This window comes from Panthera tigris, chromosome E2, assembly GCF_018350195.1.
Source record: "Panthera tigris isolate Pti1 chromosome E2, P.tigris_Pti1_mat1.1, whole genome shotgun sequence".
NCBI lineage: Eukaryota > Metazoa > Chordata > Mammalia > Carnivora > Felidae > Panthera > Panthera tigris.
The window spans coordinates 7,313,199-7,365,233 of NC_056674.1; the positions used below are offsets into that span (position 1 = coordinate 7,313,199).

The following is a 52,035-nucleotide window of genomic DNA, read 5'->3' on the forward strand; positions in this document are numbered from 1 at the left end:
TTACTGACTTTTGGAAGATCCCTATATATTCTTTTTATACTGTGGATGGATCCTTCGTTAGATACATGTATTGGGAAATATCTTCTCCTGTTAGTTACATGCAGAAAGAGATTTACAAGGCGCCTGGGTGGCTCTATCAGTTAAAATCTAACTTCAGCTCAGATCATGATCTCACCGTTTGTGGGTTCAAGCCCCATGTCGGGCTCTGTGCTGACAGCTCAGAACCTGGACCCTGCTTTGGATTCTGTGTCTCCCTCTCTCTCTGCCCCTCCGCTGCTCACGCTCTGTCTCTCTCTCTCCTTCAAAATTATTAAACATTAAAAAAATTTAGGGGCACCTGGGTGGCTCAATTGGTTGAGCATCTGACTTTGGCTCTGGTCATGATCTTGTGGTTCATGGGTTCGAGCCCCGCGTCGGGCTCTGTGCTGACAGCTCAGACCCTGGAACCTGATTCAGATTCTGTGTCTCCCTCTCTCTATTCCCTTCCCCCGCTCATCTGTGCTCTCTCTCTCTCTCTCTCTCTCTCTCTCTGTCTCTCAATAAATAAATAAACATTAAAAAAATTTTAAAATAAAAATAAAAAACATCAATGCCTGACACGCATTTCCTCAGAGATGCCCTGTCTGGGCTCCTGAGGGGGGCCGTGGGTGGGGTCATCATTTCTGGGTCTTGATCTCTGCATACTCGGTGGTCTCCCGGTCCTGAAAGTTGTGTGGCCTCAGCCCGTGGAATGTGAGGGAAGCGTAGTGGAGCTTCCCCTCTTTCTCTGAGGGGAAGGCAACTGCGGCTGGGGAAAGGGGGTCTGACCGGCTGTCTGACTGGCTGTGATCCTGAGTGGGAGGAAAGAAAGGCATTTGAGCTGGCCTTTGGGTCTGGAGAAGGGAAGTAGGGGCTTGGGGAACACTTAACCATTTATCCACTTCATGCCCATTTCCTGAGCATTCATTCACTCACTCACTCACTCACTCATTCATTTGTAGCTTTAACAAATTTTCATCATAATGGCATTGATTCCTTGCAAATCCCCCCACCACTCCCCTATGGATGATATAACTGTTGTCATTCCATTTTATAGACAGAGTGTGCAAGGTCAAGAAACTCTTTAGGACACACCATCTCTGACCTCAGATAGCCTATCTGACCTCAGACAGACAATCCCAAGAGAGGACTTTGCCTATGAGGGCAAGGAGACAGTATCACATTGTCTCTCTCACACACACACACGCAAATTATCTAATTGCACATTGTGATTTGGTGGGCAGAAGAAGGGTGCTAAGGGTGTGGGTGAGAATCACTGAGGCGTGTAGGAGCTCTGCCTCACCTCCCGCCCCCACCCAGAGGCTCACAGGGTGCTGGGGACAGGCCTGCGGTTATTACAGGGAGGCATGATGAGTTTCCCTGCATAAGGCAGGGGAATATTGAGACTGGAGTGTGAAAGGCGATTAGGGGTCTGGCTGGTACAAATGGGGAGGGACACAGGAAATCATGCATGCAAACACACAAAGTCACAGAGAATGAGTCCTGCCTGGGGATAGAGAGCTCCTTTTGAGGGCATGGGACAGATCACAGAACACCAGCCCAAGGAAATTGTGTAAAATACGTGTAAAATACTGTCACTCCTAGCCACATGTGGCTACTGAGTACGTGAATCATGGCGGTTCCTCATGGAGGTGTGCCATGAGTGTGAAATAAACCTTGGATTTCAAAGACTTGGTACCAAAGGAAGGAGAAGAAGAATTGAAGAAGAAGAAGAAGAAGAAGAAGAAGAAGAAGAAGAAGAAGAAAGAAGAGTGCAAACTATCTCATTAATAACCTATACATTGATTATTGATGATGTGATGGTGAAGTAATATTTTGAATATACTGGGTTAAATAAACATATTAAAATAGATCTCATGCTCCTCTCTATTTAAAATTTTTTAGTGTTTGTTTATTTTTGAGAGAGAGAGAGAGAGAGAGAAAGAGAGAGAGAGAAACAGAGCACGAGGAGGGAGGGTCAGAGGGAGAGGGAGACACAATCTGAACAGGATCCAGGCTCTGAGCTGTCAGCACAGAGCCCGACATGGGACTCAAATGCAGGAACTGTGAGATCGTGGCCTGAGCCAAAGTCAGATGCTTGAACGACTGAGCCATCCAGGTGCCCCTCTCTACCTTTTAAATGTGGCCATTAGTAACTTTTAAGCTACACACATGGTTCACATTATATTTTTGTTGGACTGTGCTGATCTAGACAATGGGGGGGGGCGCAGGTACAGGGGTGACAGCTGTTTGGGAATTTCTTGCCTAAAGCTTGGGAGGAGAGGTGGAGTTGTGGAGAGTGAGGCCAGTGCCCCAAGAGGGAGACAGTGGGGGCTCGGCAGGGAAGGGTCTAAATGGAGGAGAGGGGAGAGGAAAAGGTGTCTCTCCAGTCTTTGAGATGAGAGCAGCCAGAAATCCCAAGAGAGGGCCAAATTTGGTGGGGGGAGGGGTGGTCAGGGAGGGACTCATCTTTTGGCATGCTGAGTGAGCCACCTCATGCCCCAGCCCAGGACACCGGATAGAAAGATGCCCACGCCACTCACCTGGGAGACTGTATTCAATGTGGGATGGACGTCATTCCTGTGCACTGCTTTCCTGGTTGATTTCTGCCTGTAGGTCTTCACTCTGAGGAGAGAGATCAGGGCCTTTCAGCCTGGCTGGCTCACTGCTGGGACCCCGGAACTGTCTGGCTGCAGGGACCACAATGAGAACACATCTTCCCTCCTTGCAGACGGCAACCACCCACCCCATATGGGGAACAGACTACTGGCCCAGGGGTCAGGAGGCTGAATTCCTGATGTAGCTTCAACCCACTGCGCTCCTCCAGCTCTGGGCTTTGAGTCTGGGAGGTTTTTCTGAGTCCCCTCCCTGACCCAAACTCATGAGGCCCTCGCCCAAACCGGGGTCACCACTCACGCAAAGAAGATGATGAGGCAGAGACACAGAGCAAGCAGGGCCGTGACACCAGCTCCCCCGATCGCCCCCTGAAGCACACCTGTCCTGGGCCCTGGTCTCCCTGCAGGTAAGAGGCACCCGGGGTGAACTCCAGCACCATGAAGTAGAAGTAGGCACCTAAGCCTCCAGCCTTCTGGAATCCATGACCCCGGGTTGTGCCCACTTCTATCCAGGACTGGCTCCTCTGTCCCCCTGTCCCTCTACGGGATCCCAGCCACCTATTCCCCCAGCCCCTCCCCCACCAACCTTCCGGTGACTTGGACCTCTGGCACCCCTTGGCCCAGAGTCAGAAGCACTTCTCTGCTTGATCCTGCCTCGTGCACCTCCTTCCTCCAGGCATCACCCTCCCCTCACCCCGACACAGCCCCCTGACCTGGCAACAGCAGGATGGTGGCGCTCTGTTCCCCATGCACATTCCTGGCCTCGCAGCTGAGTCTGAGGCTGGAGCCCAGCGGCTCCATGAAGCTCAGGTTGCTGTTTGCCCAGGGCCCCTCGGAGCTGGAGGTGACCGTCAAGGAGGCATTGCTGTGGTTCCCTTCCAGCAGCCCCTCCCCCAGCCGCCAGTGCAGAGAGGGGGGCAGCTGGGATTGAGCAGAGCAGGTGCAGTGCAACCCCTCACCCTCCCAGGAGCAGGAGGGACCAAACAGCTTCGGGGGTTCTGCAGGACGACAAGAGAGGGATCAGAGGAGCCCCACCTCCCAGGACCCAGGCATCCTTCCCAGGTGTGCTGCAACTCACTCTTCACAAGGAGGCTCAGGGATGCTTCCAAGGAGCCCAGCAGGTGCTGAGCTCGGCAGACGTATATCCCATGGTCCCCCAGTTCCACCCGGGGCAGTTGCAGGACCCCGGGATTTGAGGGTTGTGAGGGCTTCAGGGTCAGGCTGCCCCGGGTCCAGCTCAAGTTGGCAGGAGGGTTACTGTTGTGGTCACAGACCAGGTGTAGGGACTGGCCCTCCTGGACTGGGAGAGATGAACCGTTGCCCAGAGCCTCAGGTGCTGACAAGACAGAGAACAAGTTAAGCCCCGGCCCTCACCAGGGGTATTCTGTCTCCGTCTCTGTATGTGTCTCTCTCTGTCTCTTTCTTTTCCTCACATCATTTAAGTCTGTTTCTTCTCTTCCACAGCATGATGGGCTCTTACGTTTGGGGTCAGCCCAAGGGGACAGAGCTGGGAGTGGGCACTACAGCCTTTCTAAGAATCCCTCTTGTATTCATCTGAATTGCCTTGTTTCTCACCCACCTACCTCAGCCATCTGTGCCAACACAGATCCCAGATTTGCCTCTAAGAACCTGGCCGTTCTGTCTTTCACTAAGTTCACAAAGACCTGTCTCATTTAGCCGGGTCTGAGGGTTCACAGTCTTGTGAGCGAGATTCCCCCAAATCACTGTGATGTGTTTTGTGACAGGGGTCCGTTGTGCGGAGGGAGCCCTGAGGATGGGAGTTCAGTGACACTGTCAGGGAAGGGAGGGCTTCCTTGAGGAGGAGAGCCTACAGCAGAGCAGGAGAGGGGCTGGGAGCTGGCTGGAGGATGATGCTGGTAAGGAAGAGCAATTGAGGGAGGCAGACACAGAAAATGCAGCTACGGCTGGGGCGTGAGAAGGCCCTGCACGTCAGGGAAAATCAAATAGTCCTGTAAGGCTTGAGTGAATGTGTATGCTTGGGAGTGTTTACATACGAGGCTTCTGGAGGTTAAAAAAGTAATATTAGATGACAGAAAGACAGAGGTTTGAAAGGAAATATTGGTACACACAACATTACTGGTAAATGGTTAACAACCAGCTCATTGGGGAGGGAGGAGGGGAGGGGAAAAAAAAAAAAAACCAACCCTGACTTGTGACATTTGCCAATTTCCTTAGTAATTTCCATTTGCCAATTTCCTTAAATACATCCCTCCCGGCCAATTTCTAGCACCCAACTAGATGTCACTGAACCCAGAGTTGAGGAAGCATGGACACAATTAGCTCCCGCCTACCAGTGAAAGCCAACTCCAGGAAACCAATGAATGCAACACTTCCCCTCAAAAGAAAAAAAAAACACATGTTTTTGCCTAACAAAGTCACCACATGCTAAGTCAAAGAGGCCATTATTAGGCTGCAAATAAATCCTTTCAACTAACATACAACTGATTTCCTTCATATAAAAAGAGCTTCTTCAAATCACTAAGAAAAAGTCCACAAAGAAATACAAATGATTCTTAAACGTAACGAAACATACACAACGTTGTTTACAAAATGATCATTCAAGTTAAAATGGCAGTGAGTTCACCTAAGATATCAGCAAGGATGAAATGACAATGTTCAGCAGTTTGGGATTATAAACAGAACAACTTCCATACCACATGATTTGGCAGTCTCTGTAGAAATTACAAACACACCCTTTGATCTGGGACTTTTCTTCTTGAGACAATTATCTTATAGACACATGTACACATATGGGGAATGTTTGTACGAGTTATTTGTTGCAGTATTATGTGTCTTATCAAAAGTCTGGAAACACCGTGGCTTTCCACCAATGGGGACTAATGAAGTACTTTACATTGTAATATACTTCGAATTAGAAGACCATGGAGTCGTCAGTAAGCATGAAGAAGGTTTCCTATTACTCACAGACAGTCATGGACTAACGTCACTTGGGACAAATGCATCATGGCGATGTAAGACTTTTAACAACAAGCAAAGCTAGGTGAGGGCTTTATGGAAACTCTGTGTACTATATAAACCTAAAATTATGCCATGGTGAAAAGTCTATAAAAAATAATAGCCAAGTGAAATAAGTCAGTTTGAGAAAGACAAATACCATGTGATTTCACTCATATGTGGAATTTCAGAAGCAAAACAAACGAGCTAAGGGGAAAAAAAGAGAGAGAAAGACAAACCAAGAAACAGATTCTTAACTATAGAGAACAAACTGATGGTTAGTGGAGGGGAGGAGGTGGGCAATGGGGAAATAGGTGATGGGGATTAAGGAGGGCACTTGTGAGCACCAGGCGATGTATGCAAGTGTTGAATCACTATTTCATACACTTGAAACTAATATTACGCTATACGTTAACTAACTGGAATTTGAATAAAAACCTTAAAAAAATAATAAAGATGTAGAGCAGCGTATACAATATGATGTGTATGTATGTGTGTGCTTTTAAATGGAGATGCGTAGATTACATTTAGAAAGATAACCAAGAGGGGAGATACACAGGTGCTGAACAGTATTTTATTCTTATTCAGTTTTGCTAGGGACTGGAATGGGTTCCCTTCAAGCTCAATGTCCAAGCCCTAACCCCCAATACAGTGGTATTTGGAGCCCTTTGGATGGGCTTTTGGGAGGTGATAGGGTTAGATGAGGTCATGAGAGTAGGGCACTCCGGATGGGGTTAGTGCTCTTATAAGAAGAGACACCAGACAGCTTTCTTTCTTGCTTTTTTTTTTTTTTATAATTTTTTAATGTTTATTTATTTCTGAGAGAGAAAGGGAGAGAGAGAGAGAATGAGCAGGGAAAGGGCAGAGAGAGAGAGAGAGAGAGAGAGAGAGAGAGAGGAAGACATAGAATCTGAAGCAGGCTCCGGGCTCTGAGCTGTCAGCACAGATCCTGATGCAGGACTTGAACCCACGACTGCAAGATCATGACCTGAGCCGAAGTCGGACACCCAACCGACTGAACCACCCGGGTGCCCCAGAAAGCAGTCTTTCTCTCAGGTGCGCTAGAGAAAATACGGCCGAAAAGCAACCCCTCTCACCCGGAGTGAGCTCTCCCCTGGAACCATATTGGCTGGAACCTTGGAAGCTTGACCTTATATTTGCCAGTCTCCAGAAATGTGAGGAATAAATGTCTGATGCTGAAGTCCCTCAGTCTGTGGTATTTTGTTCTGGCTGCCTGAGCAGACCAACACACTTTATGCTTACTATTTTAAAGAATATCATGTGAATGTTGAAGGAAACTGCAGGAATAGGCAGGGTCCAGATCCTAAGGGAACAGGGCGAGATTTGGGAGGAGGACACAGCCCTCGCACCAGGGAGCGGCACACCCATCAGGCATGGAGGTTGTGCAAAACCCCTTGGGAACAGGGTCAGGAGTGGGAGGAAGCCAGTTTGTAAGCTGAGGATCCAGTGGGGGGGCTGTCCCACCTCCGCTACCCCACACCTGGCCTGAGCCTTTCTCCCACCTGGGTTCTAAAACCCCAGCTCTGCTCTGAGGGGTGGAGACAGATGCCCCTTCCGCCAAAGCCTGAGAGAAGAGGTTGCGTCCTACCTGTGCCTTCTCTTGGGAAAACACTGATGGTCAGGTTCTGGGGCGCATCTGGACAGATAGACATAATTGTTTTCAGAGACAGGAAGATGAGGGTTGGCCCTATTCTCCCAGAAACTACAGAAATAGGAAAAGGGTGGAGTTGCGAGTTTCCTTTCCTTCCTCCCCAGAATTCTAGACCCTGCCTCCCCCACCCCCAGCACCCACTGTCCTCAGGGACCCTGGTGTCCTGGCCGGCACTCACAGGACACGTTGAGCTGGATGGTCCTCTCTGTGCTAACGTTAGCTCCAGGGAAGGTCACTTGGCAGGTGAGGTTGGTGCCATGGTCCTGGGGCCCCGGGGTGAGGGTGAGCACCGAGGAGAAGTGTGCCCCATGGCCCAGGGAGGTGAGGGCATCCCCGATCCAAGAGAAGATCGGGGGTGTCCCCCTCTTACAGGCCCAGGGCACACTACAGGTAATGTTCATGGGCTGGCCAGATTCTAGGGGCCCCTGGATGTGGATGTCAGGTGTCCGTGTGAGAGCTGAGGGAGAAAGAGAGACAGAGACCCAGGCCCTGAGTGAACCCCCAGAAGCAGCCTCTATATTAGGCCAGCCGTTTCCTCCCAGCCAGGATGGAAATCAGGGGATCCCCTCCCGGACCTGCCCTGGGGCCCTCAGGACCCATGCATGTCCTCTCTTTGACCCCACTCCTTACTTGTCACATGCAGGAAGAGCCGGTAGTTCTTGAAATGATATCTCTTCCCTATGTAATTGTATTTCACATAAGACCCTCTCTCCACCCTAAAGAAGTATGTCCCCGAGTCCCTTCTCCGTGCGTCTCTGATGTCCAGGGAGCAGTTGTAGTCCCTGAGGTCTTCAGGGAGGTGGAAACGGCCTTGGGTCTCCTGCTGCACTTCACGATTGGGGTTGTTTGTGGCCACTGGAGCACCCTGTACTGTATTGGTCCCTTCCCGGAACCAGTAGCCGTGAGTTGGGTCCTCCTCAGTGTATTGGACTGGGGGGTAAGAGAAACTGCAGGGCACGAATGCACATAGACCCTCCTGCACCATTATGGGTGTCTGCACTTGCAGGTGAAATCTGGGATCCTGAGACTGGGACCCTGTGGGGAATCAAGGGTCAGTGTCAGCCCCTGCCCGCCCGGTCCTCTCGCCTCCGGCCCCGTCCTCTCGCCTTGGCCCACTCACCTGCACACAGCAGCAGCAGCAGCAGCAATGGTGGCATCTGTGGGGTAAGAGTTGTGGTGCCTTGGTGTTACAGGATGGGGAGGAAGCCCCGATAGGAAGCCCAGGGCTGATGTCTGAAAAGTGACTGCCCATAGAAGAGGAACTTGTCTCCAGCATGCTCTCGGAGGTGGCGTGACCCTTAAAGATTAACCACTCCTACTTTCCAGATGGGGTTCCAGCAATCCACTGCCCCCCACCCCGGTCCCTGTCCGTGGCCTGTCCCTCCTGCCCCTCTGTCCCCACCAGGAGGGCAGGCACTACCCGGACAATGACACTTCTAGAAGCCCAGAGGGTCAGTCCTGCCAGTTGTGGGGCTCAGGAAGGGGTTTAACCACTCTGCACAGGGGAAGCTTGAGGCAAGAAAGACGGGGACAGGTCCCCCCCACACACACACACCCCAGGTGAGGGAGAAGATGATTAATGAATGAATGAACATGACAACTGCATCATCACCATCTCCTTTCAGGGGAGTGGGGTCAAAGGGGAGAGTGTCAGACTTTGTGTCTGGTCTTGAAAACTTCCCTAACACCCAAAAAGACAGAGACACTCCAGGCCACGCGAGCTCCTGTTGGTAGAGCGTGAGCTGGTAAGAACACAGGCAGGGGTTTGTAGGAAACCCCATTGCTCTGTGTAGCTAGGAGGTGAGTTCCCAGGTCTGAATGGCCAGAGTGGATGGGACCAGGACTCCGAGGGGGATCTTGAGTTTCTTAATCAGCTCATAGCTGCCTGCCCCAGGCTTTCCTGGGGTTGCATGCACCAGGCCATGCCTGGGAATTGGGCATTTGCTGCAAGATGATAGCACAGCATGATGGTGAGGGAGAATGCCCAGGTGTGCCTGGCCCTCCTAGCCTCCAAGCCTCAGTTTCCTCAGGAGTCCCATGGAAGGATCACAGTCAATACTTTGGGGGAGAATCCCACAGGAGGACAGAGGTGGGCATTTTCGGCAGATGCGGGTGTGGCCATCTTGCATGTCAAATGCCTGGTCCTGTCCATTCCTCAGTGGTCATTCTGAGTCCTGCCTTTAGTAAGAAGCCCCTGGTGGTCAACCCTTCCCTAAAGCTTCTTGGTGGTACTGTGCTGTGATAACCCTAGCAAACCAGTACATGGGGTTTTTGAGAAGACAGATGTGTTCATACAAGAAAAGTGCTCCCAGCAGGCTGGTCTGGCCCACGCTGGGCAAAGTCCGCACAGTGGCCAGTGGCGGGCCTGTAGGAGAGGGCTGATCTGAAGACGGAGGAAAAGGGAAGGGACAGATTTGGTAACGGTCTCTTCTGTGCTCGGATCTCTGCCTCACTCTTACTTAACCCCAGCCACACTTCCCCTTCTCTCCCCAGGACAGGACAGGCTCTGTGGGCCTCTGTTCCAGCTGGTCCCTCTGCTGGCTGAGCTGCTCCCGTCTTCTGAGCAGGGAGTCCTGGAGGCTGGGCTGAGTTAAGGCTGACCTTGGGGGAGCAACAGCCAGGGCCAGGACGGGGGAATCAGAGACAGAGTCACAGCCTGGGGTGGACAGGGCTGACCCAGGAGGGAGGATGGGGCTGTCGGAGCCTGGAGGAGGGGGTGAGGATGTGCCTGGACGATGGGACAGCTGAGCCAGAGCTGGAGGGTGAGAAGGGTTTTCTGGGAGGCAGGCTTGTCTTATTCCAGAGAGCAGGTGGTCTCTGCAGCAGGGGTCTGCCTGCAGCTCTGGCTATGTTCTGGTCAGCCCCTGTGCATGTCAGTCATCAGGTCTCTGCTCCAGGGGCCAAAGAAATCCAGTCTGATCTCCTGAATCACCACGTTCCCCCACCCCCTCCTCCGCCTCCCATCTTCCTCCCTCTCCTCCCCCTCCTCGGCTCCTCCCCCTCCTCTCCTCCTCCTCCTCCCCTCACCCCCTCCTTCTCTCCCCCCTCCCATCCTTCCCTATCTTCCTCCTTCTCCTCCTCCCATCTTCTTCCCCCTCCTCCCCTTCTCTCCATATTCCTTCCCCCCTCCTCCCCATCTTACTCCTCCTCCCTAACTTCCTTCCCCTTCCTCTTCCCATCTTCCCCCTCCTCCCCCTCCTCCTAACTTCCTTCCCTCCTCCCCTTCTCCTCCCCATTCTTCCTCCTCCTCCTCCTCCTCCTTCTGTTTTGGGAAAGAGAACGGTAACTGAACCACCCGATGAGCTCTGCAGCCAATGAAGCTCATAGGTGTCCCAAGCAGGGGACCCTGGTTCCTCTGACCAGGTCTCTTCATCAACACCCAAGTTATCAGGAAGACACCCCAAGGGCTTCCTCAGGGAGCCTAGAGTCCAGGTAGAAGGTGCTGGAGTATCCAAAAAGATGTTCTATTGGGTTGGGATGGGCCCAGGACCATGGGAAGATCTTTCCAAGCACACTTGGGGGGCTCCTAGTATGTCCCATGAACTCCTCTCACACCCCCATGGGGCCCTCAGAGAAGGATTGAGAGCAGAGACACTTTGTAGTGCACCTGGGCCTCCCACATTGGCCCATGACCCCAGAGCCCAGCCATTTTTGCCCCCTGCTCTTTCACTCCCCGCTCCCTTTAGGTGACTTCACTTTGCTTCTCACTGGTCCTGGCTTCGTGTCCATCTTCCAAAGACCAAGAGATGTTTCCATCTTCCCTGTCCATTCCCTGGTGATTGGCCTCAGTTCTTCCAGACACAGGCCAGCAGCTGGGCTGGTGAGGTCTCTGGATCTGCTGATTCAAGGACAGCAGGGACAGGTGGATGGTGATGTTGGTGGGCAGGGGAGGTGTGTACGAGAACAAAAAGGTGGCCCACATGGCAGAAAGTGGCACAGAGTCACAGGGCACCTCGACCTTTCTCTTCTTTTGGGACATTGGATCTGTCTGGTCTGAGAACTAGGACCCCAGCCTTCCCAGAGCAAAGCTCCCTGGGTGAGAAGTCAGTGGCTAATGCCTCATCTTGTGTGGTTGTGGTGTTTGTGTATTTGTAGTGTATGTGTCTGTGTATATGCATGTGTACTTGTGTCTGTAGTCTCTGTGTGTGCCTCTGTTGTGTGTGTGTTTCTTTGGTTTGTGTATATATATGTGTGTGTCTGTGTTTGCTGTCTGTGTGTGCATGTCTGAGGTATGTGTGTCTGTGTATATTTGAAGTGTGTATGTGTCTGTGTATCTATGTGTGTCTGTGGTTTTTGTGTGTATTTCTGTATTGTGTCTGTATATATGTGTGTGTGATTTCTGTGTATTTTGAGCTGTGTCTGTGATCTCTATATATGTATCTTTGAAGTACATGCGTGTCTGTATTTGTGTGTATGTGTGTCTGTGTCCTCTGTGTGTGCATAGTTGTGTGTATGTGTCTATATAAAGGCTTGTGGTGCGTGTGTGTATATGTGTGTGCACTCAAACGTCAGTTTCTCAATGATAACATCCACGGACAACATATTGAAGAGTATAATCCATTTCATATCCCCTATATATCTTTCTCTTTGGTTTTTCTTCAAACTCCTTATCATGGATCAATATAACACATAGTCTGCTTAATTATTGTCTGTCTCTCTTGTCATTAAAATGTAAGCTTCACAAAGGAACTTGTATCTCCCATCTACTGCTGAATCCACTGACTATAAAGATGGCTGGCGTAACATTAGGGGATCAATGAATACTTGCTTTGAGAATTGTAAGGATGCTGGGGTGCCTGGCTGGCTCGGTTGGTGGACCGCGTGAATTTTCATCTTGGGGTTGTGGGTTCGAGCTCCATGTTGAGTGTAGAGATTACTTAAAAAAATAAAATCTTTAAAAAAAAGAATTGGGGCACCTCGGTGGCTTGGTTGGTCGAGCGTCTGACTTTGGCTCAGGTCATGATCTTGCAGTTCGTGGGTTCCAGCCCAGCGTCGTGCTCTGTGCTGACAGCTCCAGAGCCTGGTTCCGATTCTGTCTCCCTCTCTCTGCCCCTCCCCTGCTTCCTCTCTGTCTCTTTCTCTCAAAAATAAATAAACATTAAAAAAAAGAATTGTAAGAACATTTAGAATAAGTGAAATAAGATTGCTGGCTGTCTCCAATGAAAAAGTATGTATTCTTTTTTTTAAATTTTTTAATGTTTATTTTTGGGAGAGAGAGAGAGACACAGTGCAAGTTGGGGGGGGGGGCAGAAAGAGAGGGAGACACAGAATCTGAAGCAGGCTCCAGGCTCCAAGCCATCAACACAGATTCCAATGTGGGGCTCAAACTCTCAAACCGGGAGATCATGACCTGAGCCAAAGTCAACACTTAACCGTCTGAGCCACCCCGGTGCCCCAAAAAGTATGTATTCTTTAGAGCATACCCTTTTGGGGTTACCTGATTCTAGCATTTTATTGCCTTTGAACTATTTTAATTTAATTTAATTTAATTTAATTTAATTTTAATTAAAAATTTTTTTTAACATTTATTCGTTTTTGAGAGGGATAGAGAGAGCATGAGAGAGAGAGAGAGTGAGAGCATGAGCAGGGGAGGGGCAGAGAGAGAGAGGGAGACACAGAATCCGAAGCAGGCTCCAGGCTCATGACCCATCAGCACAGATCGCGTCGTGGGGCTCGAACTCAAAAACCGTGAGATCATGACCTGAGCCGAAGTCCAACACTTAACCGACTGAGCCACCCAGACGCCCCAAAAAGTATGTATTCTTTAAAGCATACCCTTTCGGGGTTATCTGATTCTAGCATTTTATTGCCTTTGAACTATTTTATTTTAATTTAATTTAATCTTAATTTTAATTAAAATTTTTTTTAACATTTATTGATTTTTGAGAGAGAGAGAGCATGAGAAAGAGAGAGACAGCATGAGCAGAGGGAGAGGCAGAAAGAGAGAGGGAGACACAGAATCCGAAGCAGGCTCCAGGCTCATGACCCGTCAGCACAGAGCCCGACATGGTGCTCGAACTCAAAAACCGTGGGATCGTGACCTGAGCTGAAGTCAGACACTTAACCGACTGAGCCACTCAGGTGCCCCAAATTTTATTTTATTTTTAATGTTTGTTTATTTTTGAGAGAGAGAGGCAGACAGCAAGCAGGGGAGGGGCAGACAGAGAGGGAGACACAGAATCCAAAGTAAGCTCCAGGCTCAGCTGTCAGGACAGAGCCCGACACTGGGCTCCAACTCACGGGAGCCGTAAGTTGGATGCTTAACCAACTGAGCCACCAAGGCACCCCTCTCTGAACTATTTTAAATGCTATGATTTATAGATAACTAATAACAATGCAAACAGTTCTTGTCCACAGACATGCATATACATTCTGCCTGGCTGGGGTGGGGGTGGGGGACCTGAATCTTCCTACCAAGCAAATTATACATGCTTCACAAATTCATTTCAATATTCCTTTACCCCATATAAATTTGTGCATCTTTAATTTCTGCCTGGTCCCCTCGTTCATAATGAATTAAATAAAATGCTGTTCAGTGGGTATAAAGTTTCAATCATGCAAGGTGAAAAAGTTCTACAACATAGTGACTACAATTAACACTAATGTACACTTAAAATTTTGTTAAGAGGTTAGATCTGATAGTGTGTGTGGGGTTTTTTTTTGCCAAAATAAAAAAAATCTCTTTTTTTAAATTTAAATTTTAGTTAGTTAACACACAGTGCAATATGGGTTTCAGGCGTAGAATTTAGTGATTCATCACTTACATACAACACCTAGTGCTAAAAAAATCTTTAACACATGTTTATTTTATATCTATGTGAGGGTCATGATGTTGCCTTTAAAAATGTTATTCTCTGGGGTGCCTGGGTGGCTCAGTCGTTTGAGTGTCCAACTTCAGCTCAGGGCATGATCTCACAGTTCATGGGTTCAAGCCCCACATCAGGCTGCCTGCTGTCAGCCTGTCAGTGTGGGGCCCACTTCAGATCCTCTGTTCCCTTCTCTTCACCCCTCCCCCAGCTTGCACTTTCCCCAAAATAAATAAATATTTTTAAAAAATTTTTATTCTTTGATAGAATAAATAAATTAGTCTGTGCTTCTGTGCATGTGTTGGCTGTTGGCTTATGGTGTGCTGTAGGCATTAGAAACTGGTCTCTGCCCGCCCTGAGCCAAGTAAGGTGGCCCATGTAACAGCTTGAGCTCATCTTAAAGGATTTTGCTATTTCCACTTGGGCAACTGGGAGCCAATGGAGGGTTAGAAGCTGGAAATGACACTTGGGCTTTTAGAATTCTCTCCGGCTTCTCTGTGCAGAACAGATTGGAGGTGGGCAGGAAGCAGGTGAGAAGATGAATTTCCTTGACTGTGTATTTCTGTTCCCAAGATAGAAAGTGAGTCCTTGGGAGCAAGAATGTGCATTTCTCACAAGCAGTTGTAGACTTGGTTTGCACCCAGTAATGACAAATTCTATAGGAGGTGATAAATATGTGTCAAGTGGCAATATTTATATAAAGGTAAACACACAAGTGGTAGAATCTTGCATAAAGTATAGCTTCAATTTTGGTGAAGAAGATGACGTATAAAATGACTTTCCTCTCCTTGCATCTACTCACTCACAACCATAGGGAATAGTTTGGGAGACCAGAAGTGACAGGTGAACAAAAGTTTATTCATTTGTGTGTGTTCAGGGGCAGAGAGAAATCAGCAAAGTGCCTCCTTATTGTGCAGAGGTGGGTGAGGGGTGGAGAGAAAGGTTGGGGAGACAATGATTACAGTGTCCCCATGTCTGGCCCCTCCTTTGGACTCCCATGTCCAGGACTTTACCTTATCCTAAGAGGCAAATAATCTCCAGTTCTTCTCATCTTTTATTTTCTAGAAGTTTCCAACTCTGCCTGTGAAAACCTGAGTGTCCTGTAGAATGCTGGCTGTGTGGGTGAATAGTGGTGAACCCTGCTCTGGTGTTTGGGGGACTCAGATAAGGGGTTGCCTGGGTAGGAGCCTGATTGCCTGGTATAGTAGACCCTGGAGGGGCCACAGGGGAGGAAGCCAGCTCCCATGTGGGCACTCCTGAGCAGGGTGAGGACCAGAAAGAGGAACATATGAGGGGATTTGGGCAGGCATTAAGTTCCTGTTTCCAACCCTATCAACACCAGGCTGAGGACCCAGGCTTCCTGCTACTTCCCAGCTCTGGGGCTCAAGACATCCTGGGCTAGTAACTGTAAGAGTTGTCGGGGCAGTAGTTGAGGTGCGAGCCTTGGAGTGGTTGAGACCATGTAAGAGGGACAAGGAGGCTCCCAGACAGAAATGTGAGGAAACATGGAAAAAGGAAAAACCCACCCCAGACTGAAAGAGTGAAAACAATTTAAATGGAGAAAGAAAAAAAAAAAAAAAGCATCTCTGAAGTTATTCAGGCTTGGTAGGAAGACAGCTACAAAATTAAACAGAAACTTTATTTCTCCCAAGGTCTTACAACAGGTCTAAATACCATAAGAACCTCCTCTTTGAGTGATTAATACTTTCTTGCCAGAAATTCCCAAGACTGGCTTTATTATTCCATCTAATTACTGGAGACACCCATGCCTAAACCTCACCTCAGGACAGCACCTAATCCCCGGTTAACACCTTTTTGGGACAAAGCGCCCGAGTCTGATGAGGGAAGCACACACTACGAGGTCCCAGACATACCTGACCAACATCATTGACCTAGGATGTCACCAGACCCTTCCCTGGGCTCCTCCCACTCTGCACTGGGGGCTGAAAAATGGGTCTCCGGGAGGGCGCTCTCCGTCCACCAGGAGACGCTGACGCCTGGAGAGCCCTAGGCAGGGGAGCTGGTGCTGTCCGTGGTGCTGAAACAGGGTCGCACTTTGAGCTCCGGTACCTCCCAGCTCAGCAGAAGGGCTTGACCCAGATGCTTATGTTCCACTTTAAGGCCAGGAGGTCAAGTGGGTGGAGTTGGATGGAGCCAGAGGAGCAGACAGTCAAGAGTGAGTGGTGCTGGCCTCTCTCTCCTTCATCTGCGACCTCTCCTGTTCACTCTCAGGCATTGTTGCTCCTGTGGATGACGTCTGTCTGCCCCATTTGGTTGAGCCTTCTTGCTAAGGCCCTCTGCTTACTGGCCTCTGTACTGCTCCTTTAATATAGCTTACTTCATCACACACACACACACACACACACACACACACCTTCTGAAAGTGAGGAGGCTAGTCTTCACATTTGACAAAGGAGAACTTAGCGTCAGGGTCAGAAGTATTAGACAGCGTGCTTGGATCTCTTTGTCCCTTTCTGTCCATCTGCCTCAGCGTTTCTAAGCAGGAGATATCTCAAGTCTGATGAGGAAGGTAAGCACTTTCTGGACACTTTTTTCCAGCTCTAACTGATTCCCCTTGTGGTGGTGGTCCTGCCTGATTGTCAGAAGAGCTCCCCTTCCACCCAGGAGAGAAATGAGCCTACCTGGCTGCCTCCTGTTTCTCAGTCAGGACTTGGGAAACAATGGGTCTGAGTGTCTTTCCTCTGATAGGTGGGGGTGGGTGGCTGGGGACTGAGATGTTCTGCCTCTGTGTTGTTCCCCTAGTCCTGGGGTCCCAAGCCAATTCACCTTGTACTCACAATGTTTCAGAATCCTCTTTTGGTTCTTGCACAACTTACAGGAATTTTAGTTGTGAGTGGAGGGAGGAATGATGGGTTGATGATAACTTGTCTGGGTTGGAAATCTAACCATTAACTTTTAATGTTTTCAACAGATGGTTGGCTCATGTCACCCAGCTTGACATTAACATAAACAGAAGTCTGACTCAGCTGTCCCTCCTGGATGTAAGGCAGAGAGAGTTAGGCCACAGACATTTTTTTTCACACCACACCAAAATCTTCCATTTGTTTTTAGGTGTTACTTTATGATTTTATGGCATTATGCTTTATCTTTGACATGGTTTCGGTGCTACTGGGGGGTTTGGGACTGTTTTATTCAAGATGATTTTTATTTTAAGTAAAATATTTATTTTTTTTAGGAGGAAGATTAAAACTTATTTTAGGAGGAAGATTAAAACCATCTCAACCCTGACATCTATTTTTTTAAAGTTTATTTTGAGGATAAGAAGGTGCCAAATAGATGATGACCTAGTGATGGGTCTTCCTGGAGGAGAAATGTGGATGCAAGAAGATGGTGAGGAATGCGCAAGCAAGGGAACACTTAGAGAATGATATGAAGGATCGCTGAGCTAGGATATGGAGATGCACAAATAGACTGGGAAAGATTAAAAACAACCTGGAATTGGGGCACCTGGGTGGCTCAGTCGGTTAAACGTCCGACTTCGGCTCAGGTCATGATCTCATGGTTTGTGAGTTCAAGCCCCGCATTGGGCTCTCTGCTGACAGCTCAGAGCCTGGAGCCTGCTTCGGATTCTGTGTCTCCTTCTCTCTCTGCCTCTCCCCTGCTCAGGCTCTGTCTCTGTATAGGACTCTGTCAAAAATAAATAAAAGTTAAAAAAAACCAACCTGTAATAGAGGTCAAAAAACTATAGCTAGTGGGCTGCCTACTTTTGTACATAAAATTTTGTTGGAACACATCCACTTTAATTCATTTCTAGCATGTCTATGGCTGCATTTGCACTATAAACACAGAGTTGGATAGTTGCTATAGAGACCATACAGCTTGCAAAGCCGAAAATATATGCTCTCTGCCCCTCTGAAAAAAAAAAATCCTGCCCCCTGATCTGGAAAGTCAAATTAGAGGCTTGTAAATTAGTCTTTGGGGCTGAGGAGATGGAGAGGTATTTTGACTGTGGTCAGCCCTGATTTTTAGGAGGTTCTGTAAATGTTAATATGTGATTTTGCCTCTACCAGGACTAGTAGGAAGCAGGCAGGGTGGAAAGGGAGGACTCAGAAGGGGAGAGGGATGATGCTGGAGGCCAAGTCAGGGAAGAGATCCATGGGGAGGGTTTTCTTCGTCTGATAAATATTCAGTAATATTTACCATTAAGTACTATGTATGCATATAGAGTTTATTTTTTCCAGCTTTATTAAGATATAATTGACACACAACATTGTGTAATTTTATTTATTTATTTTTTTAATGTTTACTTATTTTTGAGAGAGACAGTGCAAGCCATGGAGGGGCAGACACACACACACACACACACACACACACACACACACACAATCCGAAACAGTCCCGATCCGAAACAGGCTCCAGGCTCTGAGCTGTCAGCACAGAGCCCGATGTGGGGCTCAAACTCATGATCTGTGAGATCATGACCTGAGCCGAAGTCAGACGCTTAACCGACTGAGCCACCCAGGTGCCCCTACATTGTGTAAATTTAAAGTGTACAATGTAATGATTTGATATATGTGTACATTGCAAAATGATTGCCACATGGGAGGGTTTCGAGTACAGAGTGAGGCTGACTCATTGCTGATGTGGTGTCCGGGACAGAACATATCCAGCCTCTAAGTGAAATGTCACTGACACCTTTCTGTCCAAGGGGGAAAGAACCAATGTGCACCAAAGTCTCACAACGCAGCAGGATTTGTGCTGTGTGTTTTCCATATGCACTTTAATCCTCGTGGAAGCCCTTACATCCATTTTGTAAAGCAGAAAACCGAGACATGGAGGAGTAAGGTGGCTTGCCTGACATCATAGTGCTAATAAATGAAAGAGCCTTGAATCCATGCCAGGCCTCTCTGATTGCAAAGCCTTAGTTCCAATACAGCAAGAAACTCACATATAGTAGTTTATAAGTCCATTGCCTATGGGGATGTTAAGTCTCCAAGAACCAGCCTTTGGCTCCCCCTTCCTAGAGGATATGGACGCTCCCTCTGAGGCTGTTTGCTCCAGGTGGTTCGTCACTTTGTATTGACCTCTGAATATTCTGTGCAGGTGTTCCCCTTCATCTTGTGAAAGCTGATGGAGGCGTAATGCAGTTCCTCCTCCATTTCCAAGGTGGGGGGCACCCCTGCAGAGCTTGTGGGCTCAGCAGGGAGTTCTGGCTCAGACTCCTGCTGGTAACCCTGTGTGGAGAGCAAAGAAGGGCTCAGAGCAGGGCTCTTGGGGTGGGGTGGGGGGGTAAGGTGAGAAGGCAGAGGGTCCATGAAGTGAATTTGATTCGATAGGACATTGCTCTTTCTTCCAGTCTTTTATCAAACATTTCTTATTTAGCAAATATAACACTATTGATTGCTTTCAAATTTTACTGAGCACTCACTCAGACCTATGCGGAAAATAGTTTACATAGAGAGAAACTAATTCTCAGAGAGGTTAGGTGCTACCCAAGGCCACACATCTGTTGATCATGAACTCAACCCTGGTCACTCTGGCACGGGACACGCAGGAGGGTGTTTATGAAAAGTTGACTTTTCTTCTGGGCATGTCTCCTTTGTTCTCACACTGTTACCTACATCCACAACACTTCTGACACCAGATTTGTGGGGTTTTCCCCACAGCAAGCAATTCTCCAACACCAGCTGAGTGGCCTGCAGTTCACTTCAATTCTGACACTCCCTACCCAGAGATAATGCCGGATCTCACACATTAAGGGCTCAGTCTTACAAGGCTAACCTCACCCCCAATTCACCTGCCAATAGGAAGCCGAGGTTGTAACCCGTGCTTCTGACCAACTGGCTATAAATTCGTGGTTGCCATAACACCTATCTCAGGTTTCATTAATTTGCTAGAGTGGCTCATAGAACTCAGGAAAGCAGTTTGATGTTTACCAGCTTATTATAAAAGGATGTGATAAAAGACACAGGTGAACATCCAAATGGAAGAGGTGCCTAGGGTGAGGTTGGGGGGGGGTGGGGAGTGGCAGGAGCTTCCACACCCTCTCCAGATGTACTCCTAGCATCTCCGTGTTGGAAGATTCCAACTTGGAAGTTCCTTGAACTCCATACTTTTGGGATGTTAATGGAGACTTCATCATATACACATGATGGATCACTAATTTCATTTCTAGCATCTCGCCCCTCTCTGGATAATGGGGAGTGGGGATGAAAATACTGAGCTTCTAAGCATGCCTTGGTCTTTCTTGTGATCTGCTCATCCAGAAGCCCACCCAGAGTCACCTTGTTAGAACAAAAGATGCTCCTATCACCCAGAAGGTTCCAAGGGATGTAGAAGTATGACCATTTTCTGTTGCAGATTAATTTCTCAAGATGTATGGCAACATTTCTCAAGAGCATTTGCACTTCCTCTCCTCCCATTTTCTCTTGAACTCATTCCAATCAAGAAAACTTCCTCCACTGGGCAACCATATCTGCTTTTCTCAAGATTAACTGTGACACCATGTGCTAAATTTAAATGGTCATTTCTCAGAACTGATCTTACTGGGATTACTACCATTTGAAACAAATAAGCGTTCTCTTCTCCTTGAAACTTCATCTCCCTTTGGCTACCAGGACCCAAATCTACACTCTTTTTGTCATTTCTTTTTTTTTCTCAGTGGTCTTCTTGTTGTTTTCACCTTGTATCCCTGTCTCTCCCGGGGCTCTGTCTGTGGACCTCTTCTCTTCCTTGTGGCTTCATCCCCTATCAGACCTTGGTGTGTATGCTCCCCAAATCTCTGTGCCTCCTACCTGGACCCCTCTCCTGAGCTCCAGACCCTTGCCATCTAACTTGTCTTCTTCATTTGGACATCTCAGAGGCACCTGAAGCTTATAGTAACCAAAATAAAGTTTGAACCTCCCTGAGAAATATACTCCCGCAGAGATGGCAATTTCAGGAATTGGTAGTTCAATTATTTATGTTGCTCAAGGCAACCACATCGGAGTCATCTTTGGTATCTATGGACATGTATGGGCATCTATGGGTATTTATGACATCTATTCACATGTCTGGACATGCATGGACACCTGTGGATATTTACGGCATCTGTGGAGTCATTTTTGGCATTTATCACATCCATGTGGTGGAGGCAGTGAACTATCTCCGCTCACATCACACACATACTCTACCATTCCATTAGCAAATCCTGATTCATCATTGTTACCCATCGGACTATGTCTTATGGACTGAATTGTATCTCCTTGGATTTATATGTTGAAGCTCTAACACCCAGTGCGCTATATTTGGGGATGGGGCTTTAAAAAAAGTAATTAGGTTTAAGTGAGGTCATTAAGATAGGGCCCAAAATGACTTACGTCCTCATAAGAAGAAGAGACCCTGGAAACGTGTGTGCATAGAGAAAAGGCCACGTGAGGACATAGAGAGAAGGTAGTAATCTGCAAGCCAAGGGGAGAGTTTTCAGGAGAAACTAACCCTGCTATCACCTTGATCTGGGACTTCCAGCATAACAAAATATATGTTTCTGTAGTTTAAGACACTCAGTCTACAGTATCTTGTTATGGGAGCCTACATTATCTCTTGCCTGGATTACTTGAGTTTCTTCCTTATTTGGTGTCCTCTTTTCCTAGCCTGATATAGGTATTCTCAGCACAGCAGACAGAGTGATCCCATTAAAATGAGCATCAGTTCAAAAAAATAAAATAAAATAAAATAAAATGAGCATCAGTTCATGTCTGTGAAATAATAAAAGATAAATATATATCAGAAGACAGAGAGAGAGAGAGAGAGAAAGAGATCTACCCTTGGTTCCTGCACAGATTTCCTAAGACCCTTTTAAATTTCCTAAGTGATAATTGTGTTAGGAGCATCTTCTGGTCTAATGTTTGGTCTTTGACCCTGGTTCTTGACACAGAGTTCCTAAATCCCTTGGGATTTCCTGGACAACAGCAGTGTCTTTTGTTCTAATGATGCAAATCTTGGTTGGCTCCTGGATGGAGGCTGGTCACAGGAATACAAAGCTGCGGTTAGAAGCTTGGAACTTCCAGCCCCATGTCCTCATCCCCCAGGAAGGGGAGAGGGGTGGGAAATAGAAGTAATGATCAATCATGTCTATGTCCATAAAAATCCCAATAGTATGGGGGTGGCGGTTAGGGAGTTTCTGGGTTAGTGAATATGTGGAGGGTGGCATACCTGGAAATAACTTGGGAGCTCCACACATCTCTTCTATCTGGATGGTCATCTGTATCCTTCATCATATACTTTTATAATAAACTGGTACACAGTAAACAAAATGCTTTCCTGAGTTCTGTGGGCCTCTCTGACAAAGTAATTGAAACCGAGGAAGGGGGTCGTGGGAACACCCGATTTATGGCCGGTTGGTTAGAAGCACAAGTGACAACTTGAACTTGTGGTTGGTGTCTTAAGGGCGGTGGGGCTGTCTTATGGGCTGAGCCCTTATCTGTGGGATGTGATGCTAGCTCCAGATAGATAGTGTCAGAATTGAGTTGAGTTGTACAGTAGGACATCCGGATGGTGTCAGAGAGAATTATTTGGTGTGGTGAAAACCACACACACATTTAGAGACCAAAAGAGTAAGAAGTTAGGTATTTTGGATGAGTAGTAGTTCTGTGTGGTTTTCCTTTACGTTATCACCCTTCTCAAAATACAAAGATAATTATGGTGAACTGCAGGGCCTTGTAATATCTGCAGCCTCCATGCCTCTCTCCATCTTCATTTCCTACCCATCATTACCCACTGCCCCCCTCCCACACAGCTCTGTTCAAACACACTGTCCAACTTGCTGTTTTCCCCACACACCAGGCATGCCCCAACCTCAGGACCCCCAAACCTTGTTTAGAGCCATAGTGATTCTCTCAGGGTTCACGCTGTGCTCCCTCACTTCCTGTGGGTGTCTTCTCAAAGACTCCAGTGCCAGGACTGACACCTCTCATTCTTCCATCTAATGCCCCTCCATAGCACTATTTCCTGACAATTTCTTGCATATTTTCACTACCTATATGTCCACTGTTTTCTCCACACACACACCCCTCAATAAATGTAAGTCCTTGACAGCAGGGACATTTTATATTTGTAACATACGTACTTGTAAAAACAGAGATATTTCCCAAGTATGCAGAACAATCGACAAGTGGAAGATATTTGCAAAAGGAATGAATGAAGGCAAGGTGATTGCAGATCATGTACTCAGAAACCTCAGTGGTGTCCACCTTAGAGTTTTAAATGAATAAATGAAAATTAGAGCTTGGAGATGAGCAGGACTAGGGCAGATTGACACAGACACATGAGAAGGTGAGCACAGCGGAGGAATGATTCTGAGATGCAAAACGCTCGCTATGCTTGAGGCGAGTGAGCAGGCTGGTGTCGGAGAGACAGAAGCATTGAAGGGGACCTTGGGTTTCCTGCCCCAAATCTCATACCAAGTTGTGTGGGCACCCGACTTGCAGCAGTGTGGAGAAGCAGTGCTTTTCAAACTTGGTCATGTGGGACAAGGGTTCTGCCTGGAGGTGATGCTAACGTGCCAGGGAGGAGAAGCGGGGAGGGCTGCAGCAGGGTAGGGACTAAGAGGGGAGCTCAGCTCAAAGGGAGTGGATGCATTATGCTGTACTGAGGAGAAGCACAGGACTGCACACCCTGCAGCACATTGGTGTGAGAAGTGCAGGGCTGGGGTGGGACAGGGTTGGGTCGCTGGCAGGGTATTAGGGACACAAGTGCCATCAGGGAGGTGGGTGATCAGCAGGAAGAGTGTGTTTAGGAGCGTATTAACCATATGTTTGTGATGCTTTGGCATCTGGGGCCTTGCTAATCCTAGAGGAACTGCCCCTGCCAGGACTAGCCAATCTCTAGAGATGTTAAAGGACTTGCCTTGCAAGCATCTCTTTCATATGCAAACCAATCCATCCAAATCTCACACCCAAACCCTCCTTTATCCAGCTCTTACATTCTGGGTCACTATTCTTCTGCCTAATCACCCCAGGGCCAAGTACCAAGCAACTAGGGACGGACCCAACACCCCGGAGCTTGCTGAAATGATTCAAACTAGCCAATCTTAAACTTACTTACCCCTTCTCAGCATGCCTTTCCTGTGGAAACTCCAATAAAGGCTCCCATCTGTGTCTCTCTATGCCCCCTCTGCCTCTTGGCCGACCTCAACCCTGTCCGTATGGTCTTGTATGTGATCATGTGTCCTTCTTCCTGGGAACTTGAGTAACAGAGTGCCTTTTCAGAGGCAATCACCCCTTGATCTGTTGGCCTCAGACACTGAATAATAATAAAACCTACATTTTCAACTAAGCAGGAAGGTGATGAGCTCATTTCTGGATGTGCTGAATGGAGCATGGCTGTGCGCCACCCCAGGAGATGCAGAGGAGAATCTGCACACCAGGATGCCCACATCACTCACCAGGGGAGCTGGCCCTACAACTGAGTGGATGTCGTCCACGCCCGCTGCTCTCCGGGATGCTGTCTTCCTACAGGTCTTCACTCTGATGAGAGAACCAGGGTCTCTGACATAGGGTCACTCTCTTGAGGCTGGAGTGAGCTACTATGGCAGGTCAACGGTGGAGTGAGCCCAGAAGCCTTCATATCAAGACTTTGTAACAAGGTGCCCCGGCTCCGGGACTTCTGGGACCAAGGCTGGGAACACACTCATGCTTGGCCCAGTGGTATCAGCTGGATTCTTACCATGACTGCACCTTTCGCCCTTGGCTGTAGGGCTTCACAACCCCTGCAGGTCCCGCTTCTTCCCCTCTCGCCCACATCAACACAGCTCACCCAAAGAAGATGAGGCAGAGGCAGAGAGCAAGCAGCGTGGTGACACCAGCTCCCCAAATGGCACCTTTAATCACTCCTGCCCTGGTTTCCAGGTTCCCTGTAGACAGAGGCACTTGGGGTCAACTCCAATCTTGACAAGCAAGACACTTGGAGTCAACTCCAATCTTGACAACTCCAGCATACTGAGAGGGGTACTCGTCCCCTCCCATCCAGGGTTCAGCCCTGAGGGTCTCCCACCCACTGTAGGACCTCAGCCTCCACCAGAAGGACATGGTTTGTGTGACATCATCTAGCCCTCACACTCCTGTTCAGCTACTACCATTTTTTCTAGGACCCAGGTTCTTCTCTGCAGCAGATCCCAGATCTGTCTGCAGCAGGTCCGTGGGGCTCTGGGCCCCGTGGGTGTGCCAGAGAGAGAGACGTATGCACACAGCATATGTCTCTGTGGGATGTGGAAAGATCTTGTCCTTCCTTCTCTCCAGGGAAGCTGTTTGAATCTCCTCTCCTGGCCTCCACTGACCCTGTCTCAGGGCCAAAGGTGGTCTCTTATGCTTCCAGAAGTGGGTGGAAGCAGCCAAGTATATATACTGTGAGCCCAACACACCCAGGGTGAGGGATGTGTCTCTGTCAACCATTTGGTGGGCACTGAAAGAGTCCAAAAGGAGCTCACTGTCCAGGTGGGAACCAGATGTCACTGCCAATGGGAATAGAACAGTGAGGGAAAGGCTGGGCTCAGAGAGAGGTCAAGGTGAGAGCTGAGGATTCACAGTCAAAAAATGTCCCGGAGGGGTGCCTGGGTGGCTCAGTCGGTTAAGCCTCCGACTTCAGCTCAGGTCACGATCTCACGGTCCGTGAGTTCGAGCCCCGCGTCAGACTCTGGGCCGATGGCTCAGAGCCTGGAGCCTGCTTCTGATTCTGTGTCTCCCTCTCTCTCTGCCCCTCCCCTGTTCATGCTCTCTCTCTGTCTCAAAAATAAATAAACGTTAAAAAAAATTAAAAAAAAAAAAAGGGGGGAGCCTGGGTGGCTCAGTCGGTTAAGCGGCCGACTTCGGCTCAGGTCATGATCTCGCGGTCCATGAGTTGGAGCCCCGCGTCAGGCTCTGTGCTGACAGCTCAGAGCCTGGAGCCTGTTTCAGATTCTGTGTCTCCCTCTCTCTCTGCCCCTCCCCCGTTCATGCTCTGTCTCTCTCTGTCTCAAAAATAAATAAACGTTAAAAAAAAAAATTTTTAAAAAATGTCCCTGAGACATTTGGGGACAGTGAAACTACTCTGCATGATAACACTAGATGGATACATGTCATTATAAATTGTCCAACCCATAGAATGCACAACACCAAGAATGAACTCTAATGTCAACTATGGACTTTCGGTGATAAAAGCAATTACATGTAGGTTTGATTGTGACAAAGGTATTCTCTGGTGGGGGACACAGATAGTGGAGAGGCTATGCATACAAAAGCAGGGGCTTGGGGGAAATCTCTCTACCTTCAGCTCAATTTTGTTATGAACCTAAAACTCCCCCCCTCTAAAAATAAAGTCTCCTAAAAATGCCCCAAGGCCTTCAATGACTGGAGGAAGATAAAGAGTATACTCAAGATGGTGGGGAGAAAATAGCAGGTCACCCTGGCAAGACCAGAGTGGGAGGGGATGAGAGAGGAGGGCTGAGGGGGTTTCTCATGTCTAACTACAGCCCACCACACATCTACCCACTGACTCTGAAAGTCCCGCTCTGAAAGAAACTGCTAGTCAGTGCTCCATGGACAGGAGGCTTCTTCCCACCTTTGTCATCCACTAGGCAGACATCAGCTGTCGAGTTCTGTGTGGCACCTAGGATGGGAGGACAGGATTTCCCTCTTTAGTGAGGAAGGGTGATGTGAGATGCATGTGGACATCCTCCCACCCCCAGAAGCCACAGAAACACAGGAGGGACAGGACTTGAGTCATTCGAGGTCCCCTCCTCAGCCAGGCCTCCAGGACTAAAGCATCAGCATCCAGAACCTGGACTTCATGCCCCTCACCCCCTCAGGCACTCAGGTCATCCTGTCCCTACACTCACAGGTGACATTGAGCTGGATGGTCCTTTCCACCATCACACCAGCTGCAGGGAACTTCACCTGACAGGTGAGGTTGGTACCATGGTCCTGGGGCCGTGGGGTGAGGGTGAGCACTGAGGAGAGGTGGGTCCTGGGGCCCAGGGAGGTGAGGGCCGCTGACATCCAGGAGAAGATGGGGGGTGTGCCCCGCTCACAGGCCCAGGGCACAGAGCAGGTCAGGTTCCTGGGGTGTCCACACTCCAAGGTCTCAGGGATGAGGATGTCAGGTGTGTGGGTGAGGGCTGGTGAGGAGAGGGGGAGACACAGGGATCAGAAAGAGGGTCTGAGGTGACACCCTAAAAGAAGCCTCAGGCTTCGGTCAAGGTTGTCCCGGGACCCCTATCCTTCCCCTGTGGCCTCCCCTGCAGTGTGCTCCTTACCTGTCACATGCACAGAGAGCTGATTCTGTCTGTAACTATATCTTATATTAATCCCTGTCTCCACCCTAAAGACGTACGTCCCTGAGTCCCTTCTCTGTGCATCTCTGATGTCCAGGGAGCAGTCGCGGTCCCGAGGGTCTCCAAGGAGGCGGAATCGGCCCTGGGTCTCCTTCTGTACTTTTCGATCTGGGTTGTTTGTGGCCACTGGAGCATCCGAATATATGTGGGCCCTTTCCCGGAACCAGTAGCCATGAACAGGGCTAGTCAAGTAGCTCATGGGGTTGGAGAATTTGCAAGGCACGTATACACACAGGCCCTCCTGCACTGTCAGTGACTCCTGAACTTGCAGCCAGTATCTCTCATCCTGAGCCTGGGACCCTGTGGAGAAGGCAGGGTCAGCGGCAGTCCCCAGCTTCCCTCTCCCCTCAGCCCACTCACCTGCCCATAGCAGGAGAAGCAGCAGCGGTGGCAGCAGCATCTAGAGACAGAGGGTGTCTGGGCTTCCTGTGGGTGAAGGAGAAGGGAAGGCAGAGGGAGGGAAGCTGAGGAGGACCCACGGGAAGCTGGGGAGGAGCATGAGGTCTCACGATTTCACAAAAGGGGAACTGCCGCTGCGGAGCTCACCCCCTCTCTGCACAGAGCCTGTGACCCCCGCACTCCCAGTCCAAGACCCTGGAGACCCACCCAGGGAGGGGAGACCAAGAACAGACCCTGTATCCTGCCCCCCATCTCCAGTCTTCCCTCCACCACGGGAGCCTGGACCAGGACCTCTGAGAGCATATGAGGCATGGGACACAGTGAGTCTCCTAAGATCCTCCCATCTGAGGTGCTTGTCTGAGCAGCATGGTCTACACCAAGGAGCTAATCAACTCCTGTCTACAGCTGGAGGGTCACAGCCTTGTCTGGACCCAGTGGTCAGTCCTGCAAGGTGGAGGATTCTTTAGGTGTGTGAGCATCTGGGGCATAAGAAAAGACGGGGGCCACGGTGAGGTGAAGGCAGGATTCCTTCATGGATTCACTGACTGATTCTCCAAATACTTGGTGAACATCTGTGTTGGGGGACCTGAAGACAAGACACATGGGGCTGACCTGGTCCATCCTGCAACAGGGACCCCACCCAAGGTGCCACTTCCTCTGCAGATACACTGTGCTTTCACTTTGTCCCTGTTAGGTTCACAGCTGCAGGCATGTGTGACTTTGCAATGTCTCTGCTGGCCTACTGCTGGTTATTTTCTAAATATTCAAGGATGGGTCCATTTTTTTTTTTTTTGCTTCTGTTATGCTGATTCATGAAGTTTCAGTGGCATCTCCAAATGGAAAACCATGTAGCGTCTTCATGTCAAACAAAAGGGAGAACACAAGTTCATGAGCCAGTGGACACTCTTTTCCATGAATGCTGTCTATACAGTCATTTGTGGACTGAAGCAATATGTTTGGTTGTTCATCATACAGATTAACATTTCCCGTCAGGTAAAAAATCTGATTCTCAAGGTGAAATTGGCTCAAAACACATAATATTCCAGAAAACATGAGTGGAATGAATATACGGCTGCAATTAAAATTTTAGGTTCTGCTCATGTATTTTTCCATCTCACTCTGTGGAGTATACATCTGGCAAATCCTTGATGTCTCTATTTACAATATGCATATATAATAGCATTTGCCGTCAACCATTTGTAAAATCTTCAAAACACAATAGTATCTGAATAAATGTTCCATAAACATTACTACCATAGAGACACTTTTGCACCTTATCTGATAAGTGAGGAATTGAGTCTCCAATAAGTGAAATCATACCTTATTCTGGATTATTAAAAATGTATGATTGTGGCACATAATGGAGAAGCCAATGCAGTTGGTTTTACAGTAAAGAAAGTTATACCATTTTCATGGACTGGGAGGATCTGTGAGTTCTCATTATGTTTCTTTAATGAACTTTGTACTTTTTATAAGACAGAATATAACTACTTGAAGTGTGCCTTTCTATGAATCCTGACAAATGTATACCTCCACAATCCGGACGTGAACGTAACCACCATCTCAGCTGGGTTTCTGGCACCTCTGTGCAGCTCATCAAGCCATCTCCAGCCCCAGGTAACATTGATCTGTTCCCTGCATGGTGAATTAATTTTGCCAATTTGAGAATTTCCTAGAAATGTACACTTTGTGTCTTCTGTATTCTCTCACTCAGCACAATAATTTTGAAATTGATCCAAGTCATATTTATAGTTCATAATGCGTTTATTACTATGTATTATGCCATTCATGGGTATATTGTAATCTTTTATTTATTCACCTATTGATAGACATTTGAGATTTTCAAGTTTCGGCTATGAATAGGAAGGTGAAACCTTTTTATGGACATGTTTATACTATATATATATAGCATATATATAGTATAAAAACTATATATATAGTTTATAGATATATAGTTTATATATAGTATAAAAACTATACTATAGTATATAAACTATACTATAGTATATAAACTATACGATACTATAGTATATAAACAAGTTTGGGCAATAAATAGGAAGGTGAAACCTTTTTATGGACATGTTTATATACTATATAAACTATATATGTATATATATATACACATATATATGTATATACATATATACACATATATATGTATATATATATACATATATATATAAAACACATATATATGTATATACATATATACACATATATACATATATATATATATATATATATATATATATATATATATATAAAACACTCCCATGAGTATATAAAAGAAGGATATTTGTGAGGCTGACATAACAATGTGTGTCAACTATACTTCAATAACAAAATAGACATAAAAACTGCTAAAAGAGAAAAAAGAGTCCCTCCCCAAAAGTGTCATTATTAGGTCAAAGAGTAACTGCGTGTCTCACACTAGCAGGAATTGCTACACTACTCTCCATAATGGTTTTAACCTTTACTACTCCTATCCACAATATTTCAGAATTCTGGTACCTCCACACTCTTGTTAATATTTGGTATTGTCAGCCTTTTAAAAATTTTAGCAATTTTGCAGAAGTTTAGTGGTATCTTGTGTTTTTTAATTCTTTTTTTGTTTATTTATTTTTAAGAGAGAGAGTGCGCGCGGGGAAAGGGCAGAGAGAAAAAGAGAGAGAGAGAGAATCTCAAGCAGGCTCTACCAGGTTGGCGAAGAGCCTGATGTGGGCCTCGAACTCAGTAACTGTGAGATCATGACCTGAGTCGAAATCGAGAGTTGAACACTTAACCGACTGGCTACCCAGGGGCCTCTTTAATTCTCAATGCATTTTAATTTTAGACATAGTGAGATTCACCTGTTAACATGTACAATTCTGTGAAATTTGACTGATATATAGAATTATGTAATCATAACCACAGTCAAGGTACTGAAGAGTGCCATTCCCCAAGATCTTCTTTCCTCCTGTCGCTTGGTGGCCGTGTCCTCCCTCCTCCCACAACCTCTGCAAAAATGCTGATCTGTTCTCCATCCCTCTTATTTTGCTGTTTACAGAATGTCATAGAAACGGAATCATGCAAGAGTCTGGCTTCATTCATTTGGCCTAATGCATTAGAAGGTCCTCCATATTGTTGAGTATATATGCTAATAATTTGTACAATCTTGTATACACTAACCCCCGGGAGACCATTGGGATTGTTTCCTGTTCTGGGGTGACTGTGAATAAAATAACTGTCAACATTCACATGCAGGTTTTGTGGGAACGTGTTTTTGTTTCCCCTGGGTAAATATTAGGCATTAGGTCCTCAGTCCCACATTTGGTGTAGGTTTGACTGAGACACGATTGCTAAACTGTTCTCCACAGTGGCTGTACCATTTGGTGTTTCCACCAGCAATGTGTGTGGTAGGTCCTGGTTGCTCCACACTCTTTCGTATTGGATATTACCAGGATTTTTCTCTTATTTTCGTTTGGATTCTTTAGCCTTTGTAAGAGGAGTGCACTGGTATCTCATCCTGGTTCTAATCTGTGATTTCCTAAGGACAGGTGATGCTGGGCATGTTTTCATGTGCTCATTCTCTATCCATTTTCCTTCTTTGGTGACGTGGTTGATTGAATCGTTGGCTGCTTTGTTTTTACTGAAGCAAAATATGCATAACAGAACCTCTACCCTTTTAACCATTTTAATTGTTTAGGTCAAGGGCATTGTAGGGCGACCACCACCACCACTATCCATCTCTACAACCTTTTTCATCATCCCAATGTGACATTTTGTGCCTGTTAAATTAATAAGCTTCCATTCCCCCACCCATCTCCTGACTTTCACAGCCCTCATTGTATTTTCTGTCTGTAAACTTGAGCTCTCTAGATACTTGGGGTAATGGAATCATACAGTATTTGTCCTTTTGTGACTGGCTTATTTCACTCACAGTAACGTCCTCAATCCACATTGTAGAATGTGTCAAACGTTCATTCTTTTTAAGACTGTGTAATATTCCACCTTTTGTTTTTGCGTTTATCTGTTGTTAGACCCTTGGGTTGTTTCTGCCGTTTTCACTGTCATGAATCATGCTGCTATGAACATGGATGTAGAAATATCTATTCAAGTTCCTGATTTTGAGCTTTTGTGTATATACTCAGACATGAGGTTCCTATCTCCTATGGTAATTCAATTTTTAATTTAAAAAAAAATTTTTTTTAACGTTTATTTATTTTTGAGACAGAGAGAGACAGAGCATGAACGGGGGAGGGGCAGAGAGAGAGGGAGACACAGAATCAGAAGCAGGCTCCAGGCTCTGAACCATCCGCCCAGAGCCCGACGCAGGGCTCGAACTCATGGACCGCGAGATCGTGACCTGAGCTGAAGTCGGACGCTTAACCGACTGAGCCATCCAGGCGCCCCTCAATTTTTAATATTTTGAGGAACTGCCATACTGAATTCCACAGCCAATGCACCCTTTATAATCTCAAGAGCAAAACACAGGACTTCCACATTCTCTGCATCCTTGTCAACACTTGTGATTTCCTGGGTTTTGTTTTGCATTGTTTTTCATGATACCATCACTGTGTGGTTGCAATCTGCATTTGGCTGATATTAGATTTTGACCATCTTTTCATGCACTTAGTGGTCATTTGTATACTTTGTGAAAAAAATCTATTCAAATCCTTTGTCAATTTGTAAACAGGGTTGTTTCGTTTCTCTCTATTTTTTACACAGTTAGGTTTCGTTTGTTTACTCATTGTTTGGTTTTGAGGGTCCTTGGTATATACTGGATACAACTCATTCATCAGATATATGTTTATAGGTATTTTCTCTCTGTCCGTCACTTCTCTTTTAGCTCTGTTAAGAGTGGCTTTTACAGAACAGCAGGTGCCTGGTCCCCAAGATGTGTGCCATGCCTGTGGTGACCCACTAGTGTATCAGGTCATGGAGGAACAAAGTAAAGGAAGTCTGGGGACCAATGGAGGCATTTAGGGGTGCAAAAATCACTTGATCAGTGCTGTGGACTGAACAATGTCCCCAAACTAACCTCTGTCTTAATCCCTGAAACCTGTAGATGTTACCTTACAAGGAAACAGGGTCTTTGCAGATGTGATGAAGTTAGAGATATGGACTTGGAGATCATCCTAGATTATCTAGGTTGGGCCCTAAACCTATCACAGTGTCCTTCTAAAGGGGAAGCAGAGGGTGACCTGCTACACACAGAGTAGCATGAGGCGACATGACCAGAGAAACCCTGAGTGGAACAGTGACACCACAGATTAAGGAAGCCAGCAGCCACCATCACCCAGAAGAAGCAGGAGGAGTCTCTCCTTGAGCCTCAGGAGGGTGTGGAGCCCAACCAGTCCTGATTTCTGTTCAGCAAAACTGAATTGGGATTCTGGCGTTCAGAATACAGTACCCCAAGTTGTGTCCCTCGGGCATAATGACCCTTTCAGACTGAAAGAATTTTAAAAATCGCAGTTGAGGAAGGACTTTGTGACCTTCCCCTGCAGTGGGTCTCACTGAGAGGTGCCCTCCCTCTACCCGGAGGAAAGGAGCATCACATCTCTGAAGACAGATGGACAAAAGCCAGATGAAAAGATGGCCTTGCCAAGCCCTCTGTTACTACCCACAGCTCAAACTCTGTTCTTCTGGGTGTGGCCCTGAGTTTCCACTCTTCATCAGATCTATCTTTAAAAAACCACTGAGATTTAACCATTTATTTGGGTCTTCATTTCCTTATGAGGGATACATAAATCTCATATTAAATACACTTTCATGCTTTCCTGTCCTTCACCTGTCCTGTGTTACAGGTCCCAGGGGAGAACTTAGCAGGGCAGAGGGAAGAAATGTGCTTCATTCCTTACACAGCTTTCTGGCCTCCTTGTGAGGGATTGATTACATTTCCTTTGTTTTAAGACACTGAGAGTGTGTCCTTTGTGACAACGGCCCTCAGAAGCTGATACAGGAGGGAAGTCGGAGATGCCCTCTCCAGGAGCAATGCTGAGAAACAGAGAGCAACCCTCCCTCTCCAGACCCTTCTTAGCTCTCTCTTTTTCCCCCACACACCACACCCATTATCTCGGAGAAAAATCCTGTTTGTTTTATCCTCATAATGTGTCCAAAATAAATGCCCACTCTCTTTGGTTTGAGCCAACATCACTTCCTGTCTGCAGTAGGCATCATTTCCCTTCCCCATCTCTGTTGTGCTGTCATGGACCCATTCAGGCCAGTCCTGAGCAGAGCAGCCACAGGGATCCTATTAAAAGGAAAGTTCTATCATATCTCTGCTCTCCTCAAAGGCTTCAGATTGTTGCATTTTCAGCAAGGCTCACATGGTCTGCACCCCCACTGGGTGTCCACCCCCTCTGGGTCTCTTCCCCTATGAGGTCTGCACACCCACGGGGTCTGCACCATCCACCCAGCATCCCCACCTGACGCTCCTGTGCTCTCAATCTTGGCCACTTGTTTCCAGTGAAACACCAAGCCAGCTCCCACGTCAGAGCTCTTACACTCACTGTGCCTTCTTTTCCATTTTCTTGGAGTAATTTTCTCTTAAGCAAACACAGAACCTGCCTTGTCACTGCCTCAAGTCTTTGCTCAAATGTCACCTCCTCCTACTCTTGGTTGTAGAACATGCTCCCCAATATGTCACGTGCCGCTCAGTCTACATGGTTTCTCTCCAAAAACATTTTCTACCCAGTGTGCTCTGTATTATTTCCTCTTTGTTTCTTTTGATTTCTATCCTTCTTGTCTACAGAATGACATCTTCTTGATTATAATGATTTTTTTTTTTGCTATGTTCACGGATGCACCCTGACACCTACAAGGTGGTGTGTCAATAGTACTTGTTGAAGGAGTCTGTAAATAGCTGAATATTACTTCACTCAAAACCATATGAGACTCTCACTCTCACACACACACTTGTGCATACACACAGCTGGGTGGCATTTACTACTGAGCCTGAAGGTGACCAGGACTTGGAGATGCAGGAATGGGGAAAGTCTCATGCAAAGTCTTATAGTCAAAAGATCTCTAACATGGCTGGGTGTGGAGAAGTTGCAAGATGCAGGGAGAGCTAGGGATCTGGGTGGGGAGCCCAGAAGGGAACAGACCATGCCAGGTCTTCGAATCTAGCCTGTTTGCACCTCGGTCTTGGCCATGGAGAGGAATTGTAGCTCTTCATACTGTGGAGGAAGTGGACAATAATGGCGTCCTGAGGGGCACCTGGGTGGCTCAGTCGGTTAAGCGGCCGACTTCGGCTCAGGTCATGATCTCGCGGTCTGTGAGTTCGAGCCCCGCGTCGGGCTCTGTGCTGACAGCTCAGAGCCTGGAGCCTGTTTCAGATTCTGTGTCTCCCTCTCTCTGACCCTCCCCTGTTCATGCTCTGTCTCTCTCTGTCTCAATAAATAAACATTAAAAAAAATAATAATAATGGCGTCCTGAGACTCCTTCTGGAGGCCTGTGTTGAGGAGGCAGGTGGGTTAGAAGCCTAGAGAAGAGACCACAGGAACAAGCAGGGTCAGGATGGGGAGGAGACGAGCATGAGGATGAGCAGGAGGAAGGATGGACAAGACTGAGTGATGTGTTGGATCAGGCAGAACAGAGGGAGGTCACGGTGGAGAACCACACCCCAGTTCTGGCCTTAAAGATGAGGCCATGCCAGCCATGTGAGGGAATTCCAGTGGAGATGAATGTTCAAGAGGAATGTGGCAGCTCAACCTCGGCCATGCTAAGTGAAGCAATCCTGGGGCCATCCTGGAGGAGGTGATGGTGGGATGTTGGGTGGTGGGCTGCCCACATCACTCACCTGAGGGATTAACTGGGGGTGGTGTTGGCCTCCTCCACGCCCCCCGCAGGCCTGGCTGTCTCCTTCCTGAGGAATCTCAGTCTAAGAGAAGACACCAGGGCCTTTTGGTCTGGTCCTGGGAATGCAGGACCAACTGATTCACTCCGGTTCCCAGATAAGGGGCTGGAGGGCAGACTAGGTGGGAGAGTGCAGGTCTGGCCCCATAGCCGGCCATGAGCACAGCAGGCGCAGCCCGTCCTGTTCTGGACACTGTGGAATCCTCACACCTGGTCAGCCTCCCCCCTGCCCTGCCCTCTGACCTGTTCAGTCCCTCCTGCACTGGGTCTGAGACTCAGCCACATGTCCCCACCCTCCCCATGCTTCCCCTCCCCCTGGGGCAGTGCTTACATGAGGATGATGAAGCAGAGGAGGAAGAGCAGGGTCTTGACAGTCACTTCCCCAGTGGCTACTAGAGCCACCATGTCAGGGACCCTGACTGTCCTGTAGGAACATGGGATGAGGACAAATTCATGTGCTTGATTGCAACCCTGAGTCCTCTGCTCCCTGCAGTATTCTTGACATTGGTTCTCAAGTCCTTCCTGCACCATTGGATGGGGGACCACCTGTGCCTGGGCCTCACCCCACTCTGTGCCCTGGCTTTCCAGCAGTAGGATGGGAAAAATATGCATAAGTGGGACTTCATCGAAATGAATCCTTTTATTCATCTATTAGCCCTATTGAGAAAGTAAAAAGCCAACCTATTGAGTAGGAGAAAAAAATTACCAATGATAGATCTGATAAGGGAGTAGTATCCAGCACATAAAAAGAACACTTACAACTCAACAACAAAAAGACAAACAACCGAATTTAAAACCAGACGTTTGCAACAACGTGGGTGGAACTAGAGTGTATTATGCCAAGCAAAATAATCAGAGAAAGAGAGATATTGTATTATTTCACTCATATGTGGAATTTAAGAAACAACAGATGAACGTAGGGGAAGGAAAGGAAAAAGAAAACAAAAACAGAGAGGGAGGAAAACCATAAGACACTCTTAAAAACAGAGAATATACTGAGGGTGCTGGAGGGGAGGTGGTTGGGGGACAGACTAGATGGGTGATGGGCATTAAGAAGGGCACTTGTTAGGATGAGCACTGGGTGTTATATGCAAGTGATGAACCCCAAAATATACTCCTGACACCATTATTACACCATATGTTAACTAACTTGGATTTAAATTTAAATAATAAATAAATAAATAAATAAATAAATAAATAAATAAATAAATGTCTGGAATGGGGTCCAGCAACCTACATTTTACAGATTTGCCAGGAGATTTTCCTCCACAACAGCGTTGGATAATCACTCTCTTAAATAACATGTAACATTTTACAGTAGCAAACTCAAAAATACACTGAAAAATAATAACATAAAATAAAAATAGGAACAGGACTTAAATAAGTTCTGCAGAGAAGATATACATATGACAAATATGTCCAAAAACAAAACAAAAAAAAGAACGACATCATTAGTCATTACGTAAATGCAAATCAGACTGCACTGACGTACTCCTTCACACCCACTGGTAGGCTATCATTATTTTTTAAAGGAAAATAACAATACTGGTGAAAATATTTAGAAACTGGAAGCCTCACACACTGCTGATAGGAATGTAAAATGGTGTTGTCACTGTGGCAAACAGTCTGGTATTATCCTCAGAAAGTTAAGACATAGAAACCACCTTTTGAGCTAGCATTTACACTCCTGAACATATGCATTTGACCTAGCATTTACACTCCTGAAATGGAAAACAGTGTTCAACAACAACATGTCCTCTGATGTTCATAGTAGCATTCTAACAGCCCCAAGAAGAAGCCACCCAAATGTCCATCTGCTCATAAATGGAAGAACAGAATGTAGTACATCCATACAATAGAACGACAAAAGAGAATTAGTACTCATACATGTTCTACGTGTGATCCTTGGAAAGGTTTTGTAAAATGAAAGAAACCAGACACCGAAGGCCACACTTTGGGGGATTTCATTTAGTTGACATATTCCACAGTAGGCAAATCACCAGAGACAGAAGTCAGATTAGTGGTTTCCCGGGGTCAGGAGGAGGGGGAATGCGGGGGTCATTGCCTAACAGGTATGGGTGTCCCTTTGGGGTGATGACAATGCAGGGTGGATGGAATCAGGCAGTGGTGATAGTCGCACAACATTGGGACATCCTAAAAGCCATCTATTGTGCACTTAAAAATGGCTGCAATGGAGAGTTACCTTTTAGGTGAATTTTTCCTCAAAAAAAAAATAATGCATATCCATAAAAATACCATATGGAGAGATTGGTTCCCACCTGGTTCTGGCAAAGATCAAAAAGTTTCACCCCATTCAGAGTTGGTGGAAACACATACTTTTCACCCCGGCTGTTGGGAATATAACCTTGTCTACCCTCTGTGGAGAAAACTTGGCCATGTCTCTCAAAAGTAGAAAGAACATAAGGGGCACCTGGGTGGCTCGGTCAGTTGGGCATCGACTTCGGCTCAGGTCATGATCTTGCAGTCCGTGAGCTCAAGCCCCACGTTGGGCTCTGTGCTGACAGCTCAGAGCCTGGAGCCTGCTTCGGATTCTGTGTCTCCTTCTCTCTCTGCCCCTCCCCTGCTCACACTTTGTCTCTCTCTCTCCCTCATTCTCTCTCTCAAAAAAAAAAAAAAAAAAAAAAAAAAAAAAAACGTAAGATCCTGCTCTTCTGTTTCTAGAAATTTATCCCATAGACCTAGACACACACACATGGAATGAGATACAAGATTATCAACTGCAGTTCTTCTGTTGGTGGAATAAAATGGACACCGTGATTTTCCATTAGTAGAAAATGCATGCAGCAGAACCCATCCATGTGAAGGAATACTGCACAGTCATGGATAAGAAGGAGGACAGTCTGTGCCACTGATAGCAAAGGGCCCCTATATCCTTAGTGCAAACACTGCAATGCTCAGAGCAGCCCACGGACCCTGGTCATTTGCCAGGAGGGGACTGGGTATCTGAGGACAGATTCTGCTGTGCATTCTGAATACTTGTCCATGTGAACATATTACCTGTACAGAAGTATTAAATAAGTACTTGTTAGGGAAAATAAAAGACAGAGCAGGAAGAGTCATCAGGAGTCACATGATAAGGTGCCTGGAGAGGCAGATGGCCAGGTGGCCCTGTTCTACTGGTTCTCCTGGTAACAGGGGGGAGAGCAGAAATGGGGGACGGAGGGGCCGTTGGGGACAGCTGCTCACAGGGCATGGGAGCTGGAGAGGAGGAGGGACCACTGGGTTCACCCACAGGGGTTCCTGGTCCCCAGAGTCAGTCAAAATGAGGCAGGGACCCAGCTCTTTCCTGAGCTTGGAAGAGGCCCAAGTCCCTACAGCCTGGGAGAAGGCTGCTTCCTACCTGTGCTGTGTCCCAGGCAGACCCTGAATGATGGGTTCTGTGTGGCACCTAGGATGGAAGGACGGGATTTCCCTCTTCAATGGGGTGGGGTGATGTGAGATACATGTAGACATCCCCCCACCACCAGAAGCCACAGAAACACGGGAGAGACAGGGCTTGAATCCTTCTAGGTCCCCTACTCAGCCAGGGCTCCAGGACTAAAGCATCAGCATCAGCACCCAGACCTGGACCTCCTGCCCCTCATCCCCTCAGGCACCCAGGTGGTCCCGGCCCCACACTCACAGGTGACATTGAGCTGGACGGTCCCTTCCACCACACCAATTGTAGGGAACTTCACCTGACAGGTGACGTTGGTGCTGTGGTCCTGGAGCCGTGGGGTGAGAGTGAGCACTGAGGAGAGGTGAGTCCTGGAGTCCAGGCAGGTGAGGGAGGCTGACGTCCAAGAGAAGATGGGGGGTGTGCCCCGCTCACAGGCTCAGGGCACAGAGCGTGTCAGGTTACTGGGGGGTGTCCAGACTCCAGGGTCTTAGGGATGAGGATGTCAGGTGTGTGGGTCAGGGCTGGGGGAAATGGGGAGACACGGGGATCAGAAGGTGGGTCCACAGTGTGGCCCTGAGAGAAGCCTCAGGATTTGGTCCAGCTCCTGACTCTGAGGCCTGACATATGTTACCCCCAACCCGTCCCAGGTTGTCCTGGGACCTTACCCATCACTTGCACAGAGCGCTGGGTCTGTGTGTAACTATATCTCAAATAAGGCCCTCTTTCCACCCTAAAGACATATGTCCCCAAGTCACTTCTCCGTGCATCTCTGATATCCAGGAAGCAATTGTAGTCCCGGGGGTTTCCAAGGAGGTGGAATCAGCCCTGGGTCTCCCGCTGCAATTGTTGACGGGGGTTGTTTGTGGCCACTGGAGCATCCCGGTGTATACTGACCCCTTCCTGAAACCAGTATCCGTGAGCTGGGGCATTGTCACTGTATTGGACCAGGGGGTAAGAGAAACTGGAGTGCACGAAACACACACAGGCCCTTCTGCACCGTCACGGACTCTCGCACTCGCAGCTGGAAGCTGGGATCCTGAGCCCGGGACCCTGCAGGGAATCGAGGGTCAGTAGCGGCCCCCGCCCGCCTGGCCCTCTCCCCTCCGCCCACTCACCTGCCCACAACAGGGGCAGCAGCAGAGGCAACAACATCTTAGAGACAGATGTCTGGGTTTCCTGTGGGTGAAGAAGGGAAGGCAGAGGGAGGCTGAGGGGGGCCCACGGGAAGCTGGGGAGGAGCACGAGGCCTCATGGTTTCGCAAAAGGGGAACTGCCGCTGCGGAGCTCACCCCCTCTCTGCACAGAGCCTGTGACACCCTGAAAGACCAGACCCAGGCCGGACGCCTAGTGACTATGTCCCCGACATGGCCGCAGAAAGAAGTCCCCGCTCTAACCTCAGACCACGCATCCTCCCCTTGAGTAAATTATGTTTTCTAAGATGAAACATAGGGGTTTCATCAAGCTACTGATTGACGCATTCTTCCGAAGTCTGAGGCGGGAGGAAGGGGAGTGTGAGAGGCATGGAAAGTGGGAGTTGAAGAGGGAGGGCTTCTCTCAGGTAGGGGCCAGAGGCAGGAGCCCTCAACCCTGTGGAGGCTTAGAATGACCTGGGAGCATTTTACCCCTCCCCAAACCAATTCATCAGAGTCTCTGGGGATGGTGTTTGATGCTACGCATTTATATAGCACAGCAAGGCTGACAGCCAATGGTTAATAGGTGACCAGTGAGAAACGTTCTGTATACACTGAGGCCAAACATGTTAGAGATCCTCAGACACAGTGGTTCTTAAACTTCACGTGCATCAGAATCTCCTGGAAGACTTGTTCAAACACAGATTGCTGAGCCCCACCCCCAGAGTTTCTGATTCAGTAGGTCTGTGACCACCAGGCCCAACATTTGCATTTTTAACAAGGTCCAGGTGACTCTGATAATTGCTGATCTGGGACCACACTTTGGCAGCCAATCGGCTGAGGCCACGACCCTTCCCCAGCCAATCGGCTAAGGCCATGATCCCTATAAAACCTTTGTGCTTTTGAAACTCTCCCTCTCTCCCTCTCTCCCTCTCTCCCTCTCTCCCTCTCTCCCTCTCCCCCTCTCCTCTCTCCCTCTCTCCCTCTCTCCCTCTCTCCCTCTCTCCCTCTCTCCCTCTCTCCCTCTCTCCCTCTCTCCCTCTCTCCCTCTCTCCCTCTCTCCCTCTCTCCCTCTCTCCCTCTCTCCCTCCGGTATCTCACCACTGCCTCAGGTGCAGGTAGGGGATTTAGCTCGAGCTAGCTCGACTAAAGGCTCTTTGCTTTTGCATCAGACTTGGCTCCCTGGTGGTCTTTGGGGATCATGAATTCTGGGCATGACAACCCCTCGGCCTGAGACCCGGGAGACCCACCCAGGGAGGACAGACCAGGAGCAGACCTCCGGGCACTTCCCTCTGTCACCGGAGCCTGGTTCACAGGGATGTGGGTCCTGCCTGTGGGGGCGGCCTTGACTTTGCTGGAGGCCTATCCTGATGGGGAAAAGTGCAGCAGTGATGTCTGAGATCTCCTCAGCACGAGTGCTGGAGAGTGGGTGTCCTAAGTCTTGCTGCTCAGGCTGTGGGCCCATTTGCTCTGGGGAAGCAGTCACTTCTTGGCCTGGCTCGATTTATAGCCTCTATGGTGTCTACACCTGTTATTCTTTTTTTGTTTTCTTTCCAAAATAGGAAAGGCTTTTTTCTCTTTCTTTCCTTCTTTCTTTCCTTCTTTCTTTCCTTCTTTCTTTTTCTTTCTTTCTTTCTTTCTTTCTTTCTTTTCTTTCTTTCTTTCTTTCTTTCTAATTTAATTTACATCCAAGTTAGTTAGCATACAGTGCAACAATGACCTCAGGAGTAGATTCCTTAGTGCCCCTTACCCATTTAGCCCATCCCTCCTCCCACAAGCCCTCCAGTAACCCTCAGTTTGTTCTCCATATTTATGAGTCTCTTCTGTTTTGTCCCCCTCCCTGTTTTTACATTATTTTTGTTTCCCTTCCCTTATGTTCATCTGTTTTGTCTCTTAAAGTCCTCCGATGAGTGAAGTCTTATGATATTTGTCTTTCTCTAATTTCGCTTAGCATGATACCCTCCAGTTCCATCCACGTAGTTGCAAATGGCAAGATTTCATTCTTTTTGATTGCCAAGTAATACTCCATTGTGTGTGTGTGTGTGTGTGTGTGTGTGTGTGTGTGTGTGTGTATACATATATATATATACCACATCTTTATCCATTCATCCATCGATGGATATTTGGGGTCTTTCCATACTTTGGCTATTGTTGATAGTGCTGCTATAAACGTGGGGGTGCATGTTTCCCAGGAAGGCTGTATTTTTAAGACTAAACAAATAGCACAAACGTAGACCTGGCATTCTTAAGCAGGGGCATTGCCTGCACCCCACCCCACCCCCCAGCCAGGGGACCATTAACAGTGTCTTGACACATTTGATTTTCATAGGTTAGGACGAGGGTGTGTCTGGCAATTGGTGGGTTGAGACTAGGGATCCATTTAAATATATCCTCTGATGTGCAGGATGGCTCCCACTGCAAAAAATCCTTCGGCTCCAAGGTTCAGTAGTCCTGAGGTTCAGAAAGCCTGGTCTAGAGGCGCCTGGGTGGCTCTGTCAGTTAAGCATCCGACTTCAGCTCAGGTCATGATCTCACGGTTCGTGAGTTCAAGACCTGAGTTTGGCTCTGTTGCTGACAGCTGGGAGCCTGGAGCTTGGTTCAGATTCTGTTTTCTTCTCTCTGCCCTTCCCCTGCCAGCACTCTATCTCTTAAAACATTTCTAAAATGTAAAAAAAAAAATTCCTGGTCTAGACCTGAGAGACATCTTCCAGGAGTGGGGTCTTGGAGGTTCTGCATGAGTGTCCAGCCTGTGAAAGATGAGTAAGGGTCTTGGGTGAAGTGAAGAAGACAGCTGCTCATTCACTCACTCAACAGGTCCAGGGTGAACATCTGCTCTGTGTTACGGCTGGAGGCAACGGGGAGGCACAGCAAACCCAGTTCCTGCCCTTGAGATGCACCCCATCGGGGGCAGAGACACACGGTCCACAGGCACCTGCCTGGTAGAGGCCATGAGGGCCACGGGGCTGGAGGCTCTGTCGGCAGGTGCTTCGGGGGCACGAATGACCAGAGTGGACATGGCCTGGACTCTCAAGGGACAGGAAGGAAAGTTCCCTGCTATAGGACCCTGCTGTGGACCCAAGGTCGATGCAGAGGCAAAATTGGGCCGAGCAGGGCAAGAGCTGTTTGCACCTCACGCTGTGGTCTCCCTGCTCACATGGCCCTCCAGGGCCTCCAGGTCTCATGTGGGCCTTGTTTCCCACCCCCTTGCTCCTGCCCTGCCACATAGTCATCCTGCCAGCCCAGCTGGAGGCCAGGCCTGCACCCACCGAAGGTGTTAGCTTCAGGCAGTGCAGGTGTCTAAGTGCCTTCCAGACGCTGCTGGCTCCTTGCCATCAGCTCTCTGACCTCCTCTGTGGGCAGACTGGCTTGTCCATTCCACCCCACTCATTGGACATCTGTGAGTCCAATGTCATGCTCGCCGCATCGGTGAGGGAGGGCTTCCCACCCGAAGGTGATGGGGACACTGAACGTGTGACACCCACTGCTGGACAAATGACGTCAATAGCAGTTTATCAGTCACATGTATCCATTGCCTTGGGGACGAGGACGCACACAACGCCGACCCCATGGGGGCTGCACCCAGGAACACAGTGGACAACCAGGGCACGTGGGAGGCTGGCTCTGTAGCGACAAGAGTAAGTGGTGACTCATGGTTCCTGCTGGTGGATTCGAAGGGCTTGTTTGAATAATTCCATGGGCTGAAAGGGAACTCGTCTTAGTCCGCTCAGGCTTCCGTAATAAAACACCATAGGGGCGCCAGGGTGGCTCGGTTGGTTAAGCGTCCGATTTCGGCTCAGGTCATATCTCATGGTTTGTGGGTTCCAGCCCCACGTCAGTCTCCACACTGTCAGCACAGAGCCTGCTTGGGATTCTCCCTCTCTCTGCCTCCCCTCCTCTCTCTCTCTCTCTCTCTCTGCCCCTCCTCCTCTCTCTCTCTCTCTCTATCTCAAAATAAATAAATAAACATTCTAAAATAAAATAGAACAAAATAAATACCATAGACTGGAGGTGCTTGAGCAACAGAAATTTATTCCTCACAGCTCTGGACGGTGGGAAGTCTGAGATTACAGAGTCAGCAGATTGGGTTCCTGGTGAGTACATACTTTCTGGCCTATAGGCGGCCACCTTCTCACAGTGTCCTCACATGACCTTTCCTCTTTACAAGGATGTGGTGACAGGAAAGAAAGGGGGGAGGGAGGGAGGAAGAGGGATCACTCTCTCTTCCTCTTTTTACAAGGTCACCAATCTTAGGACTCCCCTCCTACGATCTCATTTAATCTTAATTATCTCTGAAAATACAATCACATTGGAGGTTGGGGCTCCATCGTATGAATTGGGGGGGGGCACAATTCAGTCTATGTCATTCAGGTTCCATGGGGACCCCACATTCCATCCTTGTCCTCTCTGTAGGCAGTTTCATATCTGTCACATGCAAGGAAAGCAAGCCATATAAGTCATTATATTCTGCATTTCCTCTTTTCACTCGAAAGACTTCTGTCGCATCCTCCATCATCCTGTGGTCCATGATGCTCAAGGCACAGTTATATTTCCTAGGGTCTCCAAGGAGGCAGAAGCATCCTGGAGTCACGACCTGTCATAGGTGGTCCAAGTGGGTCGTGGCCACTGGGGCATCCTGACCGGGTTGTCCCTGCTCTGGACCCAGAAGCCATCCTGAGGGTAGGAGATGTTTCAAGACGTGGGGGCGCATGGCTTTCTTGTATCATCACAAACTTGCTGGTCCACTTCCAGCTTGAAATTCTGATGCTCAGCCTGTGCCCCGGTGGGGTGGGGGGGGGAGCGAGCGTCTCTGCCTCAGCCCCCCTGCCATACCTGCTCACCCCTGGATGGCAGGGACAGCTGCAGCTCTGGGAAGCGATGGGCCAAACGCTTTGCTGGGATTTTCTCTCTCAAGGAATCATGAGCCGTGGGACCAAGAGGAAGTTCCGACAGGAAGGTGAAGTGACATTGATGTATGTGTGCAGAAACGGAGCCTCAAACCCGTTCTCTATCAGAGCTAGACTGTCTTAGGAGATTGTGCTCTCTCCCCATTTTTCAGAGGGGGCTGCTGAAATTCAGAGAGGGCAACAGACATGCCCTAAGGCACCTGGTAAGGCAAGACTGGCTCCCCGTCTCCAGGCTGCCTGCCCATGTCCTGACCTTTGGTACCTGCTCTAATGGGCAGGTATCAGTGAGTCATGTGATTTTTGCTGAGGATTAGTTCTGGAGTGGCCCAAGGTGGAGTTAAAGGCAGAAGGCTAGGAAGAACCCCGAGTGAGTTGACGGGAGATTTCCATGCATTCATTTATTTAACAAACAGAGTGAACACATTCACTGTGTCAGGACTGCAGCTAAGACCGGGCCTCACTTCTCCCTGCTTAGTGGGGTGGTCCCTAGGCGATTCCGGAATTTCATGACCTGAGCAAGAACCAGGAAGACCAGGTGAGGTGGGGCTTTCCTTCCAGGTTTTCGCCTGGTTCACCAGGCACTGGATCCCAGCATCTGTGTTTTGAGAAGACAGGACCGGCCCGTCTCCTTGGTCAGGTTGCTGGCCGTGCTCCATGACCGCATAAGGGCAGGGCTCAGCACAGGACTCAGTGAGCGAATGCTTGAATGAATGAATGAATGAATGAAGGCTGTTCCAAACGCTCCTCCCGATGCACAGCGCCAGACTGCTCCTGATCCGGCTTCCCAAGGCAGTCTTTTCCTTACGGATGTTTTCGCTTCAGACAGTACCTCCTCTTGTCACGGTTCACACGTGGGGCTGTTTCTCTTGTTTTTCACACACTTTGAGCAGCCTGTATGCGTCTGAGCCCCAGAGCTGCCTGACATCACCCAGCTATGTGTATTCTGTGGTTGGAAGAACAATTTGTGTCCTAGAAAATGGACTTGTACCAGTGTGCAATGGGGTTTTGTTACAAAATATCCTATGCAGCCCAGGATAAAAAGCCAGCCTCTCTCTTTGCGGAGGTGCCTAGAAAGTTACTTTTAAACAACCTCCCCTGTAATGCTGAGCAAGTCAAAACAGAGGGTGAAGCCTCAGCACAGCCAACAGAGGACAAATGAGTGTGTCTTTGACTGTTGAGACCTTCTTCCTGCGGGAATCTGCAGAGGCAGAAACGCAAGTTGTGGCCACCAGAGGATAGTCGTGATCCCTCAAATTCTTGAGGTAGTAATGATCCCTCTCCATTTTAACAGCAATGATGAGGTTCACAGCTGTCATATTCTTTTTTTTTAATTTTTTTAAATGTTTATTTATTTTTGACACAGAGAGAGACAGAGCATGAGTGGTGGAGGGGAAGAGAGAGAGGGAGACACAGAATTTGAGGCAGATTCCAGACTCTGAGCTGTCAGCACAGGGCCCGACACGGGGCTCAAACTCACGGACCGTGAGATCATGACCTGAGCCAAAGTCGGACGCTCAACCGACCGAGCCACCCAGATGCCCCAAGAGCCACAGTTTTAGGTTGCAAAAATAAACATAAAACAAGAAGAAATCGTGGATGACTATGAACTTAAAGACTATTGTAGAAATTACAACTTCTTTTTTTTAAAAAATTTTTAATGTTTATTTATTTTTGAGACAGAGCATGAGCGGGGGAGGGGCAGAGAGAGAGGGAGACCCAGAATCCGAAGCTGGCTCCAGGCTCCGAGCCATCAGCACAGAGACCGATGTGGGGCTCAAACCTACGAGGTATGAGATCATGACCCAAGCTGAAGTCAGACCCTTAATCTACTGAGCCACCCTGGTGCCCCTCTTTTTTTTTTTTTTTTAAAGACAGTACGTAGTATACCTATTGAGGTACGATTGCTATATGAAAAAATGGCACATATTTAACGTGCTATTTAAACTTCTGCATACACCCGTAAAATCATGACCATGATCCTGACGATCCTGGTTACAAACATGCCTACCACCTCTCAAATTTCCCCTGTGCCTGTATGCTTTTTTTTTTGTTTTGTTTTGGTTTTGTCTGGTTGTTGTTGTTGTTGTTGTTGTAAAAAAACAAAAACAACAACAACAACAGAATAAAACTTAACATGAGCATCTGACTCTTGATTTCGGCCCAGGTCATGATTAGTTTGTGAGTTCAAGCCTCTCATTGGGCTCCGTGCTGACAACGTGGAACCTGCTTGGGATTCTCTCTCTCTCCCTCTTTCCCTGCTCCTCTCTTGTTCACTCTGTCTTTCAAAAATAAATAAAACTTTAAAAAGTATTTTAAAAAAAGAATAACTATGACTAAAACAATTTATTAATGGATACTTAATACGAAAGGATGTAAATTGTGACATCAAAAATATAAAGTGTTGGGGCACCTGGGTAGCTCAGTTGGTTGTCCGACTTGGGCTCAGGTCATGATCTCACAGTTCGTGGGTTCCAGCCCCGCGTTGGGCTCTGTGCTGACAGCTCAGAGCCTGGAACCTGCTTCCGAGTCTGTGTCTCCCTAGCTCTCTGCCCCTCCCCCACTCATACCTGGTGTCTCTCTCTCAAAATTAAAACATCAAACAAATTTTTAAAAAATATAGTGTTGGAGGGGTTGACGTGTAGTTTTGTATGTGATTAAGTTAAGTTGCTATTAGGTTACAACAGACTGTTACAACACTGAGATATTTCATGATCTCCTTTTCTGGAGAGCAGATTGAGCTCCTGCTGGAGCCAGGATTTGAACCCCATCTTCCTGTCTCTGGAGCATCTGTTTTTTTTTTTTTTTAATGTTTATTTATTTTTGAGAGAGTGAGCTCGCTCCTCCCAGTGGGGGAGGGGTAGAGAGAGACACAGAATCCAAAGCAGGCTCCAGGCTCTGAGTTGTCAGCACAGAGTCTGACGTGGGGCTCGAACTCACCAACTGTGAGATCATGACCTGAGCCAAAGTCAGAGGCTTAACTGATTGAGCCACCCAGTCGCCCCAAGGAGCATCTGTTTTTAACTGTACTCTCCAAATCCCCAAACTCCAGAAATTTAGAAAATATATAGTAAGGGACACAATGTGGTTATTTAATGGGGAGTAATTATTGACTTGGCCACCAGGTCTGGGGCACCTGTCTTTATATGTCTCTGACTTTGAGTCCCCTTTGGAATTCAGGACATAATTTGACCTGGCTGTAGATGAGGAGGGTTCCAGGGTTCATATGATGGGGGCCCTATTACCCTCCTTGCTTTGGTTTGTTGTTGTTGCTGTTGTTTGGTGTTGTTGCTTGATTTTACTCCGCCTGGCTTTTGTTCTCAAATCCGTAAAGGTAGTAGCTGTAATGTCAACGCTGCAGTTTCCTGCAGAAACGGGCGTCTGTGCACTTCCCCCGCAGCCTCACGGCGCCCCCTGGCGGCGGCGCATCTCTCCCAACGTTCCCTGCCCAGTTAGGGCGCCCTCTGCTGCTCACCCAGAGAGTTACCCGGATCGCTCACCAGCCACCTCCTCCTTCCATCCCTCTCTTTCAAGCCGTCTGCTTTCCCACCAGCTCCTCCCTGGCACCTGGCTCCCACCCTGCCACTCAGAGACCAATCTCTCTGACAGTCTCGCTACACAGGAATGATAAAAGGGAAATAATTATTACTGTGATCAATGTTGTTATTATCCGTGTTACTGTTATTTTCCCATTCCTCTTCCTTCTCTGGGAGCTGGTTGGGGACTTCTGCCTCCCAACCTCTCTAACCCTAACCCCATGAGGATGTAGACCAAGATCAAGGTTGCTGTGATTCACAACTCTGTGGCTCCCCCTGGTTGTCTGATGCACTTAGGGTAATGAGTTTGCCCAGACAGGGCCACGGGGACAGGGCTGGGGGTGTCAGGGCTCCACATGGTGTGCAGTTCCACAAAGATCCACGGTAGCATTCCTTGTGACCTCCAGGCCTGGTGAGCAGGAAGGGGTGGATTTTTCCTAGTGTCCAGTCTGGCTGTACCAGGCAGAACCTTGCCCTGGGAGGGGCAGTCATGTTTTGCCATCTTGATAAGAAGGTAACAAAGATGGGCTCCAGAAAGAGATTAAGGGCTCCTTGGGACTGCTTCCCAGGCTGCCACTTGCCCCCAGGTGAGCACTGGAGCTCACTAAAGGGAGTTACACCCGGTATTGGTACGCCTTTCTGGAGGGAGTCAATGCCCCAACATCTGTCAGACTTCACACTTTAGGAATGTTCAGGGGCTGACAATGTCGGAAGCCCCCATAAAGTGTTTCAGATGAGACACTTAAAGTTATAGGGGATCCAGGGTGGAGTGAGCAAGGTCCAAGTCTGGGGTCACCTTGAGGGAATGAGAGTGAGTCTCTGAAGCCTGAGGTGTAGCCAAGCCTACAGTCTCCTCTTGAAGGTAGGGGCCACCTGAGGGTCTCACTGCATTAAATGCTTGGAATCTCACTGTGGGCTCTGAAGGAAAGCAGTTCTGCCATATTGGTCCCAACTGACTGGACCAAGCATCACTTGCTACGTATAGTCTGGATACAAGGAACGGACATTCTCCTGCAATGATTTCGCACAAATCTCTGTTGGATAAGGACGCTTCATGCGGAGTGATATCAAATAGATACAATCAGAAGGTCTCTGTGGGCAGAGATTGCTGGTCTCATACTATTAACCATCCCCCCCTTTTCCTTCATAAGGACAAAAGAGGTAATAAGGGCACAAGCCCTTAAGTAATGGGTAATTTAAGTGCCTGTGAAGATTTTTGTTGTTAGGCCATACAATTGAAGTGTTTTTTAAAAATCTGGGGTGCCTGCATGGCACCAGCTTCAGCTCAGGTCATGATCTCGTGGTTCGTGAGTTCCAGCCCCGCGTTGGGCTCTGTGCTGACAGCTCAGAGCCTGGAGCCTGCTTTGGATTCTGTGTCTCCCTCTCTCTCTCTGCCCCTCCTCTGCTCATGCTCTCTCTCTCTCTCTCTCTCTCTCTCTCTCTCTCAAAAATAAATAAACATTAAAAATTTTTTTAATCTATAAATGCAGTTAAAATTTTTTTCCCCAAAAAGTTGTAAAACATAAAAAGGCTTACGTATGCTCATAGGGATTAACATTTCCTGAAACTGTGTGGGAGGCATTGGTCGCAGACATTTTCACATATTACCTCGTTTAAAGCTCAAAACAGCCCTATGGAGAGGAAACATTGCATATCCCCACTTTATAAGTGGAGATAGTGAGGCTTAGTGAAGAAAGTCACATTCCTGAGATGATGTGGCAGGAGTGCTAGACTTGGATTTGAGCCCGGGCAGTGTAGTCTGGGTCTCTCTCTCTCTCTCTCTCTCTTTTTAATTGTTTTTTTATTATTTATTTTGAGAGAGACAGAGAGAGCATGAGCGAGAGAGGGGCAGAGAGGGAGGGAGAGTGAGAATTCCAAGCAGGCTCTACAAGGTCAGCACAGAGCCCAATGTGGGGCTCGAACCTATGAAACCATGAGATCATGACCTGATCCGAAATCAGGAGTCGGATGCTTAACCGACTGAGCCACCCAGGAGCCTCTGGGATTCTCTCTTTTAACCACAGGGTCTCTGTCCCAGAGGGCATCCATATGACCCCCTTCACTTGTGACACCATTGCAAGTTCAGGGTAACCAAGAGAAACCTCAGTTTCTATCACTCACTGGAAGGACTCACATAACACCCTGAAAGCTGTTATCCTTGTGGTTAGGGATCATTACAGCATGAGGATACAGATTGGTGTCACCGAAGGGGGGAAGGGCATGGGTCGGGGTCCAGGGGAATCCCAAGTGTGGAGTTTCCATTTGTCTCCAGTGGAGGCATGGACAGCATTAGCTCCTCTCAGCATGACTTTGTGACAGTGTGCTGATTAGGGAAGATTGCCTAAGCCTTGACGTCGGAGTTTTTATTAGGGCTCTGTCACGTAGATATGTTCCACTGCTCACATAGCTGAACTTAGTCTCCAGCCCCTCCAAGGGCAGAGCTGATGCCATGTGACTCAAAGCCTTCATCATAATTTCCACTGTAGACTATCCAGTGTGTCCCAAAGCCCCCAGGTAAATAGACACTCTTATCAGGCAGGACATTCTGAAGACTTAGAGATGCCTTCTAGGAGTTGAGGACAAAACCAGATTTGTCTTTGACTAAGGCTAAATTCATTATTACAGAAGTCTGTCTCTGGAACTCATCTAGCTCCACAAATGGGACTGGCCAAATGTTGTTATACTGCTGTTTGTATAGAGAGAAAATATTTGGGTTGCTGGGGTGGCTCAGTCAGCTAAGCATCTGACTTCAGCTCAGGTCATGATCTCAAGGTTTGTGGGTTCGAGCCCTGCGCTGACAGCTCAGAACCTGGAGTCAGCTTCGGATTCTGTGTCTCCCTCTTTGCCCCTCGCCTGCTTGTGTGCTCTCTCTCTCAAAAATAATAAATAAACATAAAAATAAAGTATTACTTCTCTGAGGGAGAATATAATGTATATAATATAAACACCTACTATATATATATATATATATATATATATACACGCAGAGAGAGAGAGAGAGAGAGAGAAAATGTTGAAAGAAGCGAAATACTCACAAATGGGGTATGGGTTGAACAAATCAATTCATGGCCAATTCAGTGGAATAGTACGTGGTCATGAACAATGAACAATGAAGATACAGAAGGAAGGGTTTCATGAGCTAAGGGCAGAAAAACAACTTCATGTGTTTTCTGGGGGCATCACTTACAATCAAATACCAAGAGGGACCAATTGAAGAATTTCAATGGTAAGTAATATATTATTTTCCTATTAAAACAAACCCAGATGTGTTTTGCAGTAGGCTGCAAATATTCATATGGGTTTTTAGAAAACAGTAGGAGACTTCAGAGATATTGAATGGACCACTAGATACCCTAAGGTGTATATTCACCTGTCTCTGACTAAAGTTGGGTTTAACATTGGAGAAGCCCAAACAAAGGATATTTAATGGTGTGATA

At 47.8% G+C, this 52,035-nt stretch overlaps 2 protein-coding genes and 1 pseudogene across 5 annotated transcripts; all 3 read right to left on the reverse strand.

The window, feature by feature from the left end:
* Positions 1–577: 577 nt before the first annotated feature.
* On the reverse strand, positions 578–8,640 carry LOC102966690 (sialic acid-binding Ig-like lectin 5). Of its 2 annotated transcripts, XM_007074205.3 has the most exons (9): positions 8,402–8,639; positions 7,912–8,316; positions 7,460–7,738; positions 7,219–7,266; positions 3,712–3,969; positions 3,347–3,631; positions 2,935–3,034; positions 2,562–2,643; positions 578–830 (listed from the first exon to the last, which is right to left on the reverse strand). In XM_007074205.3, exons 1-9 carry the CDS (start codon positions 8,436–8,438, stop codon positions 657–659), a joined length of 1,668 nt encoding a protein of 555 aa, XP_007074267.1. In that variant the 5' UTR covers positions 8,439–8,639; the 3' UTR covers positions 578–656. The 2 variants fall into 2 exon arrangements, with proteins under 2 accessions (XP_007074267.1, XP_042826284.1); XM_042970350.1 differs by lacking the exon at positions 7,219–7,266 and having other exon boundaries at positions 8,402–8,640.
* Positions 8,641–18,817: 10,177 nt separating this feature from the next.
* On the reverse strand, positions 18,818–28,166 carry LOC107178933 (myeloid cell surface antigen CD33-like). Of its 3 annotated transcripts, none has more exons than XM_007074206.3 (7): positions 27,754–28,166; positions 27,316–27,693; positions 26,899–27,177; positions 26,622–26,669; positions 24,843–24,939; positions 24,472–24,553; positions 18,818–19,282 (listed from the first exon to the last, which is right to left on the reverse strand). In XM_007074206.3, exons 1-7 carry the CDS (start codon positions 27,791–27,793, stop codon positions 19,118–19,120), a joined length of 1,089 nt encoding a protein of 362 aa, XP_007074268.2. In that variant the 5' UTR covers positions 27,794–28,166; the 3' UTR covers positions 18,818–19,117. The 3 variants fall into 3 exon arrangements, 2 of the variants coding, with proteins under 2 accessions (XP_007074268.2, XP_042826307.1); XR_006212122.1 differs by adding an exon at positions 24,132–24,270 and having other exon boundaries at positions 19,252–19,282; positions 27,316–27,832; XM_042970373.1 differs by having other exon boundaries at positions 27,316–27,832.
* A 10,599-nt stretch (positions 28,167–38,765) lies between these two features.
* LOC102953636 lies at positions 38,766–40,188 on the reverse strand (annotated as a pseudogene).
* Between the last annotated feature and the right edge of the window lie 11,847 nt (positions 40,189–52,035).

Coding starts and splice junctions, on each gene's coding strand:
- LOC102966690 (XM_007074205.3), bottom strand. CDS start 8,438: ATGCCACCATTGCTGCTGCTGCTGCTGCTGTGTGCAG. Junction 7,739..7,911: donor GCTCTTCCTGCATGTGACAA/GTAAGGAGTGGG, acceptor TTTCTCCCTCAG/CTCTCACACGGACACCTGAC. Junction 3,632..3,711: donor CCTGAGCCTCCTTGTGAAGA/GTGAGTTGCAGC, acceptor GTCGTCCTGCAG/AACCCCCGAAGCTGTTTGGT.
- LOC107178933 (XM_042970373.1), bottom strand. CDS start 27,793: ATGCTGCTGCCACCGCTGCTGCTTCTCCTGCTATGGGCAGGTGAGTGG. Junction 24,940..26,621: donor CTGCCTAGTGGATGACAAAG/GTGGGAAGAAGC, acceptor CTCTGTCTACAG/GGAACCTGGAAACCAGGGCA. Junction 19,283..24,471: donor TTGTAGGGCCAGCTCCCCTG/GTGAGTGATGTG, acceptor CTCTCCACACAG/GGTTACCAGCAGGAGTCTGA.